The 66609-nt window shown below is 67.3% G+C and overlaps 4 protein-coding genes across 7 annotated transcripts; 3 read left to right on the top strand and 1 right to left on the bottom strand.

Moving 5' to 3' along the window:
- The first annotated feature begins 11834 nt into the window (after nt 1-11834).
- On the top strand, nt 11835-22949 carry TAF1C (TATA-box binding protein associated factor, RNA polymerase I subunit C). 3 transcript variants are annotated; one of them, XM_089779505.1, is made up of 14 exons: nt 11835-11978; nt 12829-12913; nt 13193-13305; nt 15023-15118; nt 16120-16190; nt 16610-16860; nt 18299-18424; nt 18543-18660; nt 18926-18997; nt 19424-19559; nt 20413-20541; nt 20733-20910; nt 21223-21360; nt 21672-22949. In XM_089779505.1, the coding sequence occupies exons 1-14, from the start codon at nt 11850-11852 to the stop codon at nt 22793-22795; spliced, it is 2766 nt and encodes a 921-aa protein (XP_089635631.1). In that variant the 5' UTR covers nt 11835-11849; the 3' UTR covers nt 22796-22949. The 3 variants fall into 3 exon arrangements, with proteins under 3 accessions (XP_089635631.1, XP_089635632.1, XP_089635633.1); XM_089779506.1 differs by lacking the exon at nt 18926-18997; XM_089779507.1 differs by lacking the exon at nt 21223-21360.
- A 1799-nt stretch (nt 22950-24748) lies between these two features.
- HINT2 (histidine triad nucleotide binding protein 2) lies at nt 24749-34358 on the top strand. 2 transcript variants are annotated; one of them, XM_089779508.1, is made up of 5 exons: nt 24749-24905; nt 25118-25231; nt 31725-31829; nt 33882-33954; nt 34192-34358. In XM_089779508.1, exons 1-5 carry the CDS (start codon nt 24846-24848, stop codon nt 34281-34283), a joined length of 444 nt encoding a protein of 147 aa, XP_089635634.1. In that variant the 5' UTR covers nt 24749-24845; the 3' UTR covers nt 34284-34358. The 2 variants fall into 2 exon arrangements, with proteins under 2 accessions (XP_089635634.1, XP_089635635.1); XM_089779509.1 differs by lacking the exon at nt 25118-25231 and having other exon boundaries at nt 24778-24905.
- A 6826-nt stretch (nt 34359-41184) lies between these two features.
- LOC149524259 (uncharacterized) lies at nt 41185-43671 on the top strand. Its single transcript, XM_089779504.1, has 2 exons — nt 41185-42218; nt 42884-43671. Exons 1-2 carry the CDS (start codon nt 41397-41399, stop codon nt 43109-43111), a joined length of 1050 nt encoding a protein of 349 aa, XP_089635630.1. The 5' UTR covers nt 41185-41396; the 3' UTR covers nt 43112-43671.
- A 2016-nt stretch (nt 43672-45687) lies between these two features.
- Nucleotides 45688-56774, bottom strand: LOC142824334 (sialic acid-binding Ig-like lectin 15). The gene is made up of 7 exons (XM_075916212.2): nt 56360-56774; nt 55586-55933; nt 55216-55237; nt 52305-52351; nt 48501-48719; nt 47170-47211; nt 45688-46670 (listed from the first exon to the last, which is right to left on the bottom strand). The coding sequence occupies exons 1-7, from the start codon at nt 56706-56708 to the stop codon at nt 46627-46629; spliced, it is 1071 nt and encodes a 356-aa protein (XP_075772327.2). The 5' UTR covers nt 56709-56774; the 3' UTR covers nt 45688-46626.
- Between the last annotated feature and the right edge of the window lie 9835 nt (nt 56775-66609).

The following is a 66609-nucleotide window of genomic DNA, read 5'->3' as shown; positions in this document are numbered from 1 at the left end:
GGGGGCGCAGCCCACTAACAACACACGTAGATGGGAGCGTGAGCGTCCGCGGGCACAGCCCACTAACAACACACGTAGATGGGAGCGTGAGCTTTCGGGGGCGCAGCCCACTAACAACACACGTAGATGGGAGCGTGAGCTTTCGGGGGCGCAGCCCACTAACAACACACGTAGATGGGAGCGTGAGCTTTCGGGGGCGCAGCCCACTAACAACACACGTAGATGGGAGCGTGAGCTTTCGGGGGCACAGCCCACTAACAACACACGCAGATGGGAGCGTGAGCTTTCGCAGGCGCAGCCCACTAACAACACACGTAGATGGGAGCGTGAGCTTTCGGGAGCACAGCCCACTAACAACACACGTAGATGGGAGCGTGAGCTTTCGGGGGCACAGCCCACTAACAACACACGTAGATGGGAGCGTGAGCTTTCGGGGGCACAGCCCACTAACAACACACGCAGATGGGAGCGTGAGCTTTCGGGGGCACAGCCCACTAACAACACACGTAGATGGGAGCGTGAGCTTTCGGGGGCACAGCCCACTAACAACACATGTAGATGGGAGCGTGAGCTTTCGGGGGCACAGCCCACTAACAACACACGCAGATGGGAGCGTGAGCTTTCGCGGGCGCAGCCCACTAACAACACACGTAGATGGGAGCGTGAGCTTTCGCGGGCACAGCCCACTAACAACACACGTAGATGGGAGCGTGAGCTTTCGGGGGCACAGCCCACTAACAACACACGTAGATGGGAGCGTGAGCTTTCGGGGGCACAGCCCACTAACAACACACGCAGATGGGAGCGTGAGCTTTCGGGGGCACAGCCCACGAACAACACACGTAGATGGGAGCGTGAGCTTTCGCGGGCACAGCCCACTAACAACACACGCAGATGGGAGCGTGAGCTTTCGGGGGCACAGCCCACTAACAACACACGTAGATGGGAGCGTGAGCTTTCGGGGGCGCAGCCCACTAACAACACACGTAGATGGGAGCGTGAGCTTTCGCGGGCACAGCCCACTAACAACACACGTAGATGGGAGCGTGAGCTTTCGCGGGCACAGCCCACTAACAACACACGTAGATGGGAGCGTGAGCTTTCGGGGGCACAGCCCACTAACAACACACGTAGATGGGAGCGTGAGCTTTCGGGGGCACAGCCCACTAACAACACACGTAGATGGGAGCGTGAGCTTTCGGGGGCGCAGCCCACTAACAACACACGCAGATGGGAGCGTGAGCTTTCGGGGGCACAGCCCACTAACAACACACTCAGATGGGAGCGTGAGCTTTCGGGGGCACAGCCCACTAACAACACACGCAGATGGGAGCGTGAGCTTTCGGGGGCACAGCCCACTAACAACACACGTAGATGGGAGCGTGAGCTTTCGGGGGCACAACCCACTAACAACACACGTAGATGGGAGCGTGAGCTTTCGCGGGCGCAGCCCACTAACAACACACGCAGATGGGAGCGTGAGCTTTCGGGGGCACAGCCCACTAACAACACACGCAGATGGGAGCGTGAGCTTTCGCGGGCACAGCCCACTAACAACACACGTAGATGGGAGCGTGAGCTTTCGCGGGCGCAGCCCACTAACAACACACGTACATGGGAGCGTGAGCTTTCGGGGGCACAGCCCACTAACAACACACGTACATGGGAGCGTGAGCTTTCGGGGGCGCAGCCCACTAACAACACACGTAGATGGGAGCGTGAGCTTTCGCGGGCACAGCCCACTAACAACACACGTAGATGGGAGCGTGAGCTTTCGGGGGCACAGCCCACTAACAACACACGTACATGGGAGCGTGAGCTTTCGCGGGCGCAGCCCACTAACAACACACGTAGATGGGAGCGTGAGCTTTCGGGGGCGCAGCCCACTAACAACACACGTAGATGGGAGCGTGAGCTTTCGGGGGCACAGCCCACTAACAACACACGTAGATGGGAGCGTGAGCTTTCGGGGGCACAGCCCACTAACAACACACGTACATGGGAGCGTGAGCTTTCGGGGGCACAGCCCACGAACAACACACGTAGATGGGAGCGTGAGCTTTCGCAGGCACAGCCCACTAACAACACACGCAGATGGGAGCGTGAGCTTTCGGGGGCGCAGCCCACTAACAACACACGTAGATGGGAGCGTGAGCGTCCGCGGGCACAGCCCACTAACAACACACGCAGATGGGAGCGTGAGCTTTCGGGGGCACAGCCCACTAACAACACACGTAGATGGGAGCGTGAGCTTTCGCGGGCGCAGCCCACTAACAACACACGCAGATGGGAGCGTGAGCTTTCGGGGGCACAGCCCACTAACAACACACGCAGATGGGAGCGTGAGCTTTCGGGGGCACAGCCCACTAACAACACACGTAGATGGGAGCCTGAGCTTTCGGGGGCGCAGCCCACTAACAACACACGCAGATGGGAGCGTGAGCTTTCGCGGGCGCAGCCCACTAACAACACACGCAGATGGGAGCGTGAGCTTTCGGGGGCACAGCCCACTAACAACACATGCAGATGGGAGCGTGAGCTTTCGCGGGCACAGCCCACTAACAACACACGTAGATGGGAGCGTGAGCTTTCGGGGGCACAGCCCACTAACAACACACGTAGATGGGAGCGTGAGCTTTCGGGGGCACAACCCACTAACAACACACGTAGATGGGAGCGTGAGCTTTCGGGGGCACAGCCCACTAACAACACACGCAGATGGGAGCGTGAGCTTTCGCGGGCGCAGCCCACTAACAACACACGCAGATGGGAGCGTGAGCTTTCGGGGGCACAGCCCACTAACAACACACGTAGATGGGAGCGTGAGCTTTCGGGGGCACAGCCCACTAACAACACACGTAGATGGGAGCGTGAGCTTTCGGGGGCACAGCCCACTAACAACACACGCAGATGGGAGCGTGAGCTTTCGCGGGCACAGCCCACTAACAACACACGCAGATGGGAGCGTGAGCTTTCGCGGGCACAGCCCACTAACAACACACGTAGATGGGAGCGTGAGCTTTCGCGGGCACAGCCCACTAACAACACACGTAGATGGGAGCGTGAGCTTTCGGGGGCACAGCCCACTAACAACACACGTAGATGGGAGCGTGAGCTTTCGCGGGCGCAGCCCACTAACAACACACGCAGATGGGAGCGTGAGCTTTCGGGGGCACAACCCACTAACAACACACGCAGATGGGAGCGTGAGCTTTCGGGGGCACAACCCACTAACAACACACGTAGATGGGAGCGTGAGCTTTCGGGGGCACAGCCCACTAACAACACACGTAGATGGGAGCGTGAGCTTTCGGGGGCACAGCCCACTAACAACACACGTAGATGGGAGCGTGAGCTTTCGGGGGCACAGCCCACTAACAACACATGTAGATGGGAGCGTGAGCTTTCGGGGGCACAGCCCACTAACAACACACGTAGATGGGAGCGTGAGCTTTCGGGGGCACAGCCCACTAACAACACATGTAGATGGGAGCGTGAGCTTTCGGGGGCACAGCCCACTAACAACACACGCAGATGGGAGCGTGAGCTTTCGGGGGCGCAGCCCACTAACAACACACGTAGATGGGAGCGTGAGCTTTCGGGGGCACAGCCCACTAACAACACACGTAGATGGGAGCGTGAGCTTTCGGGGGCACAGCCCACTAACAACACACGTAGATGGGAGCGTGAGCTTTCGCGGGCGCAGCCCACTAACAACACACGTAGATGGGAGCGTGAGCTTTCGGGGGCACAGCCCACTAACAACACACGCAGATGGGAGCGTGAGCTTTCGCGGGCACAGCCCACTAACAACACACGTAGATGGGAGCGTGAGCTTTCGGGGGCACAGCCCACTAACAACACACGCAGATGGGAGCGTGAGCTTTCGGGGGCACAGCCCACTAACAACACACGTAGATGGGAGCGTGAGCTTTCGGGGGCACAGCCCACTAACAACACACGCAGATGGGAGCGTGAGCTTTCGGGGGCACAGCCCACTAACAACACACGTAGATGGGAGCGTGAGCTTTCGGGGGCACAGCCCACTAACAACACACGCAGATGGGAGCGTGAGCTTTCGGGGGCACAGCCCACTAACAACACACGTAGATGGGAGCGTGAGCTTTCGGGGGCACAGCCCACTAACAACACACGTACATGGGAGCGTGAGCTTTCGGGGGCACAGCCCACTAACAACACACGCAGATGGGAGCGTGAGCTTTCGGGGGCACAGCCCACTAACAACACACGTAGATGGGAGCGTGAGCTTTCGGGGGCGCAGCCCACTAACAACACACGCAGATGGGAGCGTGAGCTTTCGGGGGCACAGCCCACTAACAACACACGTAGATGGGAGCGTGAGCTTTCGGGGGCACAGCCCACTAACAACACACGTAGATGGGAGCGTGAGCTTTCGGGGGCACAGCCCACTAACAACACACGTAGATGGGAGCGTGAGCTTTCGCGGGCACAGCCCACCAACAACACACGTAGATGGGAGCGTGAGCTTTCGGGGGCACAGCCCACTAACAACACACGTAGATGGGAGCGTGAGCTTTCGGGGGCACAGCCCACTAACAACACACGTAGATGGGAGCGTGAGCTTTCGGGGGCACAGCCCACGAACAACACACGTAGATGGGAGCGTGAGCTTTCGGGGGCACAGCCCACTAACAACACACGCAGATGGGAGCGTGAGCTTTCGGGGGCACAGCCCACTAACAACACACGCAGATGGGAGCGTGAGCTTTCGGGGGCACAGCCCACTAACAACACACGTAGATGGGAGCGTGAGCTTTCGCGGGCGCAGCCCACTAACAACACACGCAGATGGGAGCGTGAGCTTTCGCGGGCACAGCCCACTAACAACACACGTAGATGGGAGCGTGAGCTTTCGGGGGCACAGCCCACTAACAACACACGTAGATGGGAGCGTGAGCTTTCGGGGGCACAGCCCACTAACAACACACGTAGATGGGAGCGTGAGCTTTCGCGGGCGCAGCCCACTAACAACACACGTAGATGGGAGCGTGAGCTTTCGGGGGCACAGCCCACTAACAACACACGTAGATGGGAGCGTGAGCTTTCGGGGGCACAGCCCACTAACAACACACGTAGATGGGAGCGTGAGCTTTCGCGGGCACAGCCCACTAACAACACACGTAGATGGGAGCGTGAGCTTTCGCGGGCGCAGCCCACTAACAACACACGTAGATGGGAGCGTGAGCTTTCGGGGGCGCAGCCCACTAACAACACACGCAGATGGGAGCGTGAGCTTTCGCGGGCACAGCCCACTAACAACACACGTAGATGGGAGCGTGAGCGTCCGCGGGCACAGCCCACTAACAACACACGTAGATGGGAGCGTGAGCTTTCGGGGGCGCAGCCCACTAACAACACACGTAGATGGGAGCGTGAGCTTTCGGGGGCGCAGCCCACTAACAACACACGTAGATGGGAGCGTGAGCTTTCGGGGGCGCAGCCCACTAACAACACACGTAGATGGGAGCGTGAGCTTTCGGGGGCACAGCCCACTAACAACACACGCAGATGGGAGCGTGAGCTTTCGGGGGCACAGCCCACTAACAACACACGTAGATGGGAGCGTGAGCTTTCGGGGGCACAGCCCACTAACAACACACGTAGATGGGAGCGTGAGCTTTCGGGGGCGCAGCCCACTAACAACACACGTAGATGGGAGCGTGAGCTTTCGGGGGCGCAGCCCACTAACAACACACGTAGATGGGAGCGTGAGCTTTCGCGGGCACAACCCACTAACAACACACGTAGATGGGAGCGTGAGCTTTCGGGGGCGCAGCCCACTAACAACACACGTAGATGGGAGCGTGAGCTTTCGCGGGCACAGCCCACTAACAACACACGTAGATGGGAGCGTGAGCTTTCGGGGGCACAGCCCACTAACAACACACGTAGATGGGAGCGTGAGCTTTCGGGGGCACAGCCCACTAACAACACACGCAGATGGGAGCGTGAGCTTTCGGGGGCACAGCCCACTAACAACACACGCAGATGGGAGCGTGAGCTTTCGGGGGCACAGCCCACTAACAACACACGTAGATGGGAGCGTGAGCTTTCGGGGGCACAGCCCACTAACAACACACGTAGATGGGAGCGTGAGCTTTCGGGGGCACAGCCCACTAACAACACACGTAGATGGGAGCGTGAGCTTTCGCGGGCGCAGCCCACTAACAACACACGTAGATGGGAGCGTGAGCTTTCGGGGGCACAGCCCACTAACAACACACGCAGATGGGAGCGTGAGCTTTCGGGGGCACAGCCCACTAACAACACACGTAGGTGGGAGCGTGAGCTTTCGGGGGCACAGCCCACTAACAACACACGTAGATGGGAGCGTGAGCTTTCGGGGGCACAGCCCACTAACAACACACGCAGATGGGAGCGTGAGCTTTCGGGGGCGCAGCCCACTAACAACACACGTAGATGGGAGCGTGAGCTTTCGCGGGCGCAGCCCACTAACAACACACGCAGATGGGAGCGTGAGCTTTCGCGGGCGCAGCCCACTAACAACACACGTAGATGGGAGCGTGAGCTTTCGGGGGCACAGCCCACTAACAACACACGTAGATGGGAGCGTGAGCTTTCGGGGGCACAGCCCACTAACAACACACGCAGATGGGAGCGTGAGCTTTCGCGGGCGCAGCCCACTAACAACACACGTAGATGGGAGCGTGAGCTTTCGCGGGCACAGCCCACTAACAACACACGTAGATGGGAGCGTGAGCTTTCGGGGGCACAGCCCACTAACAACACACGTAGATGGGAGCGTGAGCTTTCGGGGGCACAGCCCACTAACAACACACGTAGATGGGAGCGTGAGCTTTCGGGGGCACAGCCCACTAACAACACACGTAGATGAGAGCGTGAGCTTTCGCGGGCACAGCCCACGAACAACACACGTAGATGGGAGCGTGAGCTTTCGCGGGCGCAGCCCACTAACAACACACGTAGATGGGAGCGTGAGCTTTCGCGGGCACAGCCCACTAACAACACACGCAGATGGGAGCGTGAGCTTTCGGGGGCACAGCCCACTAACAACACACGCAGATGAGAGCGTGAGCTTTCGGGGGCACAGCCCACTAACAACACACGTAGATGGGAGCGTGAGCTTTCGGGGGCACAGCCCACTAACAACACACGTAGATGGGAGCGTGAGCTTTCGGGGGCACAGCCCACTAACAACACACGTAGATGGGAGCGTGAGCTTTCGGGGGCACAGCCCACTAACAACACACGTAGATGGGAGCGTGAGCTTTCGCGGGCACAGCCCACTAACAACACACGTAGATGGGAGCGTGAGCTTTCGGGGGCACAGCCCACTAACAACACACGCAGATGGGAGCGTGAGCTTTCGCGGGCGCAGCCCACTAACAACACACGTAGATGGGAGCATGAGCTTTCGCGGGCACAGCCCACTAACAACACACGCAGATGGGAGCGTGAGCTTTCGGGGGCACAGCCCACTAACAACACACGCAGATGGGAGCGTGAGCTTTCGCGGGCACAGCCCACTAACAACACACGTAGATGGGAGCGTGAGCTTTCGGGGGCACAGCCCACTAACAACACACGTAGATGGGAGCGTGAGCTTTCGGGGGCACAGCCCACTAACAACACATGTAGATGGGAGCGTGAGCTTTCGGGGGCACAGCCCACTAACAACACACGTAGATGGGAGCGTGAGCTTTCGGGGGCGCAGCCCACTAACAACACACGTAGATGGGAGCGTGAGCTTTCGCGGGCGCAGCCCACTAACAACACACGCAGATGGGAGCGTGAGCTTTCGGGGGCACAGCCCACGAACAACACACGTAGATGGGAGCGTGAGCTTTCGGGGGCACAGCCCACTAACAACACACGTAGATGGGAGCGTGAGCTTTCGCGGGCGCAGCCCACTAACAACACACGCAGATGGGAGCGTGAGCTTTCGGGGGCACAGCCCACTAACAACACACGTAGATGGGAGCGTGAGCTTTCGGGGGCACAGCCCACTAACAACACACGCAGATGGGAGCGTGAGCTTTCGCGGGCACAGCCCACTAACAACACACGTAGATGGGAGCGTGAGCTTTCGCGGGCACAGCCCACTAACAACACACGTAGATGGGAGCGTGAGCTTTCGGGGGCACAGCCCACTAACAACACACGTAGATGGGAGCGTGAGCTTTCGCGGGCGCAGCCCACTAACAACACACGCAGATGGGAGCGTGAGCTTTCGGGGGCACAACCCACTAACAACACACGCAGATGGGAGCGTGAGCTTTCGGGGGCACAACCCACTAACAACACACGTAGATGGGAGCGTGAGCTTTCGGGGGCACAGCCCACTAACAACACACGTAGATGGGAGCGTGAGCTTTCGGGGGCACAGCCCACTAACAACACATGTAGATGGGAGCGTGAGCTTTCGGGGGCACAGCCCACTAACAACACACGTAGATGGGAGCGTGAGCTTTCGGGGGCACAGCCCACTAACAACACATGTAGATGGGAGCGTGAGCTTTCGGGGGCGCAGCCCACTAACAACACACGTAGATGGGAGCGTGAGCTTTCGCAGGCGCAGCCCACTAACAACACACGCAGATGGGAGCGTGAGCTTTCGTGGGCACAGCCCACTAACAACACACGTAGATGGGAGCGTGAGCTTTCGCGGGACAGCCCACTAACAACACACGTAGATGGGAGCGTGAGCTTTCGGGGGCACAGCCCACTAACAACACACGTAGATGGGAGCGTGAGCTTTCGGGGGCACAGCCCACTAACAACACATGTAGATGGGAGCGTGAGCTTTCGGGGGCGCAGCCCACTAACAACACACGTAGATGGGAGCGTGAGCTTTCGCGGGCACAGCCCACTAACAACACACGCAGATGGGAGCGTGAGCTTTCGTGGGCACAGCCCACTAACAACACACGTAGATGGGAGCGTGAGCTTTCGCGGGCACAGCCCACTAACAACACACGTAGATGGGAGCGTGAGCTTTCGCGGGACAGCCCACTAACAACACACGTAGATGGGAGCGTGAGCTTTCGGGGGCACAGCCCACTAACAACACACGTAGATGGGAGCGTGAGCTTTCGGGGGCACAGCCCACTAACAACACATGTAGATGGGAGCGTGAGCTTTCGGGGGCGCAGCCCACTAACAACACACGTAGATGGGAGCGTGAGCTTTCGCAGGCGCAGCCCACTAACAACACACGCAGATGGGAGCGTGAGCTTTCGTGGGCACAGCCCACTAACAACACACGTAGATGGGAGCGTGAGCTTTCGCGGGCACAGCCCACTTCTGCAGATGACCGGAGTTACGAGTTTAGGGTGCCCACCCAACAGAAAGTCTCTAAAGTGCTACCTGACCATTTGGTGTTTATTTCTGTAACAGACGAACTCAGCTACCCCCTGAAGCTTCTGAATATAATGCAGGTTAACGTCCCATTTTACTCCTGTGACCCAGAACACCCTCACATTCACACCCCTGCATTCACACCTCCATAGTCACACCCTGGGAGCCATCTGTGTGCAATTTACCTTCAGGTACCATGTGAAACCAATAACGCTGATTGGGCAGCGGCGGAGCAATGTGCGCAGCCCCGGGCCATGTCCGGTTATACTGCCCCCCCTTCTCTCCACACCTGTTCCAAACCCGGCACGGCCCAGGTTTTCCAGCAGGCCTGGCCTCACGCAGGAGCGAGTGTCTGTGTGTGTTTGTCTGTGTCTGTGGGTGTGTTTGTGTGTGTGTGTGTCTGTGGGTGTTTGTGGGTGTGTCTGTGGGTGTGTGTCTGTGGGTGTTTGTGTGTGTGTTTGTGTCTGTGGGTGTGTGTGACTGTGTGTGTCTGTGTCTGTGTGTGTGTCTGTGGGTGTTTGTGTGTGTGTGTCTGGGTGTTTGTGTGTGTGTCTGTGGGTGTTTGTGTGTGTGTTTGTGTGTGTGTGTGACTGTGTGTGTCTGTGTCTGTGTGTGTGTGTCTGTGTCTGTCACTAGCAAAACTAAAAAGCAGTGAACGGTCCAGCAGCACCTGAGAGACCAACCGTCCCGGCCAGCGTCTGTCCGTCTGCTTCCCTATGTAGCCCAAGGCCCAGTGTGTTTCAGCAGCCACCCTGGGAACTACGAGTTGTGGGCTACAAACGGCAGCATGTTGGGGGGCTGCCTGGGCCCTGCCGGGACGGGCCCTCTGCCCCCAGCAGGGACGGAGCCGGGCACTGCAGGCAGAGAGCAGGGGCTGCTGAGCCGTGACCCTGTCCTGTGGTTTGGACAGAACGAAGCCCTGCCCCTGGCGATGTGTCTGAGCGGGCGGTCTGAGGCACACACACACACACACACAGACACACACACACATTGATAGACACACACACACACTGACAGACAGACACACACACTGACACGCACACTGACAGACAGACACACACACACACTGACAGACAGACACACACATTGACACACACACACACACTGACAGACACACACACACACTGACACACACACACTGACAGACACACACATTGACACATACACACACACTAACAGACAGACACACACTGACAGACACACACATTGACACACACACACACATTGACACACACACACACACACTGACAGACACACACACACATTGACACACACACACATTGATAGACACACACACACATTGACAGACACACACATTGACACACACACACACAGGGACACACGTCACGGACAGACACGGCAGAGCACAGCCCGGCCCCGCCCCCGCGGAGGGTGACACCCGCCCAGGACCCAGCTAGCCCCGCCCCCTCCCCGTGCGAGCACAGGCTCAGGCCCCGCCCCCTCCCCTTGCGTGCACAGGCTCAGGCCCCGCCCCCGGCAGTCCGGGCTCTAGCCCCGCCCCTCTCCGTGCGTGCTCAGGCCCCGCCCCCGGCAGTCCGGGCTCTAGCCCCGCCCCTCTCCGTACGTGTTCAGGCCCCGCCCCCGGCAGTCCGGGCTCTAGCCCCGCCCCTCTCCGTGCGTGCTCAGGCCCCGCCCCCGGCAGTCCGGGCTCTAGCCCCGCCCCTCTCCGAACGTTCTCAGGCCCCGCCCCCGGCCGGCCGGGCTCTAGCCCCGCCCCTCTCTGTGCGTGCTCAGGCCCCGCCCCCGGCAGTCCGGGCTCTAGCCCCGTCCCTCTCCGAACGTTCTCAGGCCCCGCCTCCGGCCGGCCGGGCTCTAGCCCCGCCCCTCTCTGTGCGTGCTCAGGCCCCGCCCCCGGCAGTCCGGGCTCTAGCCCCGCCCCTCTCCGAACGTGCTCAGGCCCCGCCCCCGGCAGTCCGGGCTCTAGCCCCGCCCCTCTCCGAACGCGCTCAGGCCCCGCCCCCGGCAGTCCGGGCTCTAGCCCCGCCCCTCTCCGTGCGTGCTCAGGCCCCGCCCCCGGCAGTCCGGGCTCTAGCCCCGCCCCTCTCCGTGCGTGCTCAGGCCCCGCCCCCGGCAGTCCGGGCTCTAGTCCCGCCCCTCTCCGTACGTGCCCAGGCCCCGCCCCCGGCAGTCCGGGCTCTAGCCCCGCCCCTCTCTGTGCGTGCTCAGGCCCCGCCCCCGGCAGTCCGGGCTCTAGCCCCGCCCCTCTCTGTGCGTGCTCAGGCCCCGCCCCCGGCAGTCCGGGCTCTAGCCCCGCCCCTCTCTGTGCGTGCTCAGGCCCCGCCCCCGGCAGTCCGGGCTCTAGCCCCGCCCCTCTCCGAACGTGCTCAGGCCCCGCCCCCGGCAGTCCGGGCTCTAGCCCCGCCCCTCTCCGAACGCGCTCAGGCCCCGCCCCCGGCAGTCCGGGCTCTAGCCCCGCCCCTCTCCGAACGCGCTCAGGCCCCGCCCCCATGGCGTTCCCCGCGTGTCTCTTCCCCGCCTTCTGCAGCCCCGGGCCCCCCGGCCCCGCCCGACCCCGCGCGCTGCTGCCGGGGTGGGGGGGGCGCGGCGCGGTGCGGCCCGGCCGGGGGCACGAGCAGGTGCGGCCCCTCCCCCCGCGGGCGGGCTCCTGGCAGAGCTGGGGGGTGGGGGGGGCCGAGGCAGGAGGCGGGGGGCCGAGGCGGGGTGCGGTCCGGCTGGGGGGCTGGCAGAGCTGGGGGGTGCGGGGGGGCCGAGGCAGGAGGCGGGGGCCCGAGGCGGGGTGCGGTCCGGCTGGGGGGCTGGCAGAGCTGGGGGGTGCGGGGGGGCTGAGGCAGGAGGGGGGGTGCGGTCCGGCTGGCGGGGCTGGCAGAGCTGGGGGGTGCGGGGGGGCTGGGGCAGGAGGCGGGGGGCCGAGGCGGGGTGCGGTCCGGCTGGGGGGCTGGCAGAGCTGGGGGGTGCGGGGGGGCTGAGGCAGGAGGCGGGGGGCCGAGGCGGGGTGCGGTCCGGCTGGCGGGGCTGGCAGAGCTGGGGGGTGCGGGGGGGCCGAGGCAGGAGGCGGGGGCCCGAGGCGGGGTGCGGTCCGGCTGGGGGGGCTGGCAGAGCTGGGGGGTGCGGGGGGGCCGAGGCAGGAGGCGGGGGCCCGAGGCGGGGTGCGGTCCGGCTGGGGGGCTGGCAGAGCTGGAGGTGCGGGGGGCCGAGGCGGGGGGCCCGAGGCGGGGTGCGGTCCGGCTGGGGGGGCTGGCAGAGCTGGGGGGTGGGGGGGGGGCCCGAGGCGGGGTGCGGTCCGGCTGGGGGGCTGGCAGAGCTGGGGGGTGCGGGGGGGCCGAGGCAGGAGGCGGGGGGCCGAGGCGGGGTGCGGTCCGGCTGGAGGGCTGGCAGAGCTGGGGGGTGGCCGGGCCATGGGGCTGAGGTACACGTGGTGGGGGTGGGTCCTACGTTAACGTGTCTGTGCCCGTCTCTGCCCCCCAGGGGTTCCTGCCGCTGCGCACGGGGCCGGGCGAGAGCTGGGTGCCGGCCGAGGCCTGCGCGGTGCCGCTCCTGCCCCCCAGCGCGGGTGAGAGCCCCCTTCGTCTGTCCGGCAGCATCTGGGGTGCGGGGAGACCCTAGTGCCTGTCTCGTCCCCGCCCCCCAGTCGCCGCCCACCCCCAGAGCGGCTCACGGCTGGGGGTGGGGGGTGGGTAGCCCTGAGTACACAGGCAGCTTCCCAGTGCTGCCCCCAGCCCATGGGGGTGCCCCTGCCCCCCACGTGCGCCCCTGTACCCCCTACCCCTCCCCACTCCCGGGGTTGTGATGCCTTGCGGTGACCGCCTGGCCCTGCCCTTCACTCCTGCAGGCTGCCGGGTCCCCGCGCTGGTGGCCCAGGACCTCCTATACCAGGGGCAGATCCAGAGGAAGGGGCCGGCCGGCCGGCCAGGAGCCAGGGCAGCGCTGGACTTCGCAGGGCAGGTGAGAGAGCCCTGTGGGGAGGGGAGGGGAGGGGTCTTGGCAGCAGGCGCTCCCCCCGGCCCTGCTCCCCATGGGCTGCCCAGCAGCTCCTGCTGACGGGGGCTCCAGGGCTCGGGAGGGGACGGGGCTGTGATCCAAGGCACGTGCCACTGCACTGGGCTGTCAGGGACAGAGGAGGCCTCTGGGAACTCCCCACGGGGGCTGGGCGACCTCAATGAGCTGTGCCCGCCCTTCCCCGCCCCTCCCCGGCGGGCTGCACCCCAGGCTCCGGGGCCCCTCCCCGCCCCTCCCCGGCGGGCTGCACCCCAGGCTCCGGGGCCCCTCCCTGCATGGTCCCGGCGGGCTGCACCCCAGGCTCCGGGGCCCCTCCCTGCACGGTCCTGGCGGGCTGCACCCCAGGCTCCGGGGGCCCCTCCCTGCGTGGTCCCGGCGGGCTGCACCCCAGGCTCCGGGGCCCCTCCCTGCATGGTCCCGGCGGGCTGCACCCCAGGCTCCGGGGCCCCTCCCTGCGCGGTCCCGGCGGGCTGCACCCCAGGCTCCGGGGGCCCCTCCCTGCGTGGTCCCGGCGGGCTGCACCCCAGGCTCCGGGGGCCCCTCCCTGCGTGGTCCCGGCGGGCTGCACCCCAGGCTCCGGGGCCCCTCCCTGCATGGTCCCGGCGGGCTGCACCCCAGGCTCCGGGGCCCCTCCCTGCGCGGTCCCGGCGGGCTGCACCCCAGGCTCCGGGGGCCCCTCCCTGCATGGTCCCGGCGGGCTGCACCCCAGGCTCCGGGGCCCCTCCCTGCATGGTCCCGGCGGGCTGCACCCCAGGCTCCGGGGCCCCTCCCTGCATGGTCCCGGCGGGCTGCACCCCAGGCTCCGGGGCCCCTCCCTGCGTGGTCCCGGCGGGCTGCACCCCAGGCTCCGGGGGCCCCTCCCTGCGTGGTCCCGGCGGGCTGCACCCCAGGCTCCGGGGGCCCCTCCCTGCGTGGTCCCGGCGGGCTGCACCCCAGGCTCCGGGGGCCCCTCCCTGCGCGGTCCCGGCGGGTGCTCCAGGGCTTTAAACAGGCACTAGGAGGGCCCCTTCCATGGGCCAGACCCCCCCAGGGGCTGCACAGCTCACTGCCTTGCTCCTGGGCCCCAGCCCGCCTGCTCCGCCCAGAGCCCTGCCCCTGAGCCCCTCGGCAGGGCCCCGGCCCCGCCAGCGCGTTTCCAGCCGGAGCCTGGCCTGGGGCGGCCCAGGGAAGGGCAGGTGAAGGCGGCTCCCGCTGGCCCCTCTGCCAAGTGCTATAGGGCCCCCGTCTGTCTTGGCTGAGCCAAATGTCCCCACAGCCCTGCCCCCTCCCAGGCTTGGGGGAGCCCACCGAGCTTGGAGGGTTTGTCCCTGGCGGGCCGGAGCCGGGCTGGGCGGTTCCCTGCCCCCGTGGATCTCGGTGCTCTGGTGTCTCAGCCTCTCAGTTCCCGTAAGGCCCCCGCAGGCAGGGCCAGGCTGTCGCTCCTGCTACGCCCCCAGGACCCCCAGCCGAGTGAGCAGCAAGGACCCACCCGCCAGGCCGTGCAAATGGCTGGGGGTGGAGGCCCCCCGGCCTGGTCCCTTGCTCTGTGGCCAGCGCCCTGCCAGCCCAGGCTGCGCTGTCTGGCCCACGAGCTGCAGCGCCAGGGCTCCAGCTGAGCGGGGCAGGGAACGGGCCCTGCCCCCAGCCAGGCCTCTTGCCTTGACCCGGCCTCTCTCCCCGGCAGCTGGGATACTTCTTCCGGGATCACCCCGCGGAGGCCTTCGGCGCCATGGGGCGGCTGCTGCAGGAGAACTTCTACCTGGGGGAGGCGCGGCTGCCGGTGAGCTGGGGCGCGACCCCTCCCTGCATCTCTGCTCCCTGGAGAGCCAGGCGCCCGGCCCGGCCCAGCTGGGCGACTCGGGGCTCGTGGGACACAGATCGCAAGGGAGGGGGGGAAGGAGGCGCTGGGACTTAGCCGGAGCTCTGGGCAGCGCCTCCTCGCTGAGCACGGTCGCCAGGGCATGCAGCTCGCAGCGCGTCGGCCTTCCTGGGTCCCGGCCGCTGCCATTGGCCTCCCTGTCCGCCCCAGACGTGCCTGCGGCATGTCCACCCTGCGGGGGGATGGGGGCCCCACCCCAGCATGTCCGCCCCGTGGGGGGTCGGGTCCCGCACCCCAGCACGTCCGCGCCCCGACGCCGCAGCGAGTCCGTCCGAGACGGGGCCCGCGCCCCGACGCCGCAGGCAGCTGTGACTCAGCCAGCACCGGCAGGGTCGTTCGTCCCCAGGAGGGTAGCGTAGAGCCGGGCCCGTTCAGGCAGAAACCGGGCTTGCAGCACAGTCCCTGTTGGGGGGGGACCCCAGGCCCCCCGAGTCCCCAGCTGCAGACTGCCCGGCTTCCCGCTCCCCGGCCTGCCCCATGCCCGCGGCTCTCTGTCCCGTTCTCGGTCTCGCTTCCTGTGGCCGGCCAGGCCCCCTCGGGGCTCCGGTGGGGAGCGGCAGCTGGGGCAGCCCCACCCGTACGCGGCGCCAGGCTGAGGCGCACAGCGCTGGTCCCTCCCCGAGGCTCACAGCACAACAGGACGCGCCCGGGGGTCGCCCTGCCGCCCGCGGAGCTGGGGGGGCCGAGGAGACGGGGGGGGGGCAGGCTTCTGGCAGCCTGAGCCCTGGCCCAGGTGTGAGGGCCCCTCTGGCCTGCGTCTTTGGCTGCACCTGCCCCACGTGCCCTGCACCCCTGTGGGGCCTCTTCCCTGCCCATCTCGTGTGCCCCTCCCCCTTGCGCGTTCCCCCAGCCCCCCAATCCCTCCTGCTGCTCCCCGACCTCAGCCTGCCCCTCCCCCGCAGAGCAAGGTGCGGGAAAACACCATTTCCGTGAAGAGCCTGGTGCAGGAGCTGAGGCGGCGGGAGCCCCGGCGGTGAGTGAGGGCAGGGCCCCTCCATGGGGGCAGGGCACGGTGTGCGCCGCAGGGCCAGGCAGCCTAGGGGAGGGGCAGAGCTGGGGGGGGCTGAGAAGGGGAGGGGGCAGGGCTGAACTGGGAGGGCGGCTGGGGCAGGGCTGGGGGGGGCTATGGAGGGGAGGGGGCATGGCTGGGAGGGCGGGCTGGGAGGGGCTGGAGAGGGGAGGGGGCAGAGCTGGGGCGGGGACAGACTGGGGGGGCTGTGGAGGGGAGGGGGCAGGGCTGGGGGGGCTGAGGAGGGGAGGGGGCAGGGCTGGGGCGGGGACAGGCTGGGGGGGGCTGTGGAGGGGAGGGGGCAGGGCTGGGGAGGCTGAGGAGGGGAGGGGACAGGCCGGGGGCAGGGCTGAGCTGTCCCCGGTGCCCGCCTGTCCCCGCAGAGGCTGCCCGCAGCTCTGGCCCAGCTCCCGCCTGCGCTGGCTCTCCGCCCTGTCCCGGGACTGGCTGTACGAGGTGCCCGTGGGGCTGCTGGCCGAGAGTGTCCAGGAGGAGCTGGCGCTGCAGTGGGCGACGCTGCTGTTCGACGAGGCCCCGACGGGGGGGGCCCTGGCCTGGCTCCCTGCTGAGGACGCAGCTCCCGACCCCGGCGGCTGCCTGGTCTACCCAGGCGGGGAGGCCATGAACCTCCTCTGTATCCTTCTGCCGGCGGGCAGGGCCGTGGGAGGCAGAGTTCCTTGCCGGGGCACCAGGGACGGGTGTGGCCGAGTCTCTGCTAGGCAGGGGGCTGGCCCGGGGGGGGGGGATGGAGGCTGGCGGGCGGGGGGGCCAAGGGCCGGGGGCGTGGCCATGACCCCTGCAGGCAGCGCGTAGCCCTTGACGCGTGGCCAGGTTTCCAGGAGGTGGCCGTGGCGCGGGGGGGGCTGAGGGGCGGGGGGGCCGAGGGGCGGCTGTGACCCCTGCAGGCGGCGCGTGGCCCTTGACGCGTGGCCAGGTTTCCAGGAGGTGGCCGTGGCGCGGGGGGGGCTGAGGGGTGGGGGGCCGAGGGGCGGCCGTGACCCCTGCAGGCGGCGCGTGGCCCTTGACGCGTGGGCAGGTTTCCAGGAGGTGGCCGTGGCGCGGAGGGGGCTGAGGGGCGGCCGTGACGCCAGCAGGTGGCGCGTGGCCCTTGACACGTGGCCAGGTTTCCAGAAGGTGGCCGTGGCGCGGGGGAGGCTGAGGGGTGGGGGGCTGAGGGGCAGCCGTGACGCGTGGCCAGGTTTCCAGGAGGTGGCCGTGGCGTGGAGGGCGGGGGGGCCGAGGGGCGGCCGTGACCCCTGCAGGCGCCGCATGGCCCTTGACGCGTGGCCAGGTTTCCAGGAGGTGACCGTGGCGTGGAGGGCGGGGGGGCCGAGGGGCGGCCGTGACCCCTGCAGGCGGCGCGTGGCCCTTGAAGCGTGGCCAGGTTTCCAGGAGGTGGCCGTGGCGTGGAGGGCGGGGGGGCCGAGGGGCGGCCGTGACCCCTGCAGGCGGCGCGTGGCCCTTGACGCGTGGCCAGGTTTCCAGGAGGTGGCCGTGGCGCGGAGGGCGGGGGGGCTGAGGGGTGGGGGGCCGAGGGGCGGCCGTGACCCCTGCAGGCGGCGCGTGGCCCTTGACGCGTGGCCAGGTTTCCAGGAGGTGGCCGTGGCGCGGAGGGCGGGGGGGGCTGAGGGGCGGCCGTGACGCCAGCAGGTGGCGCGTGGCCCTTGACACGTGGCCAGGTTTCCAGGAGGTGGCCGTGGCGCGGGGGGGGCTGAGGGGTGGGGGGTTGAGGGGCGGCCGTGACGCGTGGCCAGGTTTCCAGGAGGTGGCCGTGGCGCGGGGGGGGCTGAGGGGTGGGGGGCCGAGAGGCGGCCGTGACCCCTGCAGGCGGCGCGTGGCCCTTGACGCGTGGCCAGGTTTCCAGGAGGTGGCCGTGGCGCGGAGTGCGGGGGGGCTGAGGGGTGGGGGGCCGAGGGGCGGCCGTGACCCCTGCAGGCGGCGCGTGACCCTTGACGCGTGGCCAGGTTTCCAGGAGGAGGCCGTGGCACGGAGGGCAGGGGGGCTGAGGGGTGGGGGGCCGAGGGGCGGCCGTGACCCCTGCAGGCGGCGCGTGGCCCTTGACGCGTGGCCAGGTTTCCAGGAGGTGGCCGTGGCACGGAGGGCGGGGGTCCTGCAGCCCCGAACCCGCGGGCGCCCGGCGCAGTTCGAGCTCAATGGCCGGGTCCAGCAGGTGGCCGCCGCGCAGGTGGGGGGGGAAGGTGAGTGGGGCCCTGGCTGGGCCGTTCCCGGCAGCGTGGGGGGGGCCCGAGGGGCCGGCTGAGGCTCGGCCTGGCCCCGCTCCGTCACCGTGGTAACGTGTCTCCGTCCCCCACGCAGCCGTCGTGGGCGTGCGCTCGGCTCATCACTGCGGCGCTTGGCGGCTCCGGGCCGGCGCGGCCCCCACCCCGCTCCAGGTCGTTCGCACGGACGCGCCAGCCTCCTGCCTCACCGTCAGGTAGGTGCCCTGGCCCGGCTGGAGCCACCCGGGTCGGGGAAGAAAGGGCCTCGGCCGCGCCACGTCCGGCACCGCTCGGCCAGTCCTCCCGCCCCCCAGCTTTCCCTGCGTCCCCCGGCCAGCCGGGCTCAGGCCCCTCCGCCCTCACGGGGCTGGGAGCGTCCCAGAGCACTCCCTGCAGGGCGTCGGGCCTCACGCAAACCCTGGGCCCGTGGCCGAGGGGGCTCTGCCCTGCGCTGATGCCCTGCCCTGCCCTTCCCTGCAGCCCCCACCTCCCCGGGGAGCTCTCCGTCTGCACCCTCGGCGGGGCCGTGTACCTGTGGAACGTGGAGACCGGGTAAGGGGCAGAGTACGGGGGGCGGAGGGTGGGAGGCAGAGTGTGGGGCGGAGGGTGGGGGGCGGAGTGCGGGGGGCTGGGGCGGAGGGTGGGGGGCGGAGTGTGGGGCGCTGGGGCGGAGGATGGGGGGCTGGGGCGGAGGGTGGGGGGGCAGAGTGTGGGGCGGAGGGTGGGGGCAGAGGGTGGGGGGCTGGGGCGGAGGATGGGGGGCAGAGTGTGGGGCGGAGTGCGGGGGCCTGGGGCGGAGGGTGAGAGGCTGGGGCTCATCCAAACCAGAACCCCTGTTGTGGGAGCTGCGTGTCCCCCAAAGCCAGGTGAGGTGCTGGTCCCTGGGGCCAGGGTCCTTCCCTCCCCTCCCCCACCCCCGTGTGCCGGCCCCGGGTTGTGTGTCACGGCCCCGCGGTGACGCCCCGTCCTGTGCCCCAGGCTGCAGCGGCTGCGCCAGGACCCCGAGACGATGTTCTTCCGAGAGGCGTCGCCGTGGCGCTGGAGCGAGTTCACCGCCCACCCGCGGGTGCTGAGCTGCGCCGACCGCACGGGGCTGCAGTGCCTGGACGTGCGGGTGAGACGGGGGCAGCCAGGGAGGGGAGGGGGGGGCAGGCCAGGCCGGGGCTGACGCTCTGCTCCATGTCGGCTCCAGGCTCCCGCCGGCAGGGGGGCGGGGGGGCAGGCCAGGCCGGAGCTGACGCTCTGCTCCATGTCGGCTCCAGGCTCCCGCCAGCAGGATGGGGGGAGGGGGGGCAGGCCAGGCCGGGGCTGACGCTCTGCTCCGTGTCGGCTCCAGGCTCCCACTGGCAGGATGGGGGGGGGGCAGGCCAGGCCGGGGCTGACGCTCTGCTCCGTGTCGGCTCCAGGCTCCCGCCGGCAGGAGGGGGGGGGCCGGCCAGGCCGGGGCTGACACTCTGCTCCCTGTCGGCTCCAGGCTCCCGCCGGCAGGAGGGGGGGGCAGGCCAGGCCGGGGCTGACACTCTGCTCCGTGTCGGCTCTAGGCTCCCGCCAGCAGGATGGGGGGGGGGGCAGGCCAGGCCGGGGCTGACACTCTGCTCCGTGTCGGCTCCAGGCTCCCGCCGGCAGGATGGGGGGGGGGGGCAGGCCAGGCCGGGGCTGACGCCCTTCTCCGTGTCGGCTCCAGGCTCCCGCCGGCAGGATGGGGGGGGGGGGGCAGGCCAGGCCGGGGCTGACACTCTGCTCCGTGTCGGCTCCAGGCTCCCGCCGGCAGGAGGGGAGGGGGCAGGCCAGGCCGGGGCTGACGCTCTGCTCCGTGTCGGCTCCAGGCTCCCGCTGGCAGGATGAGGGGAGGGGGCAGGCCAGGCCGGGGCTGACGCTCTGCTCCGTGTCGGCTCCAGGCTCCCGCCGGCAGGAAGGGGGGGGGCCGGCCAGGCCGGGGCTGACGCTCTGCTCCGTGTCGGCTCCAGGCTCCCGCCGGCAGCCAGCTGGATCTGTTCAAGGTGGGCGGGGAAGCCGAGTGCCAGCGAGGGGAGCGCGTGATGCTGCCCCTGTACCTGGGCAGGGCTCACCCCTGCCAGCACCTTGTCACCACGCAGGTGAGTGCCCGGGGGCAGGGCCGGTCCCGCAGAGCCGGGGGCCCAGCAGTGCCCCACTCGGGCGGCTTCGTGGGCCTGCCGGGGGGTGCTCGGCCGGCAGGATGCTGAAAATCCACAGCGTGGCCAGGAGCTTTGGGGGGGGGAGGGGGGCAGGCGGGGGGCTCTTGCTGAGCCCGGTGCCCTGCCCCCAGTTCTCGGTGTACGTGATGGACGAGCGCTTCCCGCTGGTGCCGGTGCTGCGCTGGGAGCACATGCTGGAGGGGCCCCCCATCTTCGCCCATCTCACCCCCGGCCGGTCCCCGGAGCGGAGCCACAAGGTGCTGCTGGGCGCCCAGCGCACCCAGGAGCTGCTGCTGCTGCAGTACATGGGTGAGCGGGGGGGGGGGGAGAAGTGAGGGGGCCTGGGGTGGGAGCTTTGGGGGGTCATGGGGAGAATGTGGGGGGAGCTTTGGGGGATGGGGGGAATCTCAGGGGTCATGGGGTGGGAGCTTTGGGGGGAATCTTGGGGGCCGTGGGGTGGGAGCTGTGAGGAGTCAGTGGCAGGGCTGTGGGAGGAGCTTTGGGGGACAGTGGGGGAGGCGTAGGGGGAGCTTTGGGGGGACTAGGGGGCGGGGGGTGAGGTGTGGGGGGTTGTGGGGCCTGAGCCCCCACATGGGTTTTCATGCTGTCCCTCTTGCCCAGGGGGCGGCCACTCGGCCTGCCAGCTCGCAGGGGCCCCCCGGCGGCTCCAGCCCATCTCCCAGGGCCTGCAGCACCTCCCCCCGCAGGCGACCCCCTGGCAGGGCCTGCTGCGCCAGAGGCTGACGGCACCCGCTGCTGGTAGGTGGCTGGGGGAGTAAGGGGGGGCCTGGCATGGAGCCCCCTTGTCCCAGCAGCCCCAGGCCCCTGCGGCTGGGGGGCAGCCAGAGGGAGGCCCTGTGCCTGGGGGAGGGATCCCCTAGTTCTCTGGTGTGGCTGTGTGGGCTGCGGTGGGGCCCCCCTAACTCTCGGGGGCTCTGTGGGCTGAGGTGGGGGCGTGTCTCTAGCTCTGGGGGGAGGGGGGCGAGGGCCCGGGCTGGGGGGTTTCTAGCTCTGCATGGGGGGCAGGGCTCAGTCCCAGGTCTCCCCCACCCCTCTGTGTCTCCCCCCAGGTGTGACAGCCGCCCGCGCTGGGCAGGGGCGGCGGGAGGCCTTGCTGGTTTTCCAGCTCTCCGAGGCCGGGGACCTGTTCTACCAAACCCTGCTGCACGAGCCGCCGGCGCCCAGCCCCACGGCCTCCGCCCCGGCCTCGCCCGCGTGGGGCAGCGAGGAGAGCCCCGGCCGGCCAGGGACCCGCTCCCCGGGCACCGTCCTGGAGGACGCCCGGCCCGGCGTGGGCCCAGCAGCCGCGGCCCGTTACAGGCGCTGGCTGAAGGCTCTGCGCCGGCTCTGGAGCCAGCTCCCGGAGCGGATCCTGCCCCGGCCCCCTGCGCCCATCAGCCAGCGGGGCCTCTTCACACGGCAGGAGCTGAGCCAGCCCGCCGGGGACAGCGCCCTGCACCACCAGGCCCGCCAGCTGCTGCACCGCGCCATGCAGGAGCGGGGCTGCCTGGGGCCCTGGGCCCTGGCTCCGCCCCCCGGCCCCCTGGCCCCGCCCCACCTCATGGAGCCTGAGGCCCGGCCCGACACCCTGAGCCAGCGGCTGGCGGCGGCGTGGGAGGGCGGCTGGGGCGCGTGGTGGGACGAGCAGCTGGGCGTGACCAGGGCCCAGAAACTGCACGCGCTGCGGGACCGGAGACGGCGCCTGAAGCAGACCCGGAGCCGCCGGAGCCTGTCGGGCAGCTTCACCTCCTCCGTCACCTACCAGTCCGACCTCAGCGACTTCCCTGCCTGCAGCCGGCCCCCCCCAGCCCCTCCGCACCGCCAGGACCTTTCCCTGCCTGGAGCGGGCCAGGGCGACCCATCTCCAGCCCCAGGGCAGCTGTGGCCGGCCTCCCCAGGGGCCAGCAGCTCCCAGCCCGGCGGCCCGGGCTCCCAGGAGGTCTGGGGCAGCCAGGACGCGGAGGACTCCCAGCTGCTCTCGTCCCAAACCCTGCGCTCGCGCGGCATCCCCAAGGAGCGCAGGAAAACCCTGCGGGACTACCTGGCCATCTTCGCCGAGCCCCCGGAGCCGCCGCCCGAGCTCCCAGCCAGCCAGACCTCCAGCCTGGGCAGCCAGCGCTGGGGCGCCTCCTCCCAGAGCCAGCGCGCCGCGGGGCCCCCGCCCCCCCGCAAGCGGCCCCGCATGGGCTTCTGAGGCTGGGGGATGTGGGGCAGGGGGGCGTGGAGCCCTGCTTGGGGCCCCCAGCCATGTGGCTGGAGGTCTTGGGGGGCAGGAGTGCTGGGACGGGGGCATGGAGCCATGGCTGGGGGTGTTGGCCGGTGCGGATAATAAACAAGGCGAGGCAGTGCCTGGGCGTGGTCTGTGGGGTGGCTTTCCTGGGGCAGGCCTGGCCTGGTGGTGGGGTCTGGGCTCCGGCAGGCACTGCAAGGGGGCTCCTGGGGCGGGGGGGAGTCCTAGGCCCTCTACCTGCAGCCAGAGGGGCCTCGCAGCCGGCAGGGCGCACGGGGGCTCTTGGGTTCCAAGGACACTCTAGCTCAGACAGGTCAGCGCAGGGACCCGGAGCAGCCAGGACTGTCCTTGGGGATGCGGGGGGCCCTGTGCCCCCGCTCTGGGACCTGGCCCCCCAGGCCAGCTAGGCCCTCCTCTCCCCCTGCCAGCCCAAGAACTAACCCTGCCCCCAGGCACTGGTCTCCGATCTCTGCTGCTGCCTGTGTCCTGCTTCCCGGGCGCCAGGCGCTGTCTGACTCGCTGGCTGCCTCTCCCCCTAGGATCTGGGGCCCGGAGGCCTGGGCCGTTCCCTCCCTCCCCCAGAGATCCCAGCGGTGCTGGGTGCCCCCCAGTCCCTGCAGAGCAGCGCGGGGCCAAGCCTGGCTGCCACACGTGGGCGCAGGCTGGTGGGGCTGGGCAGGCCCTGTGGTTCTCAGGCCCCAGGGGGAGGCCGGGCTGCCAGCTGGCCGTGCTGCTGCCTTGTGCACGGCTGGGGGGAGGCCGAGCTGGAGTTGTCCGGGAGCTGGGGCCCTGGGACGTTTCCCCCTGGGGTCCTGCCTCTCTCCCCCCCCCCCCCCCATCAGTCCCACACAGCTGCTGGAAGCCAGAACCGCAGCGTGACCCCGCTCCCCTGGGCAGGGCTCCAGGTGGGGCTGGGCCTGGCACAGGCAGCGCTGGGCATGGGGGCTGCCCTGCTCACCGCTGCTCGGAGAGGCCTTTCAGTGGGGCTGGGGAGGTGCCTGTCCTGAGCCTGCTCCCCGGGTCTCTAGGGGCGGGGCTGGGGCACAACGGAGCCAGCAACGTCATTGCCTCTAACCCCCAGTTCTGCCGTGCCCTGCGGAACTCACTGCTGCTGGGTGGCCCGGGGCAGATAGTCCCCTCCCTGAGGCAGGCTGAGGCCTGTGGGAAAGCCCTGGGGGCAGGATGCTCCAGCGCTGCCTGTCCTGTCCCTTTCTCGGCAGCAGCACCAAGCCCCGCGGCCTCGGACTCTGCCAGGGGGTCTGGTGAGCTCCGTGGGTCAGAGCCAAACGGGCTCTGGCCTGGGGGGGGTTCCTGGTTCCGTCCCACCCTGCGGTCCCGCCCCCCCGATCTGCTACGTCATTGTCCCCCCCCCATCTCCTCGCTGCCTCTGGCCAGCAGGCCCCGCGCTGTGCGAGATGGGCCCAGCCCCAGCCTCCTGCCTGCAGCCGCCCCTGCTGGGGGGGGGGGGGGGCAGCGTGTGACCAGGCAGGTCCTGGACCCGGCAAACCAGCCCGGGCCTCGCCCGCTGCCCTTTGCCCGGGCCTGGGGGAGGGGTCCGGGGCATTTGCCCTGCGTGGGGTGCACCAGGGCCGGGGGGCAGGAGCTGGCCCCGTGGGGCTCGGCCTGGTGGTGGGAGGGGGGCGCTGGCAGAGCAGCCCCGCCCCCACCTCATAGCGATGCCAGCGCTGGCCCCACGGTGCGTGTCGCTGCGTGAGCCCCTGCGCTTTGTGCACGCGCACCCCCCCGCCCGTGGCACTGTGCCCCCCCGCGCGCACACCCCGTGCACTGTCCCCCGCCCCACACGCCCCGTGCACTGTGCCCCCCGCCCGTGTTCCGGGCACGCGCGCGCCCCGCCTGCCCTCCCGCGGGGGGGGGGGGGGGTCACTGGCACGGGCAGGGAAACTGAGGCACGAAGGCCAGACGCGAGGGGGGCGGGCCCAGACCCGTGGGGGGCGGGGCGGCAGCCAATGGGGCGCGGCCCCGCCCGCGGCGGCCAGAGGGCGGCGGGAGCAGCATGGCGGCGGCGGTGCTGCGCGGGGCCCGGGGCTGGGCGCTGGGGGCCCGCTGGGGGCAGGTACCCGGGCCGGGGGCGGGGTGAGAGCGGGAGCGGGGGGGCCCCGGCGGCCCCGGCCAGGGAGCGACTCTGGGCAGAGCTCAGCCCCCCCCCCCCGGCTCCGTGGGGCGCGGTCCGGGGGGGTCATACCGGGGGGGCGCGCTGGGGCGGCCCGGGGCGGGGCGATGGGCGCTCGCGGTGCCCGCGTCGGGCTGAGCTGCTGCCTCCCCCAGAGACGCTGCGCGGCCCGCGGGGGGCAGGACGGGGACCCCGGCCCGGCCCCCACCGTCTTCAGCAGGATCATCGACCGCAGCGTCCCGGCCGAGCTGCTCTACGAAGACGACAAGGTGCCCCCCGTCCCTCCCCCCCCGCCGCTCCAGGGGGGCAGGCCCGGCCGGGGGCTTCCCTGGGGACCCGCATGTCCTGCAGCCCCAGCGCCCCAGCGCCCCACTGCTCCTGCAGCCCCGCTGCCCCAGCGCCCCACTGCTCCTGCAGCCCCACTGCCCCAGCGCCCCACTGCTCCTGCAGCCCCACTGCCCCAGCGCCCCACTGCTCCTGCAGCCCCACTGCCCCAGCGCCCCACTGCTCCTGCAGCCCCACTGCCCCAGCGCCCCACTGCTCCTGCAGCCCCACTGCCCCAGCGCCCCACTGCTCCTGCAACCCCACTGCCCCCGCCCCTGCAGCCCCACTGCTCCTGCAACCCCACTGCCCCCGCCCCTGCAGCCCCAGCGCCCCACTGCTCCTGCAGCCCCACTGCCCCCGCTCCTGCAGCCCCACTGCCCCCGCCCCTGCAGCCCCACTGCTCCTGCAGCCCCACTGCCCCCGCCCCTGCAGCCCCACTGCCCCCGCTCCTGCAGCCCCAGCGCCCCACTGCTCCTGCAGCCCCACTGCCCCCGCCCCTGCAGCCCCACTGCCCCACTGCTCCTGCAGCCCCACTGCCCCAGCGCCCCACTGCTCCTGCAGCCCCACTGCCCCCGCCCCTGCAGCCCCACTGCCCCACTGCTCCTGCAGCCCCACTGCCCCAGCGCCCCACTGCTCCTGCAGCCCCACTGCCCCCGCCCCTGCAGCCCCAGCGCCCCACTGCTCCTGCAGCCCCACTGCCCCCGCCCCTGCAGCCCCAGCGCCCCACTGCTCCTGCGGCCCCGCTGGGATCCCCCCCCCCTCCCGGAGCCCTGTGTCCCCTCATGGGCCTGCCGGACGCGATCCCCTGGCCCTGAGCCCGCTGGGGCTGTGGGGAGGGGCCGCCCCGGGCCCTGCCAGCTCCCTTCTCCCCAGCCCCAGGGCTGCTCCCCCAGCTCGCTCCATGCTGGAGTCGTGCCCCGCCCCCCCGTGGGGCTGAGGGGGCCTGCGGGGCCTGGGAGCTACCTGCCCTGGTCGGCCCGTGCAGCGGGGGACGGGCCCGGCTCCCTCCCCGGGAAGGCGGGTCCCCGGGGGTGGCAGGGGCAGGCCCGGGTCTCCCTCGGCGGATTTGAGCCGCTGCAGAGTCCTCTGCACCTTGGCCCCTGGCTGGGCGCAGGGACCCGGCTGGGGGGGGCGGGACGGTGGCTCAGAGGTGGGTGCCCAGAGACACGGGGTGTCACCAGGGACAGGGAGCCACTGCCCCCCCCCCCGCCCCCCACCCCAATGGGGCTCCCGGCCGGCAGGGCGCACCAGGGTTCTTGGGTCCCAGTGACCCAGCGCAGGGACCGGGAGCAGCCCAGCCTGGGGCCTCCCTGCACCCCAAGGCAGCCAAGCCTGGCTCCCTACCCAGCCCCCAAGCCCTGCTCTGCCTTGTGTCCCCCCTGCCCTGGCCACACCCCTCCTGGGCTCAGGCGGGCAGGGCACCGGCCCCCAGCTAGGGCCTGGTGCAGTGTCCAGGGAAACTGAGGCACTAACCTGGGGTTACTATAGGACAGTAGCAAAGCGAATGCAATCCCCAAATCCTCAATTGGTGCCTCACCTGCTCCCGTGGGTCCCCCCCCCCGCAGCTCCCCTGTGTGTGTGTGTGTGTGTGTGTGTGTGTGTGTGCATCCCCCCCCGCAGCTCCCCTGTGTGTGTGCGCATCCCTCCCCCAGCTCCCCTGTGTGTGTGTGTGCATCCCCCCCCGCAGCTCCCCTGTGTGTGTGCGCATCCCTCCCCCAGCTCCCCTGTGTGTGTGTGTGTGCATCCCCCCCCGCAGCTCCCCTGTGTGTGTGCGCATCCCTCCCCCAGCTCCCCTGTGTGTGTGTGTGTGTGCATCCCTCCCCCAGCTCCCCTGTGTGTGTGCGCATCCCTCCCCCAGCTCCCCTGTGTGTGTGTGTGCATCCCCCCCCGCAGCTCCCCTGTGTGTGTGCGCATCCCTCCCCCAGCTCCCCTGTGTGTGTGTGTGCATCCCCCCCCGCAGCTCCCCTGTGTGTGTGCGCATCCCTCCCCCAGCTCCCCTGTGTGTGTGTGTGTGCATCCCCCCCCGCAGCTCCCCTGTGTGTGTGCGCATCCCTCCCCCAGCTCCCCTGTGTGTGTGTGCGCATCCCTCCCCCAGCTCCCCTGTGTGTGTGTGCATCCCTCCCCCAGCTCCCCTGTGTGTGTGTGTGTGTGTGCATCCCTCCCCCAGCTCCCCTGTGTGTGTGTGTGTGTGTGTGCATCCCTCCCCCAGCTCCCCTGTGTGTGTGTGCGCATCCCTCCCCCAGCTCACCTGTGTGTGTGTGCATCCCTCCCCCAGCTCACCTGTGTGTGTGTGTGCATCCCTCCCCCAGCTCACCTGTGTGTGTGTGCATCCCTCCCCCAGCTCCCCTGTGTGTGTGTGTGTGTGCATCCCTCCCCCAGCTCCCCTGTGTGTGTGTGTGTGCGCATCCCTCCCCCAGCTCCCCTGTGTGTGTGCGCATCCCTCCCCCAGCTCCCCTGTGTGTGTGTGCATCCCTCCCCCAGCTCACCTGTGTGTGTGTGCATCCCTCCCCCAGCTCACCTGTGTGTGTGTGCATCCCTCCCCCAGCTCCTCTGTGTGTGTGTGTGCATCCCTCCCCCAGCTCCTCTGTGTGTGTGTGTGCATCCCTCCCCCAGCTCCCCTGTGTGTGTGTGCGCATCCCTCCCCCAGCTCCCCTGTGTGTGTGCGCATCCCTCCCCCAGCTCCCCTGTGTGTGTGTGTGTGTGTGCATCCCTCCCCCAGCTCCCCTGTGTGTGTGTGCATCCCTCCCCCAGCTCCCCTGTGTGTGTGTGCATCCCTCCCCCAGCTCCCCTGTGTGTGTGTGCATCCCTCCCCTGTGTGTGTGTGCATCCCTCCCCCAGCTCCCCTGTGTGTGTGTGCATCCCTCCCCTGTGTGTGTGTGCATCCCTCCCCCAGCTCCCCTGTGTGTGTGTGCATCCCTCCCCCAGCTCCCCTGTGTGTGTGTGCATCCCTCCCCCAGCTCCCCTGTGTGTGTGCATCCCTCCCCCAGCTCCCCTGTGTGTGTGTGCATCCCTCCCCCAGCTCCCCTGTGTGTGTGTGCATCCCTCCCCCAGCTCCCCTGTGTGTGTGTGCATCCCTCCCCCAGCTCCCCTGTGTGTGTGTGCATCCCTCCCCCAGCTCCCCTGTGTGTGTGTGCATCCCTCCCCCAGCTCCCCTGTGTGTGTGTGCATCCCTCCCCCAGCTCCCCTGTGTGTGTGTGCATCCCTCCCCCAGCTCCCCTGTGTGTGTGTGTGTGTGTGCATCCCTCCCCCAGCTCCCCTGTGTGTGTGTGTGTGTGTGCATCCCTCCCCCAGCTCCCCTGTGTGTGTGTGTGTGTGTGTGTGTGTATCCCTCCCCCAGCTCCCCTGTGTGTGTGTGTGTGTGTGTGCATCCCTCCCCCAGCTCCCCTGTGTGTGTGTGTGTGTGTGTGCATCCCTCCCCCAGCTCCCCTGTGTGTGTGTGTGTGTGTGTGCATCCCTCCCCCAGCTCCCCTGTGTGTGTGTGTGTGTGTGTGCATCCCTCCCCCAGCTCCCCTGTGTGTGTGTGTGTGTGTGTGCATCCCTCCCCCAGCTCCCCTGTGTGTGTGTGTGTGTGTGCATCCCTCCCCCAGCTCCCCTGTGTGTGTGTGTGTGTGTGTGTGTGTGTGTGCATCCCCCCCGCAGCTCCCCTGTGTGTGTGCGCATCCCTCCCCCAGCTCCCCTGTGTGTGTGTGCGCATCCCTCCCCCAGCTCCCCTGTGTGTGTGTGCGCATCCCTCCCCCAGCTCACCTGTGTGTGTGTGCGCATCCCTCCCCCAGCTCCCCTGTGTGTGTGTGTGTGTGTGTGCATCCCCCCCGCAGCTCCCCTGTGTGTGTGCGCATCCCTCCCCCAGCTCCCCTGTGTGTGTGCGCATCCCTCCCCCAGCTCCCCTGTGTGTGTGTGCGCATCCCTCCCCCAGCTCACCTGTGTGTGTGTGCATCCCTCCCCCAGCTCACCTGTGTGTGTGTGTGCATCCCTCCCCCAGCTCACCTGTGTGTGTGTGCATCCCTCCCCCAGCTCCCCTGTGTGTGTGTGTGTGCATCCCTCCCCCAGCTCCCCTGTGTGTGTGTGTGCGCATCCCTCCCCCAGCTCCCCTGTGTGTGTGCGCATCCCTCCCCCAGCTCCCCTGTGTGTGTGTGCATCCCTCCCCCAGCTCACCTGTGTGTGTGTGCATCCCTCCCCCAGCTCCCCTGTGTGTGTGTGCGCATCCCTCCCCCAGCTCACCTGTGTGTGTGTGCATCCCTCCCCCAGCTCCTCTGTGTGTGTGTGTGCATCCCTCCCCCAGCTCCTCTGTGTGTGTGTGTGCATCCCTCCCCCAGCTCCCCTGTGTGTGTGTGCGCATCCCTCCCCCAGCTCCCCTGTGTGTGTGCGCATCCCTCCCCCAGCTCCCCTGTGTGTGTGTGTGTGTGTGTGCATCCCTCCCCCAGCTCCCCTGTGTGTGTGTGCATCCCTCCCCCAGCTCCCCTGTGTGTGTGTGCATCCCTCCCCCAGCTCCCCTGTGTGTGTGTGCATCCCTCCCCTGTGTGTGTGTGCATCCCTCCCCCAGCTCCCCTGTGTGTGTGTGCATCCCTCCCCCAGCTCCCCTGTGTGTGTGTGCATCCCTCCCCCAGCTCCCCTGTGTGTGTGCATCCCTCCCCCAGCTCCCCTGTGTGTGTGCATCCCTCCCCCAGCTCCCCTGTGTGTGTGTGCATCCCTCCCCCAGCTCCCCTGTGTGTGTGTGCATCCCTCCCCCAGCTCCCCTGTGTGTGTGTGCATCCCTCCCCCAGCTCCCCTGTGTGTGTGTGCATCCCTCCCCCAGCTCCCCTGTGTGTGTGTGCATCCCTCCCCCAGCTCCCCTGTGTGTGTGCATCCCTCCCCCAGCTCCCCTGTGTGTGTGTGCATCCCTCCCCCAGCTCCCCTGTGTGTGTGTGTGTGTGTGTGTGTGTGTATCCCTCCCCCAGCTCCCCTGTGTGTGTGTGTGTGTGTGTATCCCTCCCCCAGCTCCCCTGTGTGTGTGTGTGTGTGTGTGCATCCCTCCCCCAGCTCCCCTGTGTGTGTGTGTGTGTGTGTGCATCCCTCCCCCAGCTCCCCTGTGTGTGTGTGTGTGTGTGTGCATCCCTCCCCCAGCTCCCCTGTGTGTGTGTGTGCATCCCTCCCCCAGCTCCCCTGTGTGTGTGTGTGCATCCCTCCCCCAGCTCCCCTGTGTGTGTGTGTGCATCCCTCCCCCAGCTCCCCTGTGTGTGTGTGTGCATCCCTCCCCCAGCTCCCCTGTGTGTGTGTGTGCATCCCTCCCCCAGCTCCCCTGTGTGTGTGTGTGCATCCCTCCCCCAGCTCCCCTGTGTGTGTGTGTGCATCCCTCCCCCAGCTCCCCTGTGTGTGTGTGTGTATCCCTCCCCCAGCTCCCCTGTGTGTGTGTGTGTGCAGCCCTCCCCCAGCTCCCCTGTGTGTGTGTGTGTGTGTGTGTGTGCAGCCCTCCCCCAGCTCCCCTGTCTGTGTGTGTGTGTGTGCAGCCCTCCCCCAGCTCCCCTGTCTGTGTGTGTGTGTGTGCAGCCCTCCCCCAGCTCCCATCTGTGTGTGTGTGTGTGTGTGCAGCCCTCCCCCAGCTCCCCTGTCTGTGTGTGTGTGTGTGTGTGTGTGTGTGTAGCCCTCCCCCAGCTCCCCTGTGTGTGTGTGTGTGTGTGTGTGCAGCCCTCCCCCAGCTCCCATCTGTGTGTGTGTGTGTGCATCCCTCCCCCAGCTCCCCTGTCTGTGTGTGTGTGTGTGTGTGTGTGCATCCCTCCCCCTGCTCCCCTGTCTGTGTGTGTGTGTGTGTGTGTGTGTGTGTGTGCATCCCTCCCCCAGCTCCCCTGTCTGTGTGTGTGTGTGTGTGTGTGCAGCCCTCCCCCAGCTCCCCTGTCTGTGTGTGTGTGTGTGTGTGTGTGCAGCCCTCCCCCAGCTCCCCTGTCTGTGTGTGTGTGTGTTTGTGTGTGCAGCCCTCCCCCAGCTCCCCTGTCTGTGTGTGTGTGCAGCCCTCCCCCAGCTCCCCTGTCTGTGTGTGTGTGTGTGTGTGTGTGTGTGTGTGTGCATCCCTCCCCCAGCTTCCCCTGTGTGTGTTCCCCAGAACGTGTGTCCCCCCCCCCCCCAGCTCACCCATGTGCCCCCTGCCCCCGAGCTGGTGACGTGACACTGGGGAGGGGGAGGCAATGGCTGTACTAGGAGTGTGTCAGTGACCCACCAGGGGGAGGGCAGAGTGGGGGAGGGGCCGGGGACCCTGGGGGGGAGGCTTGGCGGGGGAGGGGCCGGGGAGCCTGGGGGGAGGCTTGGCGGGGGAGGGGCCGAGGACCCTGGGGGGAGGCTTGGCGGGGGAGGGGCCGGGGACCCTGGGGGGGAGGCTTGGCGGGGGAGGGCCCGGGGACCACGTGGGCCCCGCCAGGCAGAGCGGGGGCAGGGGCGCCCCGGCGGCAGTGTTGCGGTCTCTCCCCACAGTGCCTCGCCTTCCGGGACGTGGCCCCGCAGGCCCCGGTGCACTTCCTGGTGATCCCCAAGCGCCCCATCCCCCGGCTGAGCCGAGTGGCAGTGGGGGACACGGAGGTGAGCGGAGCAGGGCCCTGGGGAGCAGGGGCCGGCCACGGGAAGGGCTCTGGGACAGGCTGGGTCTCACCTTGGCAGGACGCCCTCCCCCGCTGCCCCCACCTGGCAGTCCAGCACTGGGGACCCCGCGGTGGAGGGGTGGCCCCCCCAGGCAGAGGGGCTCCAGGTCACCTGGGAACCACTGGTCTCTCCGGTGGAGAGGTTCCAGAGAGGGGGGGGGGGGCGGGTGCTGCGGGTCCCAGGGCGTGCGGGGGGTGCGTGGGGGCGGGGTGCTGCGGGTCCCAGGGCGTGCGGGGGGTGCGTGGGGACGGGGTGCTGCGGGTCCCAGGGCGTGCGGGGGGTGCGTGGGGGCGGGGTGCTGCGGGTCCCAGGGCGTGCGTGGGGGTGCGTGGGGGCGGGGTGCTGCGGGTCCCAGGGCGTGCGGGGGGTGCGTGGGGGCGGGGTGCTGCGGGTCCCAGGGCGTGCGTGGGGGCGGGGTGCTGCGGGTCCCGGGGGGTGCGTGTGGGCGGGGTGCTGCGGGTCCCAGGGCGTGCGGGGGGTGCGTGGGGGCGGGGTGCTGCGGGTCCCAGGGCGTGCGGGGGTTGCGTGGGGGCGGGGTGCTGCGGGTCCCAGGGCGTGCGGGGGTTGCGTGGGGGCGGGGTGCTGCGGGTCCCAGGGCGTGCGGGGGGTGCGTGGGGGCGGGGTGCTGCGGGTCCCAGGGCGTGCGGGGGTTGCGTGGGGGCGGGGTGCTGCGGGTCCCAGGGCGTGCGGGGGGTGCGTGGGGGCGGGTGCTGCGGGTCCCAGGGCGTGCGGGGGGTGCGTGGGGGCGGGGTGCTGCGGGTCCCAGGGCGTGCGGGGGGCGGGGGGCGGGGTGCTGCGGGTCCCAGGGCGTGCGGGGGGTGCGTGGGGGCGGGGTGCTGCGGGTCCCAGGGCGTGCGGGGGGGTGCGTGGGGGCGGGTGCTGCGGGTCCCAGGGCGTGCGGGGGGGTGCGTGGGGGCGGGTGCTGCGGGTCCCAGGGCATACGGGGGGGGTGCATGGGGGTGGGGTGCTGCGGGTCCCAGAGCGTACGGAGGGTGCGTGGGGGCGGGTGCTGCGGGTCCCAGGGCATACGGGGGGTGCGTGGGGGCGGGGTGCTGCGGGTCCCAGGGCGTGCGTGGGGGCGGGTGCTGCGGGTCCCAGGGCGTGCGGGGGGTGCGTGGGGGCGGGGTGCTGCGGGTCCCAGGGCGTGCGGGGGGTGCGTGGGGGCGGGGTGCTGCGGGTCCCAGGGCGTGCGGGGGGGTGCGTGGGGGCGGGTGCTGCGGGTCCCAGGGCATACGGGGGGTGCATGGGGGTGGGGTGCTGCGGGTCCCAGAGCATACGGAGGGTGCGTGGGGGCGGGTGCTGCGGGTCCCAGGGCGTGCGGGGGGTGCGTGGGGGCGGGGTGCTGCGGGTCCCAGGGCGTGCGGGGGGTGCGTGGGGGCGGGTGCTGCGGGTCCCAGGGCATACGGGGGTGCATGGGGGTGGGGTGCTGCGGGTCCCAGGGCGTGCGGGAGGTGCGTGGGGGCGGGGTGCTGCGGGTCCCAGGGCGTGCGGGAGGTGCGTGGGGGCGGGGTGCTGCGGGTCCCAGGGCGTGCGGGGGGTGCGTGGGGGCGGGGTGCTGCGGGTCCCAGGGCGTGCGGGGGGTGCGTGGGGGCGGGTGCTGCGGGTCCCAGGGCGTGCGGGGGGTGCGTGGGGGCGGGGTGCTGCGGGTCCCAGGGCGTGCGGGGGGTGCGTGGGGGCGGGTGCTGCGGGTCCCAGGGCGTGCGGGGGGTGCGTGGGGGCGGGTGCTGCGGGTCCCAGGGCGTGCGGGAGGTGCGTGGGGGCGGGGTGCTGCGGGTCCCAGGGCGTGCGGGAGGTGCGTGGGGGCGGGGTGCTGCGGGTCCCAGGGCGTGCGGGGGGTGCGTGGGGGCGGGGTGCTGCGGGTCCCAGGGCGTGCGGAGGGTGCATGGGGGCGCGGTGCCATCGCTCCCCTGGCCGAGGTCCGGGCCTGCTGTATTGGGTTCTCCTGCCCTGCCCCCCGTTTCTCCCTGACCCTGCCCCTCTGCTCCGTCCCAGCTGCTGGGGCACCTGCTGGTGGTGGCCAGCCAGACGGCGAAGGCGGAGGGGCTGGCGGACGGCTATCGAGTGGGTGAGTCGCGGGGTCCCGGGCCAGGCTGCCAGCTCTGGTCCCAGACGTATGGGGCCACTGGAGCCCCCCAGCCCTTCCCTGCCTCGCTGCCCTGGGGCGTCTCCCTGCGGTGCTCCCTGCGGGCGCCCACATGGACCAGCCCTTGCCCCCCACTGCCCGGGTGTTCCTGCTCTGGGGGAGGGGCTGCCCCGCCCCTTGGCCCCACCTGGCGCACTCACCCTGTTCTCTGCCTTGCAGTGATCAACGACGGGCAGCACGGGGCTCAGTCCGTCTACCACCTGCACCTGCACGTGCTGGGCGGGCGCCAGATGGGCTGGCCCCCAGGCTGAGCGGCGGAGCGAAGGGGAAACCGAGGCAGCGCCGGTCCGCGGGGCAGAGCCGTCCCCATTAAACGCTGAGACACGCCCGTGCCCTGGCTCCCTCTGTCCCGGCGCCCGCCAGGAGGGGGCCCACAACGCCCAGGCCGGGGGGGGTGAGGGAGGTGACGGGGGAGCCTGCGATGCCCAGACCCAGGGAGAGGGGAGGAGACTGGTACCCAAACTGGGGGGAACCTTGTGATGCCCAGGCCGGGGGGAGGGGTGCCCTGGGGCAGGGGAGCAGGGGACCGTGGGATGCCCAGGCCGGGAGGGGGGGTACCTGGGGCGGGGGAGCAGGGGACCGTGGGATGCCCAGGCCGGGGGAGGGGGGTTGCCCTGGGGTGGGAGAGCAGGGGACTGTGGGATGCCCAGGCCGGGGGGGGGGGGGGGTTGCCCTGGGGCGGGGGAGCAGGGGACCGTGGGATGCCCAGGCTGGGGGAGGGGGGTTGCCCTGGGGCGGGGGAGCAGGGGACTGTGGGATGCCCAGGCCGGGGGGGGGGGTTGCCCTGGGGCGGGGGAGCAGGGGACCGTGGGATGCCCAGGCTGGGGGAGGGGGGTTGCCCTGGGGCGGGGGAGCAGGGGACTGTGGGATGCCCAGGCCGGGGGGGGGGGTTGCCCTGGGGCGGGGGAGCAGGGGACCGTGGGATGCCCAGGCTGGGGGAGGGGGGTTGCCCTGGGGCGGGGGAGCAGGGGACCGTGGGATGCCCAGGCTGGGGGAGGGGGGTTGCCCTGGGGTGGGGGAGCAGGGGACTGTGGGATGCCCAGGCCGGGGGGGGGGGGAAGGGCGGAGTCAGGGGACTGTGGGATGCCTGGGCCAGGGAAGCAGGCGAAGCACAGGCTGAGGCTGCTCCCCATCCGTCCTAGGCCGTGGCCCCGCCTGGGTGCGTCGCCGTGTCAAGCCACGCGGGTGGGACGTGCTCCCAGCAGGCGCTCGGTCACGGTGCTGTTGGCTGCTTCGCGCCCCACCTGGCCGCAAGGGGCCGTGCCCGGGCCAGGCATGTGCCCTGTCAGCGCCCTGAGCCGCCTACCCCTCGGCCTGCAGGGATGGGCCAGGAGTCTCACCGGGCGCCGCTCCACGTGGAGACGCTGGGTGAGCCACGGCCTGGTCCCAGCCCAGCTCGCAGGGGCAGCAGCCGGGGGCCCTGGCCGTGTTTGGGGCCGATCTGTGGGGGAGGAGGAGTTGCAGGGCGCACGCCCGGCTGAACTACCCCCCCCCCCCGGGAGCGGCCTGGGCAGTAGCGCTGCCACGTCCCCATGGAGCTCTCCCCCGGGGCTGTGCCCTCCCCCTGCCGCGTCCCCACAGAGCTCTCCCCCGGGGCTGTGCCCTCCCCGCTGCCACGTCCCCACGGAGCTCTCCCCCGGGGCTGTGCCCTCCCCGCTGCCACGTCCCCACGGAGCTCTCCCCCGGGGCTGTGCCCTCCCCGCTGCCACGTCCCCACGGAGCCCTCCCCGCTGCCACGTCCCCACGGAGCTCTCCCCCGGGGCTGTGCCCTCCCCGCTGCCACGTCCCCACAGAGCTCTCCCCCGGGGCTGTGCCCTCCCCGCTGCCACGTCCCCACGGAGCTCTCCCCCGGGGCTGTGCCCTCCCCGCTGCCACGTCCCCACGGAGCTCTCCCCCGGGGCTGTGCCCTCCCCGCTGCCACGTCCCCACGGAGCTCTCTCCCGGGGCTGTGCCCTCCCCTGGGGCTGTGCCCTCCCCGCTGCCACGTCCCCACGGAGCTCTCCCCCAGGGCTGTGCCCTCCCCGCTGCCACGTCCCCACGGAGCTCTCCCCCAGGGCTGTGCCCTCCCCGCTGCCACGTCCCCACGGAGCCCTCCCCCGGGGCTGTGCCCTCCCCGCTGCCACGTCCCCACGGAGCCCTCCCCCGGGGCTGTGCCCTCCCCGCTGCCACGTCCCCACGGAGCTCTCCCCCGGGGCTGTGCCCTCCCCGCTGCCATGTCCCCACGGAGCTCTCTCCCGGGGCTGTGCCCTCCCCTGGGGCTGTGCCCTCCCCGCTGCCACGTCCCCATGGAGCCCTCCCCTGGGGCTGTGCCCTCCCCGCTGCCACGTCCCCATGGAGCCCTCCCCCGGGGCTGTGCCCTCCCCGCTGCCGCGTCCCCACGGAGCTCTCCCCGTGGCTGTGCCCTCCCCGCTACCACGTCCCCACGGAGCTCTCCCCGTGGCTGTGCCCTCCCCGCTACCACGTCCCCACGGAGCTCTCCCCCGGGGCTGTGCCCTCCCCCCGCCACGTCCCCACGGAGCTCTCCCCCGGGGCTGTGCCCTCCCCGCTGCCACGTCCCCACGGAGCTCTCCCCCGGGGCTGTGCCCTCCCCGCTGCCGCGTCCCCACGGAGCTCTCCCCCGGGGCTGTGCCCTCCCCGCTGCCGCGTCCCCACGGAGCTCTCCCCCGGGGCTGTGCCCTCCCCGCTGCCGCGTCCCCACGGAGCTCTCCCCCGGGGCTGTGCCCTCCCCGCTGCCGCGTCCCCACGGAGCTCTCCCCCGGGGCTGTGCCCTCCCCCCGCCACGTCCCCACGGAGCTCTCCCCCGGGGCTGTGCCCTCCCCGCTGCCACGTCCCCACGGAGCTCTCCCCCGGGGCTGTGCCCTCCCCCCCGCCACGTCCCCACGGAGCTCTCCCCCGGGGCTGTGCCCTCCCCCCCGCCACGTCCCCACGGAGCTCTCCCCCGGGGCTGTGCCCTGCCCGCTGCCGCATCCCCACGGAGCTCTCCCCCGGGGCTGTGCCCTCCCCGCTGCCACGTCCCCACGGAGCTCTCCCCCGGGGCTGTGCCCTCCCCGCTGCCACGTCCCCACGGAGCCCTCCCCGCTGCCACGTCCCCACGGAGCTCTCCCCTGGGGCTGTGCCCTCCCCCCGCCACGTCCCCACGGAGCTCTCCCCCGGGGCTGTGCCCTCCCCGCTGCCACGTCCCCACGGAGCTCTCCCCCGGGGCTGTGCCCTCCCCGCTGCCACGTCCCCCACGGAGCTCTCCCCCGGGGCTGTGCCCTCCCCCCTGCCACGTCCCCCACGGAGCTCTCCCCGTGGCTTTGCCCCCCCAGGGCCGCGTTCTTCCCACCCCAGAGTCAGGCGCACACAGACACTTGCAGTCCCGCCCACGCTGGGCCCCTCGTGCCCTTGGACTCAGCAGGCTGGTTCACCAGCCCTTTACGCTGCCTCCCTCGTGCCCCCGGGTTCAGCGCCCCTCCCCCAGTGTCACCCCACAGCCAGTCTGCTGGTGGGCAAACCCCCAGGATGTGGGGCGCTGCCGGGACCCAAGGAGCGAGAAGCAGCCGGCTGCGCAGTGGAAGTGGCTGTTTGTGCTCAGCCGGCCCCATGGCCAACCACTCCAGGTCCAGCATGAAACCTGACGTCTGACTGCAAAGGTCGGGGCTGCCCGGCCAGGCCTGCTCACAGGGGGCAGGCGGGCGGGGGGGGGGGCGGGGTGAGCTCTCCCCACGTGGGGTGCTCGGTTGGGGTTCCTGGGGGTTCAGGTAACGGGGTCCCGAGCGTTGGAGAGCGGCAGAGCCCCCGGAACGACCCACCGGGGCACGTGAAGCCCAACGGGACTGATCATAGAATCCCAGCGCACGGGGACCGGCAGGGCCCTGGAGAGTCAGCGAGTCCAGTCCCGGCCCTCACGGCAGGGCCCAGCACCGGCTAGACCAGCCCAGGCCGGTGTCTGTCCAACCTGCTCCTCAGTCGCTCCAGAGATGGGGATTCCACAACCCCCTGGGCAGTTTATTCCAGTGTTTGACCCCCTGCCAGGCAGGAACTTTTTCCTAATGTCCAACCTAAACCTCCCCGGCTGCAGTTTCAGCCCCTTGCTGCTTTTCCTCCTGCCCTCAGAGGCCAAGGGGAACGATTTTCCCGCCTCCTCCGCGTGACACCCTTGTAGAGACTTGAAAGCCGCTGTCGGTCCCCCCCGTCTTCCCCTTTCCAAACTAAACCAGCCCAGTTCCTCCAGCCTCCCCCCAGAGCTCACGTTCTCGACCTTTCGTCGGCCTCGTTTTCTCTGGACCCTCCGATTTCTCCCCGTCTTTCCGGCAATGCGGCGCCCGGAACCGGACAAGGCTCCAGCGGAGGCCTGAGCAGCGCGGCGGGAAGAACGACTCCTCGTGTCCGGCTCGCCACGCGCCTGGCGCAGGCTTCAGACCCAGGCACCGGAACGCCCCCGAGCCAGGGCGGGAGTCTGGGGCGCTGGGCTGTTTATGGGTCAATGTGGTTCGGGGGCGTGGTCTGAGGTTTGGGTCAGGCTGGACCAGGGCTGGGCTGCATCCAGCTCCTAGCTCTTTGATTGGCCGTGCCATGGTCCCCAGCCCCGCCCCTAACGTGTTGCCTTGGAGACAACTGCTTCTATTTAAAGGGCTCTCGCCTTCCCCGTGGCTGCCAGACAACGCGCCCGCCAGCAGCGAGGCCGGGAGCCCTTTAACAGCAGGTCTGGCTCCCGCCCTGCTAATGGGAGCGCCTTCAACGCCTGCTATTTAAAGGCCCCGCCCCTCTCACCCGAGGCCACGCCCCCTTCTAAGCGAATTGCCCACCTGGGCTAGACAGTGGTCCCTGGCCTTGCTGCGTGGGGCCCTGGGGGCGCGTTTGCAGGCGCCGTGCCGGGGCTGGAGATGGGCAGAGGGGCTGTTGCTGCAAGGCCCAGACCCACTGATCTGGAGGGGGGCGGGCCCAGCGGGTTCCCCACCGGGCCGTGCGACCTGCGTTCACTGCCCAGGGTGCAGCGAGCTCCTGCTGGGGCAGTGCCAGTCTCCAGGCGGGCGGGCTGGCCTGTCTGCCATGCAGATGAGGCTGGGAGGCCCTGCCTTGGCGTGGTTTTCGCTGACGTGTCGGGGTTCCCCTCGGACCCGGCACCCCCGTAGCAGCGAGAACAGACTCTGCCGGCCGGTAGAACGGGGGTTATTGCTGCTCAGGGGTACAGCCCAGGTGGGACGTGGCTACAGGAGCCAGGGCCAGGACGCCTCAGCCCCCTTGAGATGGGTCCCTGGGCCCCTCGATTCCAGCCCCTCCCTAGCCTGGTTCCTCCGTGATTCCAGCCCCAGACTGCCCCTCCCCCGAACACTCACTCCCCGAGGTCCCTCGCTGCCCTCGACCAGTCTGACCGGTCGGTCGGGTCTTTGTCTATGGGACTTAGGCAGCCCCCCAGCAGAGGCCAGTAGGGGTCAGTCACAGCCCAAGCGACCAGCCAGGTGCTGACACCTCATCACACCGTGTGGGGGAGTCAGTGGGAATGGCCCCTCGCCGCGCAGGGGACCCGGGTCACAGAGCAGACAGCCCCCCCCCCCAGCTTTGGCTTTGGTTCAAGCAGAGGCCGGGGGTGGGGAGGAAGGGGGACGCTGTCCTCGCTGAGCACGGCCCAGGCTGCCCGAGCACTCAGCGGGTCGGTCCTGGGGGAGGCAGCGCCGTAGATTCCTTCCCTCGCCTCAGTTTGCCGAAATGCAGATTGTTCCCTTCCCAGCCACCCCCTCGGCTGCCTGGCAGGCCCTGGTCATGCCTGCGGAGAGGGCGGGAAACACTCGCTCCTGCGTGAGGCCAGGCCTGCTGGAAACCTGGGCCGTGCCGGGTTTGGGACGGGGGGGCGACGGGGGGGCAGTATAACCGGACATGGCCCGGGGCTGCGCACGTTGCTCCGCCGCTGCCCAATCAGTGTTACTGGTTTACCCGGAGAACGGGACAGAGCGTATTGTCCCCGCAGCGCTCGGGGCTGGGGCGGGCTGGCTGGGGGGGCTGGCGGGGGGTTCTGGCCGTGGGGCGGTCACACCTGGCACCCGGAGAACGGGACGGGACAGAGCGTATTGTCCCCGCAGCGCTCGGGGCTGGGGCGGGCTGGCGGGGGGTTCTGGCCGTGGGGCGGTCACACCTGGCACCCGGAGAACGGGACAGAGCGTATTGTCCCCGCAGCGCTCGGGGCTGGGGCGGGCTGGCGGGGGTTCTGGCCGTGGGGCGGTCACACCTGGCACCCGGAGAACGGGACAGAGCGTATTGTCCCCGCAGCGCTCGGGGCTGGGGCGGGCTGGCGGCTGGTTTCTGAGCGCTGCACACGCTGGCTGGAGCCTGCTCGGGGCAGGCTGGGCACTGAGCTCCCAGGTAAAGCCGTTCGGCGGAGCCACAGCCGAGCCCAGGCCCAGCCGTGCGGAGCAAAGCCCCCGAGATGCGCAGCAGCCGCACAACAGGCGGAGCAGCCTGGCGACGCCAGGGAGCAGCGGTGACAGGCGCTGCATGTGACAAGTGGCGGCTCAGCCCCTGGGCGAGGAGGGAGACCTCCCTGGCCCAGAGGGGCATTTCCAGCGCACAAGGAGCGGGGGCCGCGTGCCCCGCCAGAGCCACACAGCGCGGGAGCTGACGCTTGAGCTGATGTCACGGTTCTCGCACAAGGGACTCACAATCGCCTGCAGCCCGCCCAGAGCCGCCCGCCCAGGCCCAGCCCTGACCAGCCCCGGTGGTGGCTGGACGCTCCAGTTCGACGTAGCGACTGACGCCGTGCGAGTGGGCCAGGGACCAGCACGGAGCCTCTCTAGCCGTGCCGGGCCTGGCAGGAAGGACGGGGGGCCCGAGGGAGGACTGGCTGACAGGGAGTCGTCAGAGGAGATCCCGCACAAAGCACCTTCGCAGACCAGGCTGCAGCTGCAGCGTACGAAAGTCTCGGGGCCTGTTAAAACCGACGCGTCGTCCTGGGGCGCCTTCGCCACTAACACAAATCGACAGATCACGAGCTCTCGCGGGCAAAACCCACTTCTCAGGTGAGTTGGAGACAAATAACAGAAACCAAGAGAGACTCACAGCAGCTGTGTTAATGGGTGTGAAAGTGGGGTGTGAACGGCCGGGGAAAGTAACTTTGTAATGCACCAGCCAGTCCCTGCCTGTTCCAGCCCAGGGTACCGGCGAGGGACTGGCGGTGAATTCCAGTTCTGCAGACTCTGCAATTGGCGGGTGAAATTCCTGTGCAGGGGAACGGCTGCTTGTAAACCCAGGGCTGGGGGCCCGGCAGGTTAAAATGTTCCCCTGCAGGCGTGTGTGTGAGACCACGTCTGGGTCTGACTCGTGCCCTGTATCCCGTGTCCCAGAGCCTCTGGTGTGGCCTGTGCCCTGGCAGAGGGGCGCTGCTGGCCTGGATGGCACAGCCCCCATGGAGGGTGTGCAGGTGTCAGAGCCCCGGCGCGGTGGCTGGTGTGGTTCGGTGCCGTGACGGTGTCACGTGTGTAGCTGTGTGGACGGGGCTGCCAGAGGGGTGTGTTTCCGGGGAGGGTTCCTGGGGGAGTGACGTGTGGCTGCTGGAGGGGATCCGGGGGCTGCCTGTAGGCGAGGGGCCTGTCCCTGCAGACTGTGAGCGTGAGGGGTCGCTGCCCCGGCGAGGTGCGGTGCAAACACCCCCTAGCAGACAGAGCTGGGCAGACGCGCTGCAGGCTGGTGCCCGGCCGGAGGCATCGCCCGCTGGCGGTCGCAGTGGCCTGTTCCCCAGCCTGTGGGAGAGGGTACATGAGGGACCGGCCACGTCCCAGGGCTACCCACGGGGGCTCAGTCCGCATTCCAGACCCACGTGTGGCGAATGGGCCCCCGCTCGGTGCGGCGCCGTTGAGGCCGTTTGCAACAAGAGAGGGGCGTGGGGCTCTCACCCACAGCCCACAGCGAAGGGCGAGGCCGAGCGAGCGCACAGGCAGCCGGGGTCCTACCGCGGGAGGCGCCGTTCCTGCTCCTCTGGTTACAGCTACACCCCAGCAGCCGCTACAGGCGAGCGTGCAGCCCCGCCCCGGGTGGGAGGACAGCTCGGAGCGCCTGTTCCCGCCCTGGAGGGGGTGGGGCGGAGGGAATCCTTCTCTGAAGTCACTGGACTTGCGGCTGTTCCTCACAGTCACACTCTCTGGGACACCCCCCTCGCCTGTTCTCGGGGCTCGGGCGGGACCCTTCGCTCCGCAGGCGTGCGGCTCTTTTACCCGGTGAGCGCCCCTTCAGTCGCTATTCGGGAACGGCCCCAGAGCAGCGCCCCGGTGAGCGAGGCCAGCCGGGCATCGGCGTCAGGCCCAGCCGGGCACTGGGTCTCTGCGCGGTGTCACCGGGGTGAGGCCTGGTGGCTGCGTCTGGCGGCGCTTCCCAGAGACCTTCCCTTTGGGCCCTGCCTTAGCCAACGATTGCACCAACATCCCCTAGGCAGCCCTGGCCTCCGGTAACAGACCCAGCTAATCACACCCCCGCCCCGGCCCATTCACACCCAGCCACGTTAATTACACCCCTGCCCCGCAGACTGTGCGGCCGGCCCTCGGACAGGGGGGCCAGCGCAATGAAGGGAGCGGGGGGGCCACGGTTCTTGCGCTGTCTCTGTCGGTGAGCGGGCCCTGGGCAGCCCGGTGCGACCGGCGTGCTGCCCTTGAGGCGCAACGAGCCCGAGAGACAACGACGAGCGCGGGGGCACAGCCCGCTCCTGGGGAGGAGCCTGCGAGTCGCTGCTCCGGCTGCCGGCTGCGGGGCAGGCCGAGTCCTCGCGCCTCCCCCCGAACGACGCGTCACTGAAGCCGCCGTTACGGCTGCGGGGGGCCAATACTCGGACCTGCGGGGCTCGGCCTGTCCCCTGGGTTATTAACCCGGGCCCGGCTTGACTTTGCAGGCAGCCTCCCGCCCCCTTCAAGCCGCTCTCGTGAGCCCAGGCTCGTTAACGTGCGAGCGGTTGGCTAACGAAACGGGGCTTGGCGTCCCTGGCCGAGGGCTACAGGCTGCCTCGGGAACCGCTGTGGCTTCATCGGCCACTGCTGCCGTCCACACGGCCCCTGGATTCCCAGTCACAGCCCCCCAGCTCTGGGGTCTCGCAGAAACATTTATTGACAACACGTCGTAAAATGCGGTTCCCCCGTCTCCCGCTACACCCGCACAGCGAGGCCGAACGCGGGGCCGGCCCCTCCGCACCCAGCAGCCGGCTCCGCTTCCGCGGCCGGAGCGAACCCACATCCCTGGCTCTTGGAAACGCCCGTCCCTTCCTGCGCCCGTCGATCCTCGCAGGCGAATCCCAGGTTTTCACGGGCCGGGGTCCCGGCTGGTTTCACTGTCTGCCCAGGCGCGTTGCGAGTGGCCCAGACCGCGAGGCAGCCCCGCTGCTGGTCTGCTGGGCTCCCACAGTGCCCGGCTCGGGAGCAGGGCTGCGGCTCGTCTGCCAAGGCCTCCCGCGGTACTTGGGGGCCCAGCTGCCGGTGTATTTCCTGGCCTGCGCTGGGGACTCGCTTCCCCGTGTTGACCCCAGTCCCTGCTGGCTGCACCCCAGGGAATGGCGCTGCCCCGTGTCTAGCGAGACAAGGAGCCCTGTGGCCCCCCTCGAGTCCCGGCTGCAACACGCCGGAGTGGTTCCCACGCTCTGCCCGGCCATCCCACTCCTCACCCCCTCCCCTGTGGGTCACCCCCCCCCCCCCCCCCGGTCACCCCCCCCGCTGCCCGGCAACCCCACTCCTCACCCCCTCCCCTGTAGGTCACCCCCCCCGCTGCCCGGCAACCCCACTCCTCACCCCCTCCCCTGTGGGTCACCCCCCCCCCCGCTGCCCGGCCATCCCACTCCTCACCCCCTCCCCTGTGGGTCACCCCCCCCGCTGCCCGGCAACCCCACTCCTCACCCCCTCCCCTGTGTAGTCACCCCCCCCCCCCGCTGCCTGGCAACCCCACTCCTCACCCCCTCCCCTGTGGGTCACCCCCCGCTGCCCGGCAACCCCACTCCTCACCCCCTCCCCTGTAGGTCACCCCCCCCGCTGCCTGGCAACCCCACTCCTCACCCCCTCCCCTGTGGGTCACCCCCCCCGCTGCCCGGCAACCCCACTCCTCACCCCCCTCCCCTGTAGGTCGCCCCCCCCGCTGCCCGGCAACCCCACTCCTCACCCCCTCCCCTGTGGGTCACCCCCCGCTGCCCGGCAACCCCACTCCTCACCCCCCTCCCCTGTAGGTCACCCCCCCCCGCTGCCCCCATCCCAACCCCCTCCCCCACTCCTCACCCCCCTCCCCTGTAGGTCGCCCCCCCGCTGCCCGGCCATCCCACTCCTCACCCCCTCCCCTGTAGGTCGCCCCCCCCCCGCTGCCCGGCAACCCCACTCCTCACCCCCTCCCCTGTAGGTCACCCCCCGCTGCCCGGCCATCCCACTCCTCACCCCCTCCTCTGTAGGTCACCCCCCCCCCGCTGCCTGGCAACCCCACTCCTCACCCCCTCCCCTGTAGGTCACCCCCCCCGCTGCCCGGCCATCCCACTCCTCACCCCCTCCCCTGTGGGTCACCCCCCCCGCTGCCCGGCAACCCCACTCCTCACCCCCCTCCCCTGTAGGTCGCCCCCCCCGCTGCCCGGCCATCCCACTCCTCACCCCCTCCCCTGTAGGTCACCCCCCCCCCCGCTGCCCGGCCATCCCACTCCTCACCCCCTCCCCTGTAGGTCACCCCCCCCCCGCTGCCCGGCCATCCCACTCCTCACCCCCTCCCCTGTAGGTCGCCCCCCCCCCACTGCCAGGCCATCCCACTCCTCACCCCCCTCCCCTGTAGGTCGCCCCCCCCGCTGCCCGGCCATCCCACTCCTCACCCCCTCCCCTGTAGGTCGCCCCCCCCCCGCTGCCCAGCCATCCCACTCCTCACCCCCTCCCCTGTAGGTCGCCCCCCCCCCGCTGCCCGGCCATCCCACTCCTCACCCCCTCCCCTGTAGGTCGCCCTCCCCCGCTGCCCGGCAACCCCACTCCTCACCCCCCTCCCCTGTAGGTCGCCCCCCCCCGCTGCCCGGCAACCCCACTCCTCACCCCCCTCCCCTGTAGGTCGCCCTCCCCCGCTGCCCGGCAACCCCACTCCTCACCCCCCTCCCCTGTAGGTCGCCCTCCCCCGCTGCCCGGCCATCCCACTCCTCACCCCCTCCCCTGTAGGTCACCCCCCCCCCGCTGCCCGGCCATCCCACTCCTCACCCCCTCCCCTGTAGGTCACCCCCCCCCCCCGCTGCCAGGCCATCCCACTCCTCACCCCCCTCCCCTGTAGGTCGCCCCCCCCCCACTGCCAGGCCATCCCACTCCTCACCCCCTCCCCTGTAGGTCGCCCCCCCCCGCTGCCCGGCCATCCCACTCCTCACCCCCTCCCCTGTAGGTCGCCCCCCCCCGCTGCCCGGCCATCCCACTCCTCACCCCCTCCCCTGTAGGTCGCCCTCCCCCGCTGCCCGGCAACCCCACTCCTCACCCCCCTCCCCTGTAGGTCGCCCCCCCCCCGCTGCCCGGCAACCCCACTCCTCACCCCCTCCCCTGTAGGTCGCCCCCCCCCCGCTGCCCGGCAACCCCACTCCTCACCCCCTCCCCTGTAGGTCGCCCCCCCCCCACTGCCCGGCAACCCCACTCCTCACCCCCCTCCCCTGTAGGTCGCCCCCCCCCACTGCCCGGCCATCCCACTCCTCACCCCGCTCTCCTGTAGGTCACCCTCCCCCCCCCCCCGCTGCCTGGCAAGCCCAGTGACCTGCAGGGTCCCCCGAGATAACGCTAGGGCCGCTGTACCCCGGGGCCTTTCCTGGGCTGCCCCTTTCGGCAGTCGGGGGAGGGGCTGTCGTGCCCCTCGGGGCCTTACATCCAGTGGGTCCGACCTCGGGGGCACTGGCTGGGCTGGCGGGAGGGGAGGGGCCGAGAAGCCGGGGCAGCCGTGAAAACCCTCCCGCAGGAAGCTCTGTTCTGTGCTCTGGGAGCACCAGGCCCAGCTCCCAGCTCCGGACCAGCCGCGGGCGGGACCATGGCCGGGAGCGACTGTTGGGCGCGGCGGGCTCCGTCCCCGAGCGACCGGACGGGCAGAGAGCGGCCACGTCGCTACCCCGGCCAGGCCGCGGGGGCCTGGTGCAGCAGGGGTCAGTGAGCCGCGAGCGTCGAACCCGGGCGGGCATCCTCATGGCCACCAGCCCGGGGCCCGGGCGCCTCACGATGCCGCCTTTGACGGAAACCACCGGGCGCTGCAGCGCGTCCCTCGGAGACAGCGACCCTCGGAGCAGCCGCCGGGGCGACGGACGCGGCTCAGGGACTCCCCGGCCCTAGGCGCTCGCTGGACTCCTGGAACCGGGCGCGCTGAGCCGTTAGCAACCGGAGAGGGAGCGACGCTGGACGGGCTGCTCCGCGCCGGCCCGCACAGACAGCGACAGCGGGAGGGACGCAGAGCGAGACGGGCAGAGGAGCCGGGCAGCTGAACTGCAGGCGCTGCCCCCCAGCAGGGGGCGCTGTCACAGGCGGCGTGGCGCCCCCTGGGGCGATGCTGCGGCTGCCGGTCCAGGAGCAGGGGCGGCGGCGAGGGGGGGGCTGCGCTCCCAGCCGGGGATGCTGCGGGCGTCGTGCGCGGCGGAGTCCGGTGCCGTGTGCGCTGGGGGCCGCGGGGCCCAGCTCACCTGGGTTTCCTTTGCGGCGCCAGCTCAGAGTAGGTGACCTCTGCGGAGGGACCCGCCGGTTAAGGGCAGCGGCTGCGGGGGGCTCGCACAGGGATTGGGGGGGCCCGGTGGGGCGGGGTTCACGCGGGGCTGGGGGGCTCAGGCCCTGGGGGGGTGCAGCAGGCCGGGGGAAAGGGGCGTTGGGGGTAATGGGCCTGGGGCGGTGCCTGGCCGGGCAGGCGAGGACCCGACGGGCTGGTCCAGCGTGGGCCCCGGGAAGCCCCAGACCAGGCCCCTCAGCTCCCCATAACCATTCCCAGAGCCCCTTGCTCACTGGTGTGTCCTGGGGGCCTCACAGTGGGGCCCCGGGGCTCAGCATCACCCAGACCACGGGCCGGGCCCTGCCCAGGGGGTGCTTGTCCCTCCCCCCCCACCAGACGCCCAAGGGCAGACGAGGGGTGGGCGAGATTCTGTGGCCTGCACTGTGCAGGGGGTCAGACTAGATGATCATATCGGTCCCTTCTGACCTTAAAGTCTAGGAGTCTATGAGCCCCACTCACCTTCCTCTGGAGCTGGGGGGCTCTTGGCTCTGGGCTGGGGACCTGCAGGCGGGCAGCGATGGTTAGCAGGGGAGTGGCCCCCCCACACCCTGCCCCCTCGGGTGCTGCCCCAACACGCCCCCCTGCTCTGCAGGAGCAACAACACTCCCTGTCCGCTGCTCCCCCCCCCCCCCGCGTGTTCACAGGGCCTGGCCCAGCCCCGCGCAGGGGGATCCCTCTGCACCAGCAGCTCCCTCGGCCCGGTGCCCAGGCGCTGACACTCAGCTCCAGGCTGCGTCTGCCGGCCCTGCCCTGCCTGGGGGGATCTGCCCCGGTGCAGGCGCCTGGTGGGCCAGGAGGGCAGCGGGTACAGCCCGGGGGGGGGGGGGGGCCGTGGGCTGTGCCAGGCCAGCAGAGCTGCCGCAGGCCCCGTGCTGGGCTGGAGGGGAGCGGGCTGGGTGCAGGGGCCTGTGTCCTGGGGAGCACGGGACTGTTGCCCTGGGTGGGGCCCCGTCCCCTGCAGCCTGGCTCGGGGCAGGGTGCCTGGCTCGGGGATCCCCCCCCAGCCTGGCTCGGGGCAGGGTGCCTGGCTCGGGGATCGCCCCCCAGCCTGGCTCGGGGCAGGGTGCCTGGCTCGGGGATCCCCCCCCAGCCTGGCTCGGGGCAGGGTGCCTGGCTCGGGGATCCCCCCCCAGCCTGGCTCGGGGCAGGGTGCCTGGCTCGGGGATCCCCCCCCAGCCTGGCTCGGGGCAGGGTGCCTGGCTCGGGGATCCCCCCCCAGCCTGGCTCGGGGAAGGGTGCCTGGCTCGGGGATCCCCCCCCAGCCTGGCTCGGGGCAGGGTGCCTGGCTCGGGGATCCCCCCCCAGCCTGGCTCGGGGCAGGGTGCCTGGCTCGGGGATCCCTCCCCAGCCTGGCTCGGGGCAGGGTGCCTGGCTCGGGGATCCCCCCCCAGCCTGGCTCGGGGCAGGGTGCCTGGGTCGGGGATCCCCCTCCAGCCTGGCTCGGGGCAGGGTGCCTGGCTCGGGGATCCCCCCCCAGCCTGGCTCGGGGCAGGGTGCCTGGCTCGGGGATCCCCCCCCAGCCTGGCTCGGGGCAGGGTGCCTGGCTCGGGGATCCCCCCCCAGCCTGGCTCGGGGCAGGGTGCCTGGCTCGGGGATCCCCCCGCAGTCTGGCTCGGGGCAGGATGCCTGGCTCGGGGATCCCCCCCCAGCCTGGCTCGGGGCAGGGTGCCTGGGTCGGGGATCCCCCCAGCCTGGCTCGGGGCAGGGTGCCTGGGTCGGTGATCCCCCCAGCCTGGCTCGGGGCAGGGTGCCTGGGTCGGGGATCCCCCCAGCCTGGCTCGGCCACTCACCTCTGCTGGCGGCCGCGGCGCCGGGGAAGTTCAGATCCGCGTAGGTGCAGCTGTCCGGGTTCTGGGCCGGAGACGCCGGTGGCTGCCCCGCATGGAGGCCGAGCCCAGGCTGGGGCAGCGTCTGGCCAGGAGGCAGCCCCTGGGTGTGGGCAGCTGGCTGGCAGGGGGAGCAGCCGCCCGCCTTGCCCGGCTGGGCTCTGCCTGGGCTCCCCTTTCCTCCTGGCGGGGAAAGGAGAGAAGGGCCTGAGCCCTGGGGAGTGGCAGGGGGGCGAGGAGCCGCCAGCCGCAGACACGCCCGGGACTGGAGCGAGCCGGGCGCCCCCGGACAACCTGGGCCAATTCGCCGCGACGCCCTTCGTGCAGAACGGGGGGGGGGTCCCGCACCCGCCACCTTCTCGGGCACAGGCCTGAGGCGCTGCCCCCCACCCCGAGGGGCCAGGAGAGGCGGGCTGGGAACAAACCGAGAAACTCCCCGGCCCAGCTGGTCCCCCCGAGAGCGCTGGAGGGACTCGGAGACATGGCGGAGCCACGGGCTGTGTCCCCTGGCCCCTGCCTCCCTCGGCCCCTGGGCCCGACGCCCCTGGAAAGCGAAGGGACCCCGTGCCGGGGGATCCCAGCAGGCCCAGGCCATTGAGCCCCACGTGGGGCTGGGCAAACGGGTGGAAACGTGGGTAAAAGCCAATGAGCAGCCACACGGACAGGCGCGGTTATCTGGAGCAGTCCGCACAGCTGCCACGGGAGACCCGGCCTCCCCACGTGGGCAGGGCTTTCTGGGGCCAAGCATGCGGCCGAGGGGGAGCCAGTGGATCCAGGATACTTGGGCTTTGAGAGAACCTCAGACAGGGCCCCCCCACTGATCGGTGGCTGGTTCGTGCTATGAGGGCAGGGCCCCACCGAGGTGGCTGGCGTGGAATGAGGGCAGGGCCCCACCGAGGTGGCTGGTGTCGGATATGGGGCAGGCCCCCCCCGAGGCAGCTGGCGTGGAATGAGGGCAGGGCCCCCTCCGATCAGTGGCTGGTTCGTGGGATGAGGGGCAGGGCCCCCTCCGATCAGTGGCTGGTTCGTGGGATGAGGGCAGGGCCCCCTCCGATCAGTGGCTGGTTCGTGGGATGAGGGCAGGGCCCCCTCCGATCAGTGGCTGGTTCGTGGGATGAGGGGCAGGGCCCCCCGATCGGTGGCTGGTTCGTGGGATGAGGGCAGGGCCCCCCCCGATGGGTGGCTGGTTCGTGGGATGAGGGCAGGGCCCCCCGATCGGTGGCCGGTTCGTGGGATGAGGGCAGGGACCCCCGATCGGTGGCTGGTTCGTGGGATGAGGGCAGGCCCCCTCCGATCGGTGGCTGGTTCGTGGGATGAGGGCAGGGCCCCCCGATCGATGGCCGGTTCGTGGGATGAGGGCAGGGCCCCCCGATCGATGGCCGGTTCGTGGGATGAGGGGCAGGGCCCCCCCCGATCGGTGGCCGGTTCGTGGGATGAAGGCAGGGCCCCCCGATCGGTGGCCGGTTCGTGGGATGAGGGCAGGGCCCCCCGATCGGTGGCCGGTTCGTGGGATGAGGGCAGGGCCCCCCGATCGATGGCCGGTTCGTGGGATGAGGGCAGGGCCCCCCGATCGGTGGCCGGTTCGTGGGATGAGGGCAGGGACCCCCGATCGGTGGCCGGTTCGTGGGATGAGGGCAGGGCCCCCCGATCGGTGGCTGGTTCGTGGGATGAGGGCAGGGACCCCCGATCGGTGGCTGGTTCGTGGGATGAGGGCAGGGCCCCCCGATCGGTGGCTGCTTCGTGGGATGAGGGCAGGGACCCCCGATCGGTGGCTGCTTCGTGGGATGAGGGCAGGGCCCCCCGATCGGTGGCTGGTTCGTGGGATGAGGGCAGGGCCCCCCGATCGGTGGCTGGTTCGTGGGATGAGGGCAGGGCCCCCCGATCGGTGGCTGGTTCGTGGGATGAGGGAAGGGCCCCCCGATCGATGGCTGGTTCGTGGGATAAGGGAAGGGCCCCCCCCAATCGGTGGCTGGTTCGTGGGATGAGGGCAGCCCCCCCCGATCGGTGGCTGCTTCGTGGGATGAGGGCAGGGACCCCCGATCGATGGCTGGTTCGTGGGATGAGGGCAGGGCCCCCCCCCATCGGTGGCTGGTTCGTGGGATGAGGGCAGGGCCCCCCCCGATCGGTGGCCGGTTCGTGGGATGAGGGCAGGGCCCCCCCCGATCGGTGGCTGGCTTAGGGAGACAAAGGAAAGGGAGCAGCCGGTTGTCAGGCTGGCGCGAGAACTCGCAGGGCTGCGCGGTATGCATATGGGGACTGAGCCGTCTAGCGCCCAGGAACGACCCGGAGAAGGGGGGAGCAGGGAGGTGGGGTGCAGAGCGACAGAGACTCTAGTCTTGCCTGTATCAGCCCACACCCTGCACGCTGCGCGCAGATGTGGGCGCCCGAGGGCTGTTGGACCTGGGAAACGGGGAGCAAAGGGCCACAGAAATGGGGGAGGGGTGGACAGATCACATGAGGTGAAATTAAAGCTCAGCCTGAGGGGAACGGGAGGGTAAAGGGCCACAGAGCCACGCTGGGGCGGAGAGGCGGCCAGGGAAGTGTTATTTCCTCCTCAGCGTGCCACAGCCAGGCTCACCCGATGAGATCAACAGGTGGTGGATTTAGAGCAAACAAAAGGCAATGCCCTACTTCACCCAGCCAACCTGTGGAACTCACCGCCAGGGGATGCTGTCAAAGCCAAATACTGGGTTCATAAAAGAACACGCAAGGGGAGGGGAGGCCCTTCAGTGGCCACCTGGCGAGTCAGGGATGCAACCCCACATTCTGGTTGTGCCAGTCTCTGACTGCCGTGAAACCGGGCGGCGGGAGGGGTCACGTGACAATCGCCCGGTTCTGCGCCTTCCCTCTGGGGCACCTGCACTGCCACTGGTGCAAAACAGGACGCGGGGTAGAGGGACTGTGACGTAGTGGGGGGGAACTTGCTAACTCGCTGGCCGCTGTCTGTAGCACCACGGAGCAAGACAGATGATGAGTCACTATGCAAAGAGGGTCTCAACCGGTCAGACCAGCCACCCCCCATGGAGAGGAACAAAGGAAGGTGCATGCTGCCCTGGCTGGGGGGCAGGGCTGGAGGAGGGTGAGTTAGTTTCTGTCTGGGAGCATGGAGGAAGCAGCCTCAGCTACAGGCTGGGGGGTTTAGAAGCCGAGACCCCTGCCCCATGTCAAGGGGGGCTGAGGCATCCTAGGCCTGCCCTGGAACCTGATCACATCTGTGCTGGGCTGTATGCTGGCGAAGCAATAAACCACCTCGATTCTACTGGCTGGTGGAGTCCGGGGGTGCAGGAGGCGGGGGAACCCCAACACGCCGTCACAGGGACCATGGGCGGGAAGGGGGGGGCAGGGCAGCCCTCAGTGCCCTTGAGCCCGGGGGGGGGCAGGGAGGTGACCCCAGGCTCCGTTCAGCCCCCGGGATGCAGGACACGCGCGGCGCTGGGCAGGGTCCGGCGAAGGCCCCGTTCTCGTTTAAACTGGTGGGGGGCAGCTGGAGGCCAAAATCCCTTGTGTTAGAGATACTGATCGTGTGGCGCTTGTGTCAGGAGGGGAATAGCTTGAAATAGCCCCCGGAAAAGGGCCCCCCACCACCTCCACTGCCCCACACGCCCCCAACACCTCCAATGTCCTGTGCACCCTCCCCCGGCCCCCCACGCCCTCTGCACCCCCCCCGCCCCACACGAGAAGCGCAGCGCGGTGCCCCTGGCTGGGAACGTGGCCTGTGCTGCTTCTACCTGAGCACCCCCCACCCCTTGAGATCCCTGCGGCTCCTACCTGTGTCGGGTGCACCCCGGGTGAGGCCGGCCGGGGCCGCTGGCTGCCTGTGAGAAGCAAGTGGGTTAGACACGGGGCTAGTGACAGCCCAGGGACACGCGCAGCCCAGCCCCCAGGGCCCCACAAGCTTCATTCCAGCCATGGAGCCAACCCCCAGCACAGCCCCACACCCTGCTCTGATCGGGGGAGGGGGATCGGTCTGTGGGGTGTAGAGGGGCACCAGTCTGGGACACAACATGTGGGTGAGGGCACAGTGTCTCACATACCCCCTGCCTTCGCACACCCACCCAAATACACTCCTGCCCTTGAACACCTGCCCAGATACACCTCCTGCCCTCGCACACCCACCCAAATACACCCCTGCTCTCACACCCACCCAGACACACCTCCTGCCCTTGCACACCCACCCAAATACACCCCTGCCCTCACACATCTGCCCAGACACACCTCCCGCCCTCACACGCCCACCCAAATATACCCCTGATCTCGCACACCTGCCCAGACACACCTCCTGCCCTCGCACATGTGCCCAGACACACCTCCTGCCCTCGCACACCTGCCCAAATACACCCCTGCCCTCGCACACCTGCCCAGACACACCTCCTGCCTTCGCACACCCACCCAAATACACCCCTGCCCTCGCACACCTGCCCAGACACACCTCCTGCCCTCGCACACCCACCCAAATACACCCCTGCCCTCGCACACCCACCCAAATACACCCCTGCCCTCGCACACCTGCCCAGACACACCTCCTGCCCTCGCACACCCACCCAAATACACCCCTGCCCTCGCACACCTGCCCAGACACACCTCCTGCCCTCGCACACCTGCCCAGACACACCCCCTGCCCTCGCACACCCACCCAAATACACCCCTGCCCTCGCACACCTGCCCAGACACACCCCCTGCCCTCGCACACCTGCCCAGCTAGCCCTGCCTAGCTAAATCTTCCCACTAAAAGGGCAGGAGGGTGCAGCAGTGGGGGGGGGCAGCTGACGTGCTGCACTTGGTGCCTCTTGTCCAAACCAGCCAGGATCCCGCCAGAGCCCCAAGATCTCCCGGGAGATCCCGATCGACTGGTGAGTGACCCCACGTAGACAATGGCCCCACCGGTTCTCCCCTGGCCGGGGAAGGGGTTCGGCAAGGGGGGGGCTGCAGGGAGGAGGAGTGTTCGGCGGTTTGGGAGGGGCAGGCTGGGCTGGGACACAGAGGAGAAGGGACTGAGCCGAGTGCGGAGGGTTCGGGGGCCTGTGGACCCGTGGACCCGCCCCAGGGGGCTGAGGCTGCCGGCCCCTCACTCCAATACCCACACAGAGCCGGGGCTGGGCTGGATCTTGGAGAAGCAATAACCCCCTGTTCTCCTGGCCGGAGGACTCACATCTGGCTGCTACGGGGGTGCAGGGTTGAGGGTCCCTGTCATGTTACTGGAATTTGAGGGAAGCAGCCAGGTCACTGCTACACCCATAGGTGGGGGTGTTGGCCCCAACAATGGTATAAAAGGGGCCATGTGGGGTGCTGAATAGAAGCTTATTATCCGATAATCCTGTGTACGCTGGTCATGTGTTTGTAGAATGTCTGTGTGTGTAGGTAGGAATCTGTAATCTGTGTGGAAACTGAAGATTTCTCTGAATGTGGTTGAGCAGTGGGCAGAGTTCGGCCTGTGGACATGCTAATCAGCGAGGCCCTGTGGGACAATGGCTCTCAATGGGCCAAGGACACGCCTAAAGAATGGGGGCAGAGGCCTAAGAGCTGCAGCAGAGAGAGGCTGAGGACCAGGTGACCGGCTGAGACCAGAAGAGGCCAGGAAGGGAATAAAAGAGGCCATGTGGTCGATGCCATTTTGTTCTCAGCTCAGCACTTCATCCCAGAGGCAGCAGTGCAGGGATTGAAGAGCCCGGAAGACCTGTGGACCCATCCTGATCGTAGGATGTGCAATAAGGACTTTTAACCAGCAGCTGCAACATCTCTGCTAGAGCCTGCATCGAGAACTGGGAGATTCGGTGCATGTAACGTACTGTACTTTAATAACCTTACTCTCAGGCTTTTCTTTCTTGTGTTAATAAACCTTTAGATATAGATTCTAAAGGATTGGCCCAGCGTGATTTGTGGGTAAGGTCCAGAGGGTAAATTGACCAGGGATCTGTGGCTGGTTTCTTGGAACCGGACAGAACTTGTTCGGGGTAGGTGGGATTGGGTGCTAGGACCCCCCACCTGTGTATGAGGCCCGGGGCCATCTGGGGCACGGATATTGCTGGGGTGTCGGAGGGGTTTTGCTCGGGAGGCTTCAGGCAGGCAGCTGAAGCGCTCTGGGGCTGGTTTGTGGCCTGTTTGGAGAGGTCACCAGTCAGGGGCTGTAAGGAGCCCCGGATTTGAGCAATTCGCCCTGAGCGGACGCCCTCAGCTGTGCCCAGACTCGGCCCGGTCCGTCACAGTCCCCAACGCCCCGTCACACCCCTCCTGCCTTTGCACACCCGCCTGCTGACACTGACGCCCAGGCCTGGCACACCTGTGCACTGTGCACCCCCACACTCACCTAGACACACCACCACTGCCCCCAATCCTGCTTCGCACACTGACCAGACAGCTCAGGCCCTTGCACACCCCGGTCTCACACAGCAGCCGCGCCACACGCAGGGGCCTTGCACACCCACCAGGACACCACCGCCGAGGTGCCGCCTTCCCCTCCATCTGGTGGGTGTTCAACTCCGCCTGCACACCAGGCCCCTCCCCCACCTTTTCCTCGCCTCCTCCCCGAGTGCCCCCAGCCCCGCTCTGCCCTCTTGCCCCTGGAGCGCCCTGCGTGCCACAAATCAGGGGGGGAGCTGGGCTGCCGGTGGGTGCCCCCCCCCCAGAGCTCCCCAGCCGGGCCCTCGCCTGCCGCCCTCGCCGGCCCCGCACGGACACTCACCTCCCCGGGACCCGGCACCGGCCTGTCAGAGAACAAGGGAAACGTCAGAGTGGGGCTGGGCCAGCTGGGCCCCTCCCTGCACCCCCGGCCCAGCCCCCCATTCTGGAGCCGGCAGGGACCGGGTGCCCTGGACTCCTTCCCCTCCCAGACCCCCCCACCGCCGGCTGGGCCCGTTGGGATCCCTTCTCTTCCAGCCCCCCCGGCACCTGCAGGGCCTGGGGCTCTGTGCGTGGGGGCGGCTAGGGCGGGGGCCGTGCTCTGTGGGGCAGCCCATCCCGGGTTTGCTGGGGCCCTGGGGCTGGCGCTGAGACCGGCCCTGGCCTGGGCCCATTGGCGAGGGGGGGGGGCTGCGGGTGCCCCTGGCCCCCACCTCGCAATCTGCAGTAAAGGCCGAGCAGCAGGAGGCCGAGCAGGAGCAGCAGGACTAGTGGGAGGATGATGAGCAGCAGGGACGGCCCCTGGGGGCCCAGGGACACGGAGCTCTTAGCCCAGCCGTGCGCGTTCTCCGCCCGGCAGGTGTAGGGCCCGTTCTGGCTCAGGGCCACCTCCAGCGTCGTCTGGTCCGTGAGCTCTGTGGCGTTCGGCGCCCGCACTGCCACCGTGTCCCCCGCCGGCCCCAGCACCGTGACGTTGGGCGCCGGCCTCCCCTCGGCCGTGCAGCTCAGCCGCGTGGGGCGGGACTCGAGGAGCAGCGAGAGGTTCTGGATGCTGGGTGGGGCTGTGAGGAGAGGAGAGGAGGTGCTGCCAGGGCACTGCTGAGACCCCCCTCCTGCACTGGGGCAGGGACGTGGCCGGGTGCTGCCCCGCAGCAGAGAGCCGGCCCGACAGGCACTGCCCAGGCAGGCGGCCCAGGGGCAGGTGCCCAGAGGCCACAGCAGCCGGGCACAGGAGCGTGGGTGCCTGGCGCGGGCTCCCTGCCAGCTGTGCTCTGCCCACAGGCGGCTCCAGGGGCCGGGGCTCTGCCTGGGGCTCTCGGGGGGAGCAGCCCAGCGCTGGGAGCAGAAGGGCCCAGGCTCCCCCAGCACCTGCGGCCTCCCCGCCGGCACCAGGCCACGGCCAGCAGCAGGGCCCTGGCTGCAGGGAGTGTGACCCGGGATTGGGGGGGGGGTCTGAGGGCAGCGCACCCTGGCCCTGGGCGAGGTACCTGCCACGGTGAGCACTGTCCTGTCTGGGATCTCCCAGGATGCTCCCGGTTTGTCTGTGAGCTCCACGCGGCACCGGTACGTTCCGCTGTCGTCGAAGCGCAGCCCCGTGATGCTCAGGGAGAGGTCGCCCCGCCGGGGGTCCCCAGCCAGGCGATAGCGCCCAGCCTCAGTCGTGCAGTTGTCGGAGCTGCTGGTCCCGGCGCTTCCGTTGAGCACCTGGCACTGGAACACATCAGGGTTCCAGATCACCCGGATGGGCCCGGAGTAGTCGGGGTGCGGGTGTGTGAAGTTGCAGGGCAGCACGACGGACTCTCCTCTCAGCCCCGTTATCCGTGGGGGGACACACATGGACCAGATGTCCCCTGTCGAGCCCTTCCCTGTCGAGCAGCCATTTATCCAGCTGCCCTGTTCCGAGCCGCTCTGCAGCGAGGCCCCTAGAGACAGACGGGAGGGGGGAGGGGACGTGAGCGTTTTGCACCAGTGAATCCCTCGGGGCGCTGAGTGTCACCCCCACTCTGCCTGCGCCAACCCCCCCCCAGCGTTACAGCGCCCACGGCAACACCCCTGGGTCCCTGGGGGGAAGCTCTGCAGCCAGCCCCCGTCTGGGACGTGAGAACACGGCGTCCGTCACCGAGGGGTGGGGAGCCACCAGGCCTAGAGCCCGCCCCCCCTGAGCCAGGGGGCTCCCAGCCGGCCGGGAGAACAGCCGGGTTACTGGTTCCCAGGACCCAGCGCAGCGCAGACTGGCCAGCGCGGGGACCGGGAGCAGCCAGGGCAGCCCAGCCTGGGGGAGGGGCCCAGAGCCAAGGCCCTGCCCCTCATCTCTGTACCCCAAGCCAGCCAGAGCCCCCCCACACCCAGCCACCCAGCTCCCCCTGCAACCAGCCCTGCCTCCAGCCTTTGTCCCCTTTGGGGGGGGGGCGGGGAGGTGTCCCCAGGTCACCCTCCCGCCCAGGCTCAGGTTACAGAAAGCCTTCGGCAGAGGAAGAACAGGTTAGGACTATTTAGAAAAGCTAAACGTACACAGATCCATGGGTCCGGACTTAGTGCATCTGAGGTGTCATGACCATGAGGGTTAGCCAGCAGCCTGGGGACTAAGGGGTTAACTCTGTCCCTTACCTAGCCAGGTAGATTCAGCCAATAGGAATGCAGGTAGGAGTTTCAAACTGGGACAAAGGGATTTGTAGGTTTTCCCTCCTTTGGTCTGAGCCCTTTGCTCTCCGGGTAGTGAGGGGTCAGACAGGACGTCTCCCTCCAAGAGACTCTTCACTCTCTGTAGGCAGGGTGAGGGGTAAGTGAATCTGTTTGGGAAATGGGACCTGATGTCTGTGCATTTTTAAAAATGGGTTTTGCTCCCCTTTGGAATTAAGTCTTGGCCCATGGTGGGTCCCCCAGGAGTATATTCATTTCCATCGGGTCATTACGCTTAAACAGGGCTATTGTGGTGGGGATAAAAGTTCTTTCTCTTTTCTTTTCTTAACCTGGTGTTGGTTAATTTGTGTGTCCTGGTTTCTACTTTCCCAAGTGATCTCTCCCTGATTTTCTTATCAGTACTTGGGTGGTGGCAGTGGATTTTATCCCCAAAATCTAGGTTTTTATGATTTTGAGGGGACATTTTACACCAGAGCCTGGAAAGGTAAGGTTTTGGGGTATTTTGTGGGCCCCCACTTCTGCATTGATCACGCTGGAGTGGGGAAAGAGCCTTGACACGAGGGGACTGAGGGAGTTGGCAAATGTCATTGAGGAGCCTTTGGTTGTTATCTTTGAAAAGTCGTGGAGATCGGGAGAGATCCCGGATGACTGGAAAAAGGCAAATGTAGTGCCCATCATTACAAAAGGGAAGGATAATCCAGGGAACTACAGACCCATCAGCCTCACCTCAGTCCCTGGAAAAATCATGGAGGGGATTCTCAAGGAATCCATTCTGAAGCACTTGGATGAGAGGAAAGTGATCAGGAATAGTCAGCATGGAGTCACCAAGGGCAAGTCGTGCCTGACCAATCTGATTAGCTTCTCTGATGAGGTAACTGGCTCTGTGGACGTGGGAAAGTCAGTGGATGTGATAGACCTTGACTTTAGCAAGGCTTTTGATACGGTCTCCCACAATATTCTTGCCAGCAAGTTAAGGGATTGTGGATTGGATAAATGGATGGTAAGATGGATAGGAAGATGGCTAAAAGGCCGGGCCCAGCGGGTAGTGATCAATGGCTTGATGTCAGGTAGATGGTCGGTTTCTAGCGGAGTGCCCCAAGGTTCGGTTCTAGGACCGGTTTTGTTCAATATCTTTATGAATGACCTGGATGAGGGGATGGATTGCACCCTCAGCAAGTTTGCAGATGACACTAAGCTGGGGGAGGAGGGGGTGTCTGCTCTGTGACCCGGGGCCCCTGCACTGGGATGGGGGATTCTCACTGATGTGGATTCACCCAGACACCGCCTCCCTGGGGGAGACAAAGGGAGGGGGGCGGAGACCAGCACCTGGCTGGGGGGCAGGGCTGGAAGAGGGTTTAGTTTCTCTCTGGTATCATGGAGGAAGCAGCCTAAGCAAGGGCTGGGATTTAGGGGCCCAGGCTCCCCCATCTCAAGGGGGGCTGAGGCATCCTAGGCCTGCCCTGGAACCAGATTCCATCTGTGCTGTGCTGTATCCTGGAGAGGCAATAAACTCCCTCTGTTCTACTGGCTGGTGGAGTCTGTTCGTGCCACTACGGGGTGCAGTAGGCGGGGGAACCTGACGCGCCGCCACAGACACTAAGCTGGGGGGAGAGGTGGATACGCTGGAGGGCAGGGAAGGGTCCAGAGTGACCTGGACAGATTAGAGAATGGGCCACAAGAAATCTGATGAGGTTCAACAAGGACAAGTGCAGAGTCCTGCCCTTGGGACGGAAGAATCCCAAGTATTGTTACAGGCTGGGGACCGACTGGCTAAGGAGCAGTTCTGCAGAAAGGACCTGGGGATTCTAGTGGATGAGAAGCTGGAGATGAGTCAACAGGGGCCCTTGTAGCCAAGAAGGCTAATGGCATATTCGGGTGCATTAAGAGGAGCATTGCCAGCAGATCCAGAGATGTCATTATTCCCCTTTATTCGGCTTTGGTGAGGCCGCATCTGGAGTATTGTGTCCAGTTCTGGGCCCCCCCACTACAAAAAGGATGTGGACGCATTGGAGAGGGTCCAGTGGAGGCAACCACAATGATTCGGGGCTGGAGCACATGACTTATGAGGAGAGGCTGAGGGACTTGGGTCTGTTTAGTCTGCAGAAGCGAAGAGTGAGGGGGGATTTGAGAGCAGCCTTCAACTTCCTGAAGGAAGGTTCCAAAGAGGCTGGCGAGAGGCTGTTCTCAGTGGGGGCAGGTGGCAGAACAAGGAGCAATGGGCTCAAGTTGCAGTGGGGGGGGGTCTAGGTTGGATATTAGGAAAAACTCTTTCCCTAGGCGGGTGGGGAAGCGCTGGGCTGGGTTCCCTAGGGAGGGAGGAATCTCCATTCCTGGAGGCGATGGGTAGGCATGGTGTCCCTAATCTCTGTTTCCCTGGAGGTGGGCGACAGGGGAGGAATCACATGAGGATTCCCTGTTCTGTCCCCTCCCTCTGGGCCCCTGGCCCTGGCCGCTGTGGGCAGACAGGACACTGGGCTAGATGGGCCTTTGGTCTGACTCCGTCTGGCCATTCTTATGTTCTTCTGAGATGTTTAAGTCCCGGCTTGGCCAAGCCCTGGCTGGGTTGATGGAGTTGGGGCTGGTCTTCCCTTGGGCAGGGGGCTGGACTCTGTGACTCCTGAGGGCTCCGCCCACCCTCGGGAGCTGTGATCCTATGATTCTATGACAGCATCAGCCATAGTGTCCATGCCGGAGGCCATCACACTGAATTTCCCACCCCGGCTCACTGTGGGTGCAGTGCCCTGGGAACCGGAGGCACTCACACACAGGGGTCTTACAGGACAGTGGAATCCCATGCAACAGAACAGAGTGAACACGACCCTGACTCGCCCACAGCGTCAGCAGCAAACCAAGCACTGTGATGGAGAGAAAACAGCAGAAGTTGCAAACAGGAGGGACAGAGCAGCAAAAGCCGCAGGGTCTGTTCCACCTGCCTCTCTCCGGTGCCCCAAGAGCTGCAGCTGCAGGGAAGCTGCCCGCTGCACAGACGGGAGGCCGTGTTGGGCACGGTGTCGACCTGCAAACCAACTGCCCAGGGACACTGGCCACGCCCAGGGGCCAGCTGGAAGGTACCACGGGTAGCAGGCAGAGCAAGCCCTAAGCCTGGGATGTTACTGAAGAGTCACACGGGTGAGGGAGGCTCGGGCTCTGCCGGGTCGCACTTTGCTCTGCAGAGGAGAAACGCGCTGGGAAGGAGCGTGTCTCACCAGAGAGCTCTGGGGTGGGGGATGTCGATGGCCGTGTTGGGTTGTGTCACAGAGATCCCCTTGGGACTGTCACCTGATGGGCTGATCACACCACGGAGCCTGCCTGTCTGCGCTCTGGAGCACCCCACCACCCTGTCCTGCTGAGCCAGAACCTCTGGTCTCCCTCAGCAAAGGCACCAGTTGGGGACACAGCCCCCGGTAGAGTAACACGGACACAGAACAGCTCAGCGCTGGGGCTTGTCACTGCCCCTGGGCACGGCCAGCGGGCTCAGACCCCACATCAATCCCCCTCACTCTGCATGACACTTGCACAGAGACAGCGCCTGACGGTTGCTCCCTTCCAGAGCGCGGGACGCACAGCTGTTACCCCTCCCCCGGGACGGGTCTGCCCACTGGCTCTGCTGACAAACAGCCATTTACGCAGTGTGAGGGGCAGGACTGAAGTGGCTGCGAGTGAAGACGGATCCAAGTTACTGGCTACAGTAAAGCACAAGACGCCAGCCAGGTGGGACCCTCTGAGCCCCAGGGTCCTTTCAATGATCTTTCCTCACAAGGGAGGCAGGCTCCTCGCTTGGCCTTGAACTGCCGCTCGTTCAATCCCAGCTGGTCCAGCAGGCATCTTGATGGTGAGCAGGAGTGTCTGGGTGTCTGCCAACTGCCAGCTCCTCATTGTCTGGTTCCCTCCCTATAACTCAATTTTGCCCAAGGTGGGAATCCTTCATGTTCAGCTTCAATCCCTCCCCCCCCCCCCGTCCGCCCTTGGAAAAGGACTGCGTTCCATTAGGATTCTGGCACCGGATGACCTGGTCACATGACTGGACTGGACCAACCATAGTCCAGACTCACAGAAAAAACAAGGCTAGTCACAGATTCTTGTCTTGAGCACTGGGCCATTAAGTTCTTGAAGCACCATGAATGGCTTTTGCTAGAAGACCTAGATTAATAACCAGATTTACATTCATATTTCTAACATTAAGAAAGATACGTGCACACAAATAGAATATACACATCTGGGGGATTATCAGTTTTCCAGTGATAGGCCATATGCCCCCAATTTGCATATACATACAATATGATGGGGACTAATTTAGCTACAACTACTCAAGAGAGAGATTTGGAGTCACTGTGGAGAGTTCTCTGCAAACATCCACTCAGGTGCAGCGGCAGTGAAAAAGCAAACAGAATGCTGGGAGTCATTACAAAAGGAACAGAGAATAAAACTGAGACTATTGCCTCTGTACAAGACCATAGTGTGACGTAGTGGGAGCTGGGGCTCTGGGCCCCCCATCCCCAAGCTGGGTTGTACTGACGGCTCCTGGTTCCTGTAACAACGAGTCTGAGCTACACTGTGTCCCTGGGAACCAATAACCCTCCTGTTCTACCTGCCACCTGAGAGCCCCATGTGACTGCGGATGGGGGTGCAGGCCCTGGTGGCTCCCCCACACTCCGTGGCACATGGGATGCCCACACCTTGAATACTGCGCACAGATGTGATTGCCATCTGTCGGCAGTGGGAAAGGTTCAGAAAAGGGCAACAAAACTGAGGAGGGGTTTGATGAGTCCCATGTGGAGAGATTAAAGCGACTGGGACTGTTCAGCTTAGAAGAGAGGGGACTGAGGGGGGAGAGGACAGAGATCTATACAATCACGAGTGGCCTGCAGAAAGCGAATAAGTGACTAATACAGGGACTAGGGGTCACCTAGGGAAATCAATAGGTAGCAGGTTCAAAACAAACAGAAGTTTTTCTTCACCAAGAGAGAATCGAAAGTGCTACCGTAGCTTCACAAGCAAGTTCAAGAAGTTGTTGTTCCAAGCAGCTTTGCGACCAGGGGCAGCTAACGGAGTTCCCTGAGGGAGTTCTCCAGGTGGAGGAGGAGCTAATACAGGACCCTCGAGGTAAATGGATGCCTGTAGTGTGTGTGTGTCTGTGTGGGGGGGTTACTTGCTAGTTGCCTGAAAGAAACTGTGCTGAGCTTGTGTCTGTCTGTTTGTTTGTTTGTTTGTTTGTTTGGAGATTCAAGCGCTGAGTGGTCTGTTTGAAGGGCCGTGTGCTGTGGCCGGCAGCTGGAAGTTGTGAGCTTCTTAACGAGGCTTTGAAATCTAGAGCCCTCTGTTCATTGGTCGAGCCTTACCTGGGGCGGGACTATCAGGAAGCCCAGGGCTTAATAAAGCCTGTGAGTAAGTGACCAGGGTGCTCTGCAAAGAGGAGCAGCTAACTGGGAGGGGCTGAGCTGCACTTGCCATTCTTTAAAACTAAACCAAGACTTCCTGACTGAAGGAAAACCCCTCTTGATAGCCTAGGTAGTGCAGGGGAGAATGCAGGCAGAAGCCCAGCAGCGGAGTGGGGGCTGTTCTGTTTCCTGCGCCCAGTGTAGCATGTCTGATTACCTGCCCTGTGTGGTCATTTGGTGCAAGGAGCTCCTGGCCCTCAGAGGCATGTATAGGCTTTGGAGGGCAGGGTGGCTGAACTAGAGGAGCTGAGGGAGGCTGAGAGGTGCGTAGATGAGGCTTCCTGGGACACTGTAGAATTGTCCCACCTCTGGTCAGACAGCCCCTGCGCTGTTAAGGAGGGTGAAAGGCTCAGGGAAGGAGAACAGTCAACGGGAGCAGAGGGAAACCTTCCCATAGTCGGGACCCTCCTTCCAAAGGGTGTTGGGGTATCCTCTTGCACTGAGGCTACCTCTCTGGGGGAGGGAATGCCAGTCATTAGGGAAAGGTAGGTGTTAGTAGCGGGGCATTTGATCATTAGAAACATAGAGAGCTTAGTTTGTGATGACCGGGAGAACTGTATGGTGACTTGCCTGTGTGAAAGTAGAAAGAATTATACTGTAAGAGAGAGATGAATTATGCTGTAATAATTGAATAAGTTGAAGGAATACTGTTTGCCTCTGAACAGGAAGAAGAAAAGTATGTGAATGTTGTTTGTAGGTATGCAGATCAGAGTGCTAGCCAGGTGGGCCTGAGTTAATAGGAAAAGGAACATTAGGTGTTAGGGAGAAAGCAAGGAGACATGGACAGAAGGTATGGACTGTGTGCTTGATGTGGAAATGAAGATACTTGACTAGCCTCACGCTAATCATGTGAAGTTTTGCTCCTCTTTTAATCCTGTTAACTTGACTTTCTTTTGACTGTATAAATCAAGGGGTTTGAACCTTGAATGGGACTCACATTTTCTGGGTGCATTTAGCAGAGCAGCTTTGCTAATAAACAGAGCGGTCTGACAAATCTGTGAGTCCTGTCTACCTTTGACAATTTGGAGGTCCCACCGAGATGGCAACCGTCTTCGCTGAGGCTGTGTGATCCCTGACTGACTTGCAGGATGACCGTGGTAGCCGGCACCTGGGCATTTGGCCAGAGCGGTTCTCTGCCAGAATGGAAAGGTGCACAGCCACAGCGAGGTCTACGCCATCGAACCTGTTGGTTCCCGCTCTGTTCTGGTAGGGATCCCGGGATCTAACATCAGGACTCTGGTCAGGTAATTGTTTTGTCCGGACTGAGGACTGTCTTGTCTCTGTGTCTATCCGTCTTCCCTGTGGTGTGAGTGAGTCTGGGAGCCATCCCTGTCCAGGGACTGGCCGACCAAGGGGCTCCTGTCCCCGCGGTCTGTGTGACTGGAATCTGCACAATCGCAGCCGCACCGCACCTTGGATAAAATCCTTGGAGTGAATGCAAGGGCGACTGAGGCAGTAGCCTGTGGGCTTCTTTTGTGTGTTGCACTGGGCACCGCTCTGACGAACCCGAATTTCCTCCTTGTGTGATTGGTGTATGAAGTCCTCCTGTATGGGTAACTAGACGTCTAAGCGGGGATAGTTCCCTAAAGGGACCCTGGCTCAGTTTATATATTTTAGAAAGGGTCCAGATCCCTGTACATTTCTGGAAAAATGATCTAGATTGACTCTGGGGATCCCAAAACTCAGTGGCCACTGTTAGGATCTTGGAACAAAGACCAAGTGGACGTCTTAAAAGACAAACTTGGCCTTCCCAAAGCTGAATTGGCTAGAGGAGAGGTAGATTGCTTCATGCAGTGGTGGAATGAGGCAAATCTTAGATGGACTGAATCGAAGCTCGCCTCCCTTAAAAATTCTAATTATAAGTAAAAAGCTTTATTGGAAACCTCCTCTCCCACCACCAGACCGAGCGCTTCCCTTTACCCCGTCCTCCAAGAAGACTCAGACTGGTCCCACTTGGAGCTATAAACCCTGGACCCACACGGAGCTCCTCTCAATTGTAAAAGGTTTTCCAAAGCCCCAGGAAAACCCTACCAAATTTGCAGAGGAATTTTTGCTAGTGTGCAATGCCTATGAACCCTCTGAAGCAGACCTCCTGCAACTGTGTAAGCTACTTATAACCCTAGCGAGCAAGGGAAAAAAAAAGGCTCCTGATAGCAAATTGGCCCACCACTGAGCATCCTTCTAATTTACCAGACACTGGTCCTGATGCTGCCTACTGGAACAAATGTAAGAATCAAGCTAAGCCCCTGCATGAGGCCATTCCCCAAGTATGGACTTAAAAAAAAAATAACTGGGTGGCCATACATTGCTGTAAACAGCAACAGAGAAAACCCGGGGAACTATCACACAGACTGATGGTTTTTGGGGTTTTTTTCTGCAACATTCTGGTATACAGCGACCGGGTGAAAATGGACAGGGCGCCCTGGCTCATGCGTTTGTTAATGGCCTCCTACCTGCCATTAGCAGTATGTTAAAGCAAATAAGTGTTGGATGGGAGGCCAAGACCATGGACAAATTGCAAGCAGTGGCAGAGCATTGCCACCGCACTCTAAAAGGGAAAGAGGAGCAGTCCTCACAAAAGTTAATGGCTCTGCAAATACAGCATTATTCAGGGCAGGGCAGACAGTACCGGGAACGGGGAGGGTACCAAGAACGGGGATGAGGTCGGAGAAGGGGTCGTGGGACTGGGTTTTTGGGATTTAGAGGTTTCAGCTCCGGTCATATCCACCCTGCGGGAACAAGGCATTATTGTCCCGTGTTCCAGTGCCGTAACGCCCCTATCCTCCCAGTTCGAAAGGCTGTTGGGAAATCATGGCTGTTTGTTCAGGATCTTCAAGCCATTAACTGCATTGTTGTACCCACCTTTCCTGTAGTCCCTGTGACGTAGTGGGGGTACTTGCTGGGCTGTGGTGACCCCTGCTGTCTGGAGCAAGACCCAGCAGGGAAAACCTCACTAGACCAAGGTGATGCCAAACTTGTTGAACCAGTGGCCAGACACCCCCCATGGAGAGGAACAAAGGAAGGTGGATGCTGCCCTGGCTGGGGGGCAGGGCTGGAAGTTAGTTAGTTGGTTGCTGGCTGTGTGTGAGTATGGAGGAGACAGCCTAGGGAGAGGAGCTGGAGTTTAGGGGCCCAGTCTCCCCCCCATCTCAAGGGGGGCTGAGGCATCCTAACCCAGCTCTGGGACCAGATTCCATCTGTGCTGGGCTGTATCCTGGAGAGACAAACTTCCTCTATTCCACCGGCTGGTGCAGTCTGTTTGTGCCATTTCGGGGTGCAGGAGACGGGGGACCCCCAACGCGCCGTCACAGTCCCTAACCCAGCAACTATTCTGGCTTCTATCCTGCCAGATGCAACTCATTTTACTGTTGTTGATCTGTGTTCTGCTTTCTTTTCTGTCCCGGTTCACCCTAAGTCCCAGTATCTTTTTGCCTTTTCTTACAAGGGGCAGCAGTACACATGGACCATGCTTCCCTAGGGGTACACAGAAAGCCCGTCTTACTTTTCCCAAGCATTAGCCAGAGACCTCGTTGACCTGGTCTTCCCCTCTGGGTCCACATTGGTCCAATATGTAAATGATCTACTCCTCTGTTCCCCTTCATTATCGGCCTCAGAAACCGGCTCTCTAGTGCTTCTCACTGCCCCCACCTTAGGGTTAC

The sequence above is a fragment of the Pelodiscus sinensis genome, chromosome 6 (assembly GCF_052426305.1).
Source record: "Pelodiscus sinensis isolate ZL-2025 chromosome 6, ASM5242630v1, whole genome shotgun sequence".
NCBI classification, from domain to species: Eukaryota; Metazoa; Chordata; order Testudines; family Trionychidae; genus Pelodiscus; species Pelodiscus sinensis.
The sequence above is the reverse complement of the archived record's forward strand: the minus strand, read 5'-3'. Positions and strand labels throughout refer to the sequence as shown.

Coding starts and splice junctions, on each gene's coding strand:
- LOC142824334 (XM_075916212.2), bottom strand. CDS start 56,708: ATGTGTGTCCCCCCACGGATAACGGGGCTGAGAGGAGAGTCCGTCGTG. Junction 55,238..55,585: donor CCTTTACTGCAGATTGCGAG/GTGGGGGCCAGG, acceptor GTTCTCTGACAG/GCCGGTGCCGGGTCCCGGGG. Junction 52,352..55,215: donor CGGTGCCGGGTCCCGGGGAG/GTGAGTGTCCGT, acceptor TGCTTCTCACAG/GCAGCCAGCGGCCCCGGCCG.
- TAF1C (XM_089779505.1), top strand. CDS start 11,850: ATGGCGTTCCCCGCGTGTCTCTTCCCCGCCTTCTGCAGCCCCGGGCCC. Junction 18,425..18,542: donor CGCGCAGGTGGGGGGGGAAG/GTGAGTGGGGCC, acceptor TCCCCCACGCAG/CCGTCGTGGGCGTGCGCTCG. Junction 20,911..21,222: donor GCTGCTGCTGCAGTACATGG/GTGAGCGGGGGG, acceptor CCTCTTGCCCAG/GGGGCGGCCACTCGGCCTGC.
- LOC149524259 (XM_089779504.1), top strand. CDS start 41,397: ATGGCACAGCCCCCATGGAGGGTGTGCAGGTGTCAGAGCCCCGGCGCG. Junction 42,219..42,883: donor GCGTGCGGCTCTTTTACCCG/GTGAGCGCCCCT, acceptor TTGACTTTGCAG/GCAGCCTCCCGCCCCCTTCA.
- HINT2 (XM_089779508.1), top strand. CDS start 24,846: ATGGCGGCGGCGGTGCTGCGCGGGGCCCGGGGCTGGGCGCTGGGGGCC. Junction 24,906..25,117: donor TGGGGGCCCGCTGGGGGCAG/GTACCCGGGCCG, acceptor TGCCTCCCCCAG/AGACGCTGCGCGGCCCGCGG. Junction 25,232..31,724: donor TGCTCTACGAAGACGACAAG/GTGCCCCCCGTC, acceptor CTCTCCCCACAG/TGCCTCGCCTTCCGGGACGT.